The sequence below is a fragment of the Bos grunniens genome, chromosome 19 (genome assembly GCF_055505025.1).
Source record: "Bos grunniens cultivar Pamir isolate PY7600 chromosome 19, Bosgru_T2T1.0, whole genome shotgun sequence".
Lineage (NCBI taxonomy): Eukaryota > Metazoa > Chordata > Mammalia > Artiodactyla > Bovidae > Bos > Bos grunniens.
This window is the reverse complement of record NC_141183.1, coordinates 24,929,538-24,998,569: the sequence shown is the minus strand read 5'-3', so window position 1 is coordinate 24,998,569 and position 69,032 is coordinate 24,929,538. Positions and strand designations below refer to the sequence as shown.

Below are 69,032 nucleotides of genomic sequence, written 5' to 3'. Positions count from 1 at the left end.
TCTTCTAGGTGAGATTGCATTTTTCGGGGGCATGACCATTGTCTACAAGAGCAGCATTGACCTCTTCCTGTATGTGGTGGGCTCATCCTACGAGAACGAGGTGAATTCAGGAGGTTGGGGAGACAAGGAGGGTCTCTCTGTGGGGGAGTGGCTTGGAGTCTGGGGTAGAAGCTGGGCGGCTCACCCTTGGTATCCCTGCTTCTAGACTCTGGGGAACTGGAAGCCTCCAGAATGGTTCTTTCTGGAACAATGCATATCCATGATACCCCTCCGATTCCTTGGGTACCAGAAGGAGTCCTCTGCCGGGAGCTTCTGTCTCTATTATACATCACTGGAGAAGGATGTATTCAGTGTCCTACAGCAGGCACTCCAGTGCTTCCCAGTTCAAACACGGGGAGGTACCCTCTCAGGTCAAGTTGCAGCCAGGCTCCAGCCTTATCCTCCCTAGAGAGGGGCAGCTGTCCAACAGTCAGGTTCTGAGGTTTCCTCTGGCCTTCTCAACCTCAGTCTCTCTTGTTTTCCTCCTCCCATATCCACTCCTCACCAGCTGATGCTCATGTCTGTTCTCACCTGCCTGTTTGAGTCCCTGAACCACGTCCTAAGGTGAGTGAGGTCCTCTGTCCTCCAAGGCTCCCATCCCCCAGACCTTGGTACATCACAGGCAGGATGGTTCCCTGCTTTTTCCTTAAGTCTCCACAAGATGAAATCTGGAGCCAGAGCAACTTCCTGCAAGGCCCCTGCCCTTTACCTGATCAAACAATGGTATGGCCAGAAGATGAAGTCTGGAGAAGCTAAGTGATTTGCCTGAGGTTACAGGTTGTTTATATCAGAACCAAGATTCAAGCTCAAGGTTTTTTGACTTGGTGCTCAGGGTGATTTTCCCTCCATTCCCTTTGAGTGATCTGGTATCTTCTCCAGTGAACATGGCCTGGGTAAATCAAACTCGGATAACCAAAAATAAGTGTTCACAGTTGACATGTGTAACTACAATAGCGCTGTAGTACCTGAAGTGCTTTAGGGTGGAAATAGGATCAGTGCCCAAAGCGGCGGGGGCAGCGTGGGTAGAGTTGAGCATGAGGGGCCGAAGGAAGCAGACCTGTCCTCTGCTCAGGAATCCCTTGCCCAGGTGCCACCCTCACTCCCCTTGACATTCTCCTTCCCTGTGCTTGTGGGGGGACAGGGGCTGGAGGGTGCGGAATGAGGCAGTCTTTGGAGAGAGCAGGTCCACCTCACTAAGGCAAGGACCTGGCTCCTCCCGGCCATGCCACAGGGAGGTTCCAGAGCTGTGTCTTCTTTCAGGAAGAACGTGGAGAAGCGCTGGTTGCTAGAGAACATGGACGGAGCCTTCCTGGTGGTGGATGAGATTGTGGATGGCGGGTGAGGAGTGGGAGAGGAAAAGGGACTAGTCAGGAACCTTCACAGTGGGAGGTGGCCTTGAGGGTCGTCAGCTCTAGGTTGCACCGAGCATGTTGTTGGCTCTCTGGCCAGCTTCTCCCTCCCTTTCTCCAGCATATTCCCTGTGATCCCATCCCCCAAGCCCACTCATGATGATGGAAGTTGACTTCAATGTTAGCCAAAGTCAAGCACACAAGAAAGTAATCTGATGTCAAACTATGGCTGACTGTTGACCAGGCAAGGTTTTGAGGGAATGGTTTGCTCTCCAATGCCCAGGAGAAGCAGGCAACACAGACACCCGCCCTTCCTGGAAAGACTTCATTCAGGCAGAGCCCTGCGGCAGCTACACCTCTTGCTCTTAGAGGTTCACTCTAGCATCAACTGCATGCATGACCTGGGCTAGCTGTTTATTTTCCTTCCTTTCCCCAGCTTTGAAATGGAGACAATAAGGAAACTGCCTTAAAGGATGTGGGATTAAATGAGGTGATGCAGGTGAAGTTCATAGTTCTCCTTCAGTAAATCTTATCTCCTCTTATTGGTGTAAGATTATAGTCTTAGGAAGCTGGGAGCTCTTATGAGAAGTTGGTTAGTGAATTTCCAAGGGGGGATTGGGCAATATTCAGGGAGAAAAAGAAGTTCTGGCTCTGGGGCAAAGGATAATGGAAACGGATCACCTGTGAGACATCCACATGCCTGTGATTACATGCATTTAATGGATGAGGAAACAGAGGCTCAGAGATTTAAGTGACTTGCCGAAGGTTACATGACTAGGGGATGGCAGGGCCAGGATCTAAAACTTGTGCATGTTTCCAGAGATTGTGCTCTTCCCGTGGCACTGACGCACATTGCTGGGGGACAGGGGCCCCGGGACATGGGGTGCTGTGGGGTTCTTCCCGCCACCCCTCCCTCCTTTCCTCTTTGTCTGTTGACTGCCTGCTGCTGCTGTTGCAAGGCCTTGTGCTAATTGCTAGGACCCAACAGTGAGGGAAATAAGACCAGGTTTTGTGGAATATAAAAGTTGTATATAAAATTTGGTGTGGAACTTCTTCAAGAAACACAGTTACAAATATAAAATGAGGTGCAGGGCTTTCACAAGGGAGATTGTAAGTTTTATCAGCTTCCCATCTGTACCTCTAGAAAACAGGGAAGCATTCGTGGAAGCAACATTTGGTCCTGAACCTTGGCCTGGAATGGTCGCTGTAAAGGACCTCTCGTGAGGGACTTCAGGCTACAGGTGCCCCTGTGATGAGCCTGAGAGAAGGTCTCTCACTTCCTTCTGCCCTATAGGAGGCTCACTGGGTGAGGAGGAGCGGTCACTCAGTTCCTGTGGACCCTTTCTCACCCACAGTGACCAACTCTTCCCCCTGCACACCCCCCAGGGCATCATCAAAGAGTGCCAACTAGCCGGGAAATGCCTCCATAATTGGGTCTGTCAAAAGGGAAGTTAAAAAAAAAGGGAAGGTAGATTCTGATATTGCAGTTCCTTTTCTTTCACGTATAGCACAACCCCATGGCAGAAAATAATAGTGAAACCAGATAGGAACCCCAGGGGGCTTCTCTTCCTTCACTGCTTCTGAATCCAACCTTTCATCCCAGAGGTGAAGTGAACTTTGTAGAGCTCTCACTTTTTGAGCCCCTGCTTTTGACAACTTGATCGATCTAGACTGGACTACCCTGACCTGATCTCTCAAGTGTTTGCCCAGTGATGACAAAGTATGTGAGAATCAGGGCTCCGTGGTGAGGGAGAGTTCTGGCTTGAGGAGTATGGGTGGGCCAAGTACCTTGGAGCGGGGATGTTGCAGAATATGGCAGGGAAGCAAAGGGCTTAGCAGGGAGCAGAGTCCAAGGAAAGCATGGGGCTGATTTTCCTCCTCATTTCTCTCACTTTGTAGCGTGATTCTGGAAAGTGACCCCCAGCAAGTGATCCAGAAAGTGAATTTTAGGGTAAGAGTCATCCTGCATCCCCCCTTACTCCCATCTCCTCCAGGCTCCCCTTCCCATCGTCTGTACTTCCTGTCTTCCCTGTGTCTGGGCAAAGGGAACCCAAGCTCCTCTAGCAGAAGCAGCCACTGGGTTGATGCACTTCTGGAGGGGAGCAGCAGTTTGGAGGGATGTCAGCCAGTAAAAGAGATCTCTGTCCTCTTCCCTTGGCCAATTACAAATACCTCACCATCCTCCCTGGTGGGAAGTACAGACTGAGGAAATAAATAAATCCTCACAGAGACACCTGGTGGCTGCCTTGCCTTGAACTTGGCCTTGGAGGGGAAGAGATGGAATCTCCCCACCCAGTTTGGCTTCTCATGTCTGGATGAGAAGGTCATTTTAATCCCCCACACTCTCCACCCACCGTGTCCCAGAGACATCCCTGAGGATGCTGGTTTCCAAGGGCTCTAGAACTTCCCCTAAGTGATACACATGCAGTTCTGGATCCCCTGATCACAGCATCCACTCACCACCCACAAGCCCCTTTCTCTCACCTGTCTTTCGTCACCCGCTACCCTCGCCCTGGCCTGACCACCTTGATTCTGCTTCCCCCATAGGCGGATGACAGCGGCTTGACGGAACACAGTGTGGCCCAGGTAGGCCCTCTCCATCTACCTTGGCCAGAGATGGGCTAGAGGGAGGAGAACAGAGCATCCCAGGGGGACCCAGTGGGGCTCTCCAGGCAGAGAAGTCAGGGATGCAGGAGGGAAGGGATGACTGTGTCAGGCCACCTCTTGGAGACAGTCCACTGGAGGCTGCCAGGGTCCCCATGGTAATGTGGAGCTTGGGTATTAATAAATGATGATGCCTTCCCAGCAGTTCACCTTATCTCCTAGCTGGGTGTAGTTGGGTCAAAGCCCAGGAGGAGCTACCCACGCTGGAGATGGCTGGGTCACTTGTTCCCCAAGCAGTGTGGGGGCTCAGGCCTCTGGAAAGGATCCCAAATAGGAGTTTTCTTCTAACCCCTCACCCCTGCTCTTTAGGGTCCACACTGAGGTTGTTAAGGGACACTTAAATCCACCGTGGGATCTCATTCTCACCGCTCGCACAACCAGTTTGGGCTGCACCTTGTCCCTGAGTGTGGAAAAGTCCATGCCCGCCAGTCCCCTGCATGGTCCTATCTGATGGTGCATGTGGGATAGGGCTGAGGTTTCCAAATCTACGGCCTGACTGGTTTCCCGGCTGCTCAAACTTCCTACTTGTCAGGCTTGACCTCCATTCTGTCTGCCCGCAGGTCTCTCTGCCCAGACTAATCCTGCTTTTATGGAGCTTCCTGCCCTGGCACTAACTACCTCGTGCTGTAGTGGCCAACGCTGAGATGGGCCCATGCCATTCCGTGTGGGGCTCCAGGTGTGGTGCCCTTTGCTGTACCTGCCCTTCATGCTCACGCGGCCTCTCCCTTCCCAGTTCTCCTTGCCTCCTCCTACCCTGATGAGATGAATGCAGCCACATGGCAACTTTAAGGGCTAAAGAGGTTAAGGGGCAATAAGCAGAGCAGATAAGAACAGGGGCGCTGGTGTGAGTCATCCAAAGGACGCATCTGCCTTACCACCTACAAGCTGGGTGGCCTAGGGCAAGTTATTCTACCTCTCTGGGCCTCGCATAATCACAGGACACTCCTTATAGAGTTATTATGAAAATTAGACGAGCTAAAGCATGGAAAGCTCTTGGCATACATCCTGTTTTCCATGGGGGAAAGAATGAAGACATAGCACTTTTAATGGAAGTCTTGAGTAAACACCAAGGGATGTGCAGGTAGTGAATGGGAGACGAAATAAGGAGAAAGGTAGATCTTTACTGAGAACTGCAGGAGAACTCCAGGTCCAGGCTGTCCCTGAGAGAGGAGGGGGAGTGGGCAGGAAGAAGGGACATACAGTGTGGGATCAGCCTTCTTGCGGTGGGAGTGAGGCTGGATGGCTGGAGGGACAATCTAAGGGACATAGGTGGGGTCTGCACCGTGTTTGCATGGTGTGTGCACAGTTGCATGGATCTGTGTAAATGTGGGGCTGAGGTGGTTTCGCAGCAGGATATGAAAGTGAACACATCTGAGTGCAGGTGGCCTTCTGCAGAGCCTGCCCAGGAGCCCTTTGCCAGCTGTGCCACATCAGCAGCAGCTTGGGGTGGGGTGTTGAGGACTTACTGCCAGCCAAAGCTAGAGCTAGGGGTTTGCTGAGGTGTCTGGGCACAGGAAGTGTCAGGCCTGGGCCCGCCTCTGCCTGGACGTGGCACTGCGGGTGGAAGCTTGCATGGCATGGTGTGGGGGAGACAAGCCTGCTGCCACACCCAGGGCTGCAGATGCTGGAAACAGAGGGCAGGCTGGGCCAGCTCCCATCTGGGCTGGTTGCTGGCTGCAGCCAGTTTGGGCGGCTCTTTCCGTCTTGATGGCCCAGCCCCCCTTAAAGCAGGCAGAGATGAGCTGCTGCCACCTAGTGACTGGGGATCGCCAGGACATGTATCCCCCCCACCCGCCACTGCACTCTTAATGTACTTGAATTCCACCCAGTAATTCTCTCAACCTTCCACACCCCGCCCTCCCCAGGTTCTTCAGTCTGCCAAGGAACAAATTAAATGGTCGTTACTGAAATGAAGGCTGTGCATTCAAGGCTCCTGCCCCCAGACCATTCCCCCAATCCTAGCAAAAGCACAGAGACCCCAGGGAACACTAGAAACCCATGCCCTCCCAGAACTGACTCCCGAGGTCTCCGGCCAGGGACTTGAAATGCAGAGATTTGGCTTCAATACTGAGTCACCCCTTCTCCCTCCCCTGGCCTGCCCTTTGGGCATTGACAACCAGCTGAGTTGGCTTAACTCACACCTTAGGCATCCCTGGCCCCAGAGCCCAAATAAACCAGCTTTTGTCTCCTGCCAATGGTCTCTTTCTCTTTTGCCCTGGAAAGTGTGTGTGTGTTCTGATAAGGGCTTCTGCACTCTGTGGCATTTTCCGGATGCCCAATACTAGGTGTATCTTTGTGGCTGTGTGATTGGGGAGGAAGTGGGTGAAGGGAAAGGAGACGATTTAACTTAAGTGAGGCGGTGCGTCACTGACACTGGGGCCCTGTACGTGGTGTGGAGGGCTAGGTATGATTGTGACAGGGTGAAAGAGTCACAATGGGAGAAATGGTGCATTTGGGAAGAAAAGAGCAAAAGATACTACACGTGGTGGCCGCACTGGGATTCTTCAACTCACTTTTTCCATTCTCAGTCTCCAGAAGGGAAGGGCGTAAAGGTTTCCTCTGGACAAACTGAGGAACAGCACGCCTGTTTTTCTTGGCTTGCCCGGGAAGTTGCCGCGGAAATCCAATGCTGGCATATACCCTGGGTACTAGAGCGCTGCAAGCCTGGCTAGGCCCAGATATTAGGGGTGAGGAGACACCGACCCAGCTCCCACCTTGCATTTGTGTCCAGAGCACCTAGCGCGCCCGAGGGTGAGAAGAATTGCAGGTACAGGAGAGGGATCCTATAGGCAGATGAGAAAGATCGAGTGACTTTCGGGGGTCACGACTCCTCTTCTCTCTCCCTGTTCCAGAACCTCCCCCTTTTCCCTTTTCTGCGTGGCGTATAGAAGTCCCTCAGAGTGTCGATAACTTTCGGCCCGGGATCGCTAGTTTCCCCAGATCCAGAGCCAACTGCAGATGCAAGTTCACGCCCCGCCTTGGCTCCGCCCCTAGGCGCCCACCGCCGCGGGGAGCCGGGTCCCGCGACTTTATCCACGATCCTATAGCGCCACCTGGAGGGAAAGGCGGGGGACGCGCTCCCTCCGAGTCCCGCGCCCCCTACTAACTCCGCCCCCAGGGTGGGACAGACCCCTGCTCCCGCGAGTTAATCGCTAGCCTCCAAATTCAGCAGCAGGGCCGTGCCCTAGCAACCAGCGGGTGGGAACCGCCCTGCGAGCTCCGCTGCAGGCACTGCTCATGAATTTCCGCCTGCCGCTGCTGAAAATGATAGACCCTGGGTGTTAGTAGAAGCAGTCCCTGCGTGTCGGCAAGTCCTACATTATAAAAAAAACTCTCTACAATGGATATTTGTAAATGGGCCTGCCTACTTTTGTAATTAGAGAAAATAATAGTTACATAAACAAACAGATTATAAACACTTTGTACACAACCATTCCAATAAATAATGCAACCCTGAAAAAGGAAAAAAAAAAAACAAAACTGTGCAGTTAAGTGCTGTAGAGTTCAGGGGCCAGTGTGGCGACGGGAAATGAGAGATTTTCCAGAAATACTTTGGCTAATGTTCGGCTTCATCCGGTGTCCGGCTCCATCCACCGCCTCTAAATGACCGCAAGAACCGGAGGGGCAAATTCGCTTCCTAGTAACCCTTCGCGCCCAGTTGGGTCCTGCAATTTCAATTGTGCAGGGACTGGAATGGGAAGGCCCGGCACTTCACACAAACTGGCTCACCGAATACTGTGGACTATGCGGTGCTTGCCCATTTTACTGACAAGCACACCGAGGCTCTGAAAAGTTAAAATGTTTACGACAGTTTCTGCAGAGCCGGGACCGCTGAAAAGAGGCGGCTTTCCCACGCTCCCAATCCTAGGGTCGTCCGACCCCCTCGCCCACAAAGGGACTACACTGGGTTAGGAGGAATGAGTAGAGGGGCCGTGGTAATGCGGAGAGGCAACCAGAGAGGTGTCCTTGCCCTTTATGGCCAAAGGACTCTGGGGAGGGGGGCTGCAGCGAAGCAGCCGACCCACACCCGCGGCGGGGAGGGGGCAGCTCAGACGGTTGCGCGGAACCTCGGTTGGTGGGAGGGGATCCGGGAGGTCCGGGGAGCGCCGGCAGAATGGGGGTCCGGGACTCCCAAGTTTGCAGGCCTGGCTCTCCCAGGGCTGAGGCGGACAGGCCTACTGCACCCCCAGCTCCTTCTCGGCGCCCGCAGCCTCGCGGAGCCGCCAGAACCGCGGGCCTGGTTGTCTGGAAGTTCTCTCCGCTGGCCCTGCCTCCCCCGCTCTCCCGTGTGAGCGCGGTCTGAGGCGCGCAGCACGCGGGGGTCGGGGCGCCGTCTGCTCTCAACCCCTGGGCTCCTTTCTGCCCTCGTGGGCTACCCCGCGGGTCTCGAGTATTTGTGGGTAAGGGACTTCAGGGCGCCCCCATTTCCTTCTGTGAATTGGCACCGGGGACGTCAGTAACCCAGCCGGAGGGCGCACACTGAAACACTGGCCCGGGGCTCAGATGTAGGGGGGGACGCTATCCACACCTAGACCGAGCTAGGGACACAGAGGTAGTACCGCCAGGCCCTTGGACCCCTCTTTATACTACACTGAGCCGGCAGTCCCCGGCTTTCCGGCCATTGGCTGGCAGGAAGGCTGAGTTGGTCTGATTGGCCCGTATCCAGACAATGATGGATGGCTCCCGGCTGACTGGACCTCGGCCGGGTGGGTGTCTGCTTCGTGGCTCAGTTTGGCAAAAGCGGGACCAGACAGGCCTGGGAGTGGGTTGGTGAATGAGCTGGAGATCGCGTTAAAGGATCAGACTTTCTGTGCTCTTAATCTCCCTTTAAACTCTACAGAGAGAAAAAAAAAAAAAAAATCTTACCCCTGATTTCTCATAGATACTCTCTAATTCCGGAACCTGATGTAGGCAAAATTGAATCATTTACCCAAAGCATTTTGGGCACAACCCTACGGACCTCACTTTCACTCCATGGGCCTCCATCATTTAACGATATTCGCGCATTCCTTTCGTTCACTCAAATATTTGCGTGTTTGCCAGGAGCCAGGCAGTAGGGAAAGAAGAGGACAGAGACTGATAGGCAAGTGATTGGGCCCAGAGGTGGCAGTGGGGTGGGGTGGAGGATTGAAAGAAGAAAAGGGATGACAGATATTTCAAGGTAGAAATACCTTTTGCAATCAAATTGTGTTCTTTATTTTGATCTGAATGGTGTTAAAAATTCAGTTTGTGCTTAAGACTTGTTCTTTCCTGTAGGTAAGTCGTACTTCATGACAAAAGAAAAATTAATCAAATGGCTGCCATACTGTACCCTGTCATCAACATTTGTATGGTCCTCATCTGTTTCCTAATCTCTTCCTCATCTCTATCAACTAAAACCGGAAAATATCTTCCATGAGGAGCCACAGAAATGAGAGTTATTGTGAAACATGTGTGGACCTTATATTGTACATACAGACCAGTGGGCTATCCCTCAGAACAGGCTCTTCAGTAAGAAAAGCAGTATTAACACAAATAATAATAATAAAAGTAAAATAACGTTTCTTTTGAAATAAGTCATTTCAATAGACATTTACTAATTGGCTGTTCCAGTTCATCTTGAAAGCAATTAGAAACGTTGACACAAGAGACTATGTTTTGTAGTATTTGGCAGAAAGAAGTTGGAGAAAGAGACACCGTAAAGGGAGAAATAGTGTAAGCAAAGCAAAGCGGAAGAGATTCTGTCTAGGGAACTGCGGGTAGGCACATGTAGCTGAAATGGAGGATGCAAATCTCTGTGGGGAGGCCTGGATATGTTCAGACTTGAAACTCCTCACTAAACAGGTTGTGACGGGATCAAGGGCAGCGTTGAATGGCATGCTAACTAATTACTGCCATTTACTGAGTTGACTAATCTGTGTTCCTTAGAAATCCTACTGTCTTCAAAACAGGCTTACCAAGTAGATGCTGTTAGATTTATTTTTACAACTGAGGGCCCAGGATTTGGGATAGTTTGCCTCAGGGCACAGGTGAGATTTAAACCCAGGTTGGTCTGACTGACTCCACTGCCCACTGCTCTTGGACCACAGAGTCTGGTTTGTATTCTGAAGGTGATGCTGCTGCTAAGTCGCTTCAGTCGTGTCCGACTCTGTGTGACCCCATGGACTGCAGCCCACCAGGCTTCTCTGTCCATGGGATTTCCCGGGCAACAGTACTGGAGTGGGGTGCCATTGCCTTCTCCCCGAAGGTGATGGGGAGCCATTAAAGACTTTGAAGCAGTTAAGTGATACCAGCTCAGTATTTTAAGCAAAGAACTCTGCCAGCAATATGGAATGCTTATCGAAAAGGGAAATAAGAATTTAGGGTCAGCATAAGACCCACAGAAGGCAGTCATTTCATTATGGTCCCTTTCCATTCTTTATCTAAACAGTGCCATCCAGCTTGATTGCACATCTTGTCACCAAACAGCTTGCAAAAATCAAGTCCACTCAGAATTTGAAGAGTTAGTGCTTTTGAATTAATTTAGATAATTGCAGGCAATCATTCCACAAAAGGGCTTCCAAAAGGACTGTTTCGTTAGGGAAAATGATTTAACATTTCTGTTCTGAATGGTGTATTAAAAAAGTAATAAACTGGACTTCCCTGGTGGTCCAGTGGTTAAAAATCTGCCTGCCAACACAGAGGACACGGGTTCGATCCCTGGTCTGAGAAGATTTCCCCCATACCGCAGGGCAACTAAGCCCGTGTGCCACAACAACCGAGCCCATGTGCTCTAGAGCCGGTGCTCCACAATAGGAGAAGCTGCTGCAGTGAGAAGCCTGGGCACCACACACAGACAGCAGCCCCTGCTCTCTGCAACTAGAGAAAGCCCACGCAGCAACCAGGACCCAGCACAGCCTAAATAAAATAAATACATAATAAAAAATGTAAAGTAATCAACCAGTTATTACCAGTGGGGAGAGGAAAAGGGGGAGGAGTAAAATAGGGGCAGATGATTAATAGGTACAAATTACTAGGTATGAAATAAATAAGCCACAAAGACATATTGTACAGCACAGGGAATACAGCCAATGTTTTATCATAAGTATAAATGGAGTATAATCTTTCAAAGTTGTGAATCACTATGTTGTACACCCGAAACTTCTGTAACATTACACATCACCTATGCCTCAATAAAAAATTTAAAAATAATAAATCCACTTTATAGCTTATGTATTTGGTGCCCCCTTATCACCCTCACCTACATCCACTCTAAAAACAGACATACATCAAATGAAAGAAAAAGAAATGGCACGAGAGATCTGATTCCTTTTGACCAGGCCCACAATTTCTCTTTATCCCAACATCTGACTTTTTAATTAAACTTTTTATTTTGTATTGGAGCATAGTCGATTAACCAGGATGTGAGGGTTTCAGATGAGCAGAAAAGGGACTCAGCCATACATATACATGTGTCCATTCTCACCCAAACTCCCTCCCATCCAGGCTTCCACAAAACATTGAGCAGAGTTCCCTGTACTACACAGTAGGTCCTTGATGGTTATTGATTTTAAATGTAGCAGTGTCAGTCTGTACCTGTCCATCCCAAACTCCCTAACTATCCCTTCCCCTCATCCTTCTCTCTGGCAAACTTTTAAGTTCATTCTCGAAGTCTGTGAGACTGTTTCTGTTTTGTAAATAAGTTCGTTTGCATCAAGTCTTTTTAGATTCCACATATAACGTCATGTCATATAATGCTTCTGCTTCTTTGTCCAGACACCTGATTTTTAAGGCATTGAAAATACACATCTTATTCTCCTGGGTGCAATGAGCCCTCATCCAGGGAAACCTGAGGATAGAAGAAAACTCTGAAAGTCATGGGGGCAATGTCCCTGCCTCTGGGAAAAGCTTCTTAGTGATTGACAGGGATTCCTGGGGTGGGTATGTTGGGGACATATGGGGACATATGTGGAGACATGGGTTCACTGACAGAATGATTGAAAGAGACCGGCCTCAGCTGCTCTGAGTCTCGATGGATTAGGGATCATCCCTATCCCTCCAGCTTCCCTGGTGGCTCAGCTGGTAAAGAATCTGCCTGCAATGCACGAGACCCAGTTCAATCCCTGGGTTGGGAAGATCCCCTGGAGAAAGGAATGGCAACCCATTCCAGGATTCTTTCCTGAAAAATTCCATGAGCAGAGAAGCCTGGTAGGCTACAATTCATGGGTAGCAAAGGGTCGGACACCTAACACACTACCCCTCCAGAGGATCCAGCCCTGTGTTCAGAAAGTTAGAGGGCTTCTGGTACAGTATCTCCTGAGAAATGGCTCAGAAAGGGCAGAAATCAGAACTTGGTTATGGGGAAGCGGATGAGATTTTTTAAAACGTTGAAAACCAAAAAATAGCTCTGTGTTCTCTGAATGACTGCAAGTAGAATGGACTCACAGGTCTGTCCAGAAGATGGCGCCATAAGACCAGCTCCACATCCTTCCTTCCTGGCCGCGGGGGATCAAGATGAGGCCTTTAGAAAGGCCGGCAGGAACCAGATCTAGCTGAGCTCTGTAGTCCATTTCGAGAGACGCCCTCGACCACAGAGCAGAACCTGGCCCCTGTCGGTGGGGTGGGCGGACCTTGAAGGGCAGAGAGGGTGAGAGACCCTAGGAACTAGAGGCAGTTATGCTGAGAAAACAGGGCCCCTGATAAATACAGTGTCCACAAAACCAGACCTCTCTTCCAACACCCCAGATTTGACTCCATTTGACTCCATTTGACTCCAGCTGGAAGTTGGGGAAGGGGCTGACACTGAAAAAAGCCTAAACTTGGAGATAGGAAAAGGAAGTTGGGTGAATTCTGGGAGAAGAAATGAACAGCTGAGGAAGGTGAAGCTCAAAGGATGATTTAGTCAATGTCACAGAGCTAAGAAGTCACAGAGCTGGGTCAGCAGTAAGGGTTCCTTGAAACCCTGCTTACCTCCCCATATCCCTGTGCTCTCTGCAGAGCCTCAAAATCTAACATTTATACACAGAGTTCCCCCAACAAGGAGTGCCTTCCTGGGCAATTAAAACAAAATAAAACAAGGCTTCTGGATTCAAAACCCCAATAGACTTTTCCTTTGCTCATTTTCAACCAGATTTATTGAGATATAATTTACACACACTGAAATTCACAAATTTTAAGTCCCTGGTGGGGACTTAAAATTTCAGTGAGTATTGACACCTGTCTGTAGGTAGGTTATACAGATTCTAAGTGCAATAACTCCAACTCCAGGAGTAAAAATAAATACCTCCGATAGTGGTTTTATTTTTACTTCTTAAATTTTTCGGCTGTGCCGTGGGGCATGTAGGATTTTAGTTCCCTTAACAGAGATCGAACCCATGCACCCTGCATTGGCAATCTGGAGTCATAATCACTGGACCACCAGAGAAATCCCCAATAGTGGTTTGTTTTTTTTTTAATAATGAAATTAATAAATGAATGTCATCAACTTTGTTTCCTTTCAAAGAAAGGAAGGAGAATTTATATACAAAATAGCTCCTTGTACAGGTTTCTTTAAATAAGACTCAAGTAAATAACTCACACTTGTCAGGTTCTGTAAAAGAATTCTGTTTTCTTCACATACGTAATTTATTTTGCCATCCCAACCTCTGTGAGATAGGCAGGTGGGTCAGCCCTGCTTGACAGGTGGGGAAACTGAAGCCGCTCTCTGGGTCCTGGGAGCAGAAGCAGAGAGGTCGGAAAGCTGTGGGCTTCACTTTCAATAAAGTTCTCTCTTCTGTGAGAGCACTGCCCTGGCGCCAGTGGGCCTGCTTTCCTGTTTGCTCCCCAGTCAACCCAGAATGTTTGCTGGAGCCAGCAAGATGGGGCATCGGGACGGACAAAATGGCCAGGATCGGGCTACTAGGTGTGTGGGTGGGTGTGTGGGTGGAGGAAGGAGATGGAGAACAGACACACATCCCCAGATTCCAGGAGAAGCTTTGGGGGCAACACTGAAGTGAATCAGAGAAGGTAAGAGCCCTGGAAAGCCTTGCAGAACAGAGCCATCAGCCCCTACCCTCCCCCCAGTGAGGATTAGGATGTAGGGCATCTTCCTGTATGCCACAAGGATGAAACACAAGTGTTTAGGAAGGCTGTAAAAGCATGCCAGGATGCTAGTCCAGGCACACGATGAATTTCTAGGACCTGAGAGTAATACTACTCCATCCTGAAAAAATGAAAGGAAAAAAGTGTAGGTCTCTAGCTTTGAACACCTTTTATCCTCAGGGTGCATTTGGAGTCTCCTTTAAGTTCTAGCCGAATAAGTTGAGAGAAGCCTAGGTGTTGCTGGTGGGAAAGAGACAAAGAGGGCCTAGGAAGGCAAGAAGGAAGTCGCAGGGGAGAGACAGGGGCCTGGGGCTGAGAGACAGCCCAAGACTTGGTAAGGCTCTTGTCGGCCCTGCCTCCTGTGTGCACAAGCACCCCTTCAAGAATGGGCCCTTCAGAGAAGGCTTCGCTTAAAGCTGAGACCCTGGGCAGCAGCAGGGAAGGGGGATTTGGGGTGTCCCAACGCAGATCAGCTCAAGGGAGTCCCAGGCTGAGTCTACTGCATACAAGTTGCTTAGAGCTCTGGGTGACCAGAGAGATAAGGAGTTTCCCTGATGACAATGTTTATCTTCCTTCTCTTTCGGACTCTCTTCTTCCTTCCACTCTCCTTAAACCTACAGAATCTCTTAGGCAGCTGGGATCAACATAAGCTAGGGACTGATCCGTGTACAAGGGAAGTCGGGGAGCCTGGAAACAGCAGAACCTGGGAGAGGAATCTGTGTACAGGGCAAATGAGGGGAGCCTGAAAACAGCTGAATCTAGGGAAATGGAACTGCCTAGTGAGAGAGCAAGGGGGTTCTGGAAACTGCCGAACCCAGGGAGGCCAATTTGTGTACTGGAGAAACATGGGGGAACCTGGAAACAGCAGGATCTGGAGAGATAGTTCGTGTACAGGGGGCAGAGAGAGAGAGAGAAGCCTGAAAACAGTTGAATCTGGGGAGGTAGATTTGTGTGCAGGGGGAGCAAGGGGAGACTGGAAACCGTACAATCTGGGGAGACAGCAGTGTACAGTGGAAGCCAGGGCAGTCTGAGAACAGGGGCTCTGGAGGGGAGGGATCTGTGTGGGATTACAGTTGGGGGGTGGGAGTGGGTGGAACCTGGGGGATCTGATGAGGCAGATGGGGGTGGGGACACAGGCAAGCACAGGAGTGTCAAGAAGGTGGTCGTGTGGAGTGGGGGGCACGAGGAGACCCCTTTCCAAGTAGGTTTGAGTTAGATGCCTTTGCAGCCCCTTCTAGACAGGGCAGGACAAGGGAGCAGATCTCCAGTGGAGATTCAAGATTTCACTTGGCGAGAAGAGACGGGTCTTTGTGGACAGTTGCTGCCCTGGTCCTAAATGAGCAAAGCCTGGAATTTCCTAGGGGAGCCAAGGCGGGCAGAGGGGGTGGGCTGAGCCGGTTGAATAAGCTGCCTTGCCCCCATCTTCCCCACCCTTCTCTGAGAGGGACAGGCCTCTTTCTCCCTGTCCACCAACCAGCCTGACCTCTCCCCCCGACCGGTTCACTTCTGAGTGACAGACAGACAATGACAGAGCTGCAGACAATCGACTGGGGGAGGGCCCGCAAAAGCTCCCTTGCCACCCCCTGCCCCCCAGAGGGGCCCTGAGCTAGCAGGCTGACGGGAACTGTCACTTCACTGGAGCGCCTTCAGGTGACAGGCCTTCAGGAGACAGGGTGACGTCGGGCTGATAAAGGCCTGAGATTTTTGGGATTCTGCCTGTGCTTCTTGGAAACCAGTTTCCCAGGCAGTGGCCTCTGCAAGGGGAAAGGGAGGGGCCGCAGCGGCCTCACAGCAGAAAGCGAAGCCACGTCCACTCTGTGAGCTGTGGGATCTCCGGCCAGTTATGCTCTCTGTCCAAGTCTCTGTTTTCTTGCCTGTAAAATGAAGGATTGTGCTCAGTCTTGAACATGTGACTTGAACATGTGGATTCCTGGTAGACTCAGGAGAGAGAGCACAGAGAGAGCCCAAAGTAGCATTTCTCCTCATTCGTTGGCACTGCTCAGGACTTCACAGCAAACACACCGGGCGAGGGGTGTTGGGGGGGGGTGGAGACTGGCATTTTGGATGCTGTGGGAGTGTTGGCGCGAGCTTTCCCAGGCCTAGATGAGGACTTTAACACTTATCACTCCGAGGGGCCCCTTCTCTTAAAGCAAAATTATTTTTTGCTCTAAGCCCCTTGGATTTCCTAGCTGGTGAGCCAGCCTGGAAGGTGGCATCCACCCCCTGTCCCACATGTTTAGCCCTGCTTCCATGTAGGCCTCACCCCAGCCCCCATGTCCTCTTCTTCCTGTGGCTGCTATTACCCTGTTTGTCCTTAAGCCAGGGATGTCTGGGATCTTGTCACAAGGCTCAAAGTCTCAGGGAGAGGACCCTCCTTGCCCAACAGAGAGCTCTCCAGATACCCCAAGGCCCTGAGGGCTCACAACGGCCCCTCACCCACTGCCAAGCCTGGACACGGTTCATGTGCACCACTCGCAAGGCTGCCTGCTAGGCATGTAGCTGAGACATCCGTAGACCTACCCACCACCAGTCTGGATGAGCGCAGAGTGTGCTGGCTATTGATGGGGAAGGGGTGGAAGTAACGGGACTAACTCAAGCCATGAAGAAGGCAATGGCACCCCACTCCAGTACTCTTGCCTGGAAAATCCCGTGGACGGAGGAGCCTGGTAGGCTGCAGTCCATGGGGTCGCTGAGGGTCGGACACGACTGAGCGACTTCCCTTTCACTTTTCACTTTCATGCATTGGAGAAGGAAATGGCAACCCACTCCGGTGTTCTTGCCTGGAGAATCCCAGGGACGGGGGAGCCTGGTGGGCTGCCGTCTATGGGGTCACACAGAGTCGGACACGACTGAAGCGACTTAGCAGCCGCAGTAGCAACTCAAGCCAGGCCTGCATCATTTGAGTAGCAGACACATGCCTCTCTACTCCTCCTCTTAGCCTGAGAAACCAGTGGGTTTAACACAGATGCACAGCTTGGACTGATGCTCTGATTGTTCCAGAAACCCTCCTCACCTCTAATCTGTGCAGCAGAAATTGTTCCTAGCACTTTCAGAATCAGAACGTTAGAGTCTTGCCCAGGTGGAGCTGGACTAGGTTGCTTGCCTCATCTCCCCCTCTCCCTCTCTCAGCCCAAGTGACCTGCCTCCGCATACCCAAGCAGGGAGGGGAGGAGGAGTCTCTGGGGGACAGTACTGGGAGCTGGACCCCTGGAATCCAGGGCCACCAAAGATGGTCTCAGGTGCACAGAACCTCTTCCCAAGGGGAGCCGGTTGTCCCTAAACACAGGAGAGCTCCTCCTCTCTCTCATTTCTCTTTCCTGGCACTATCAAGGATGTACCCCAGTTTTTAATGAGCCCCAAGGATGTGGGAGCTGGAGGGGTAGTGGGCTGGCCAGAGGAGGGTGGGCTCCGCCAGGAGGCAGGGAGGAGGGGGAGGGGATCTGATTAGAATCCGGGCCGTATGGCGAACGCTGCGGAGATGGAGGTAATCACTGAGCGGGCGAGACAGCATGCTCAGCGACAGCAGGCGGCCGGGCCGTCGCCATGGCAACCGCGGCCTCCGGGGCGCGCGGCTCGGCGCTGCTCCGCGTCCGCTGCGGAACATCTGCTTTGCACTGGGCTGCTGGGAGCCGGGGGGCGCGGGCGCGGCTGCTCCCTCCACCCCGCAAAAAAGAAACAAATTAGGCCAACTGTCCAATGAGGGGCCGCAAATGTATTTATTAATGCGAGGGAAAGGTTGTTCCGGAGCGCAGTTTGATTAATGTTTGAGTCTTCAGCTTGTCAGTCTGGTTTTGTCTCCCGCAAAAGGGGAAAGGGAGGGGAGGGGAGGGGGGCTGGAAGGGGAGTGGGGAGGAGAGAGACAACAAAGCGGGAGGGGATGTTAATAGCCAAATAGGCTCTTTTTCATGTTTCCCTCAGCCTGCCACCCTTGATGGATGGCTCAGACAGAGACCGGAGCGCATCAGGGAGACGCGAGCCCCTCTGGAGAGCTGGGGGAATGGAGGAGAGAGGGGGGCTGCTGGAGCCTGGTTGGGGTCTGCCGGGAGGGGTCTCCCGGAGGGTGGCAAGGAAAGGAATGGCCCCAGGAAACGGGCAACTCCTGGAGAAACCCGAGGAAATTTTCATCAACTGTTTACAAGTCTGCCCTGTTTGCAACCTCGGGCCGAGACAACACCGGAGGGGGAGGGTGAGGGTGACGTCCCCTCTGGATTGCATGGAAGGCAGAGAAGCTTTCGCCCGTCACTTGGGGAGGGGAGGAGGGAATACGGCTGCATAGCCTTCTTTTCTTTCCTCTGCTGTGCTCTCTCTGCTCCCCCCTCCTCCACCGTATTTGCCATCTTCCTGTTTGCCCCATCTTCCCTCCCTCTCTCTTTGTCTCTCCTCCTATTGTTTCTTTCCTCCATCCTCCCCTCCTCTCTTGGTGACATCAGCTGGCTGTGATAGGGCCTGCCTTGCTGAGGTGTCTTGTGTGAACACGTCTGAACACACACAATGCACCCTGTTTTGTCTTCTCTTTTCTGGAGAAGGAACAGAATGCCCTATTGGAACCCCAAAGTTGACCTCAATTATGAGAAAACACAACCCTACTCCTCCTTCCTCCCCACCAAATCCTCCTCAGCCCCAACCCACTAGGAATGCTGGGCAGAAGCTGAAAACTGTAGATTTCTAGCCAGGCCTGGGACTCAGAAACACTGGAGCCGGTCTGTAAATGTAGATTGTTCTGAGGTTTGGGACTTCCTCTCTACTATCATGTGCCAAAAAACAAAAAGAAGAAAGTAGCCCTTGAAAGACCAGGCAAAATTCAAATATGACTTTGCAGCTTATTTTATCTTCTTTTCATGAAAGGATTGAATGTGTACACCCAAAGAGTTTTGCAAGAGTGAAGTTATTAAACATTAAAAAGCTGTTTGAGCAGATTAGAGCCCCACTTTCCTTGGAAAAAAATGTTTATTTATTATCATCAGCATCAAACATTATTTAAAGTCTTGGGGTGGGAGGATTACCTTCTTTGTGGATGTAGCATGGTGGTTGAGAGCCAGGGTTCTAGAATCAAACCATCTGGGTTGAATCCTGGTTATTCTACTCACTAGCTGGATGACCATGGGCAAATTAGTCAGCTTCTCTAAGCCCCAGTTTCTCATCATTAAAATGGGGATTATAATTGTTCCTAGATCACTGGGTTGTGGAAGGGATAAATTAGATAATCCACATAAAGTGTAGAGCGTTGTGTCTGATGATTATTATGTGCTCAATGCATGTTGACTGTTATATTATTTGGTTATAGACCCTTTCAAACAAGCTCCATGATCACCAATACTGAACATGCAGTGTCCCAACTATATAAATGGCATTACTTTAAATATAGGGCTTCCCAGGTGGCCCTAGTGGTAAAAAACCTGCCTGCCAAACAGGAGACCCAGGTTCAATCCCTGGGTCAGGAAGATCCCATGGAGAAGGGCATGGCAACCCACTCCACTATTTTTGCCTAGAGAATCCCATGGACCGAGGAGCCTGGCAGGCTACAGTTCATGGGGTTGCAAAGAGTCAGACACAACTGAAGTAACTTAGCACACACACGCGCATGTTAAATATAAGAAGATAGGTAAACATGATGTCTACTCTTCCAGGGCTTACAGTCTTTCTTAGGAGAAGGAGTATGTATGTTAAATTTACGAATCATCTAAGGAGTCATGTGCCAAGTGCCCAAAAAGTAGTATAGATACCAAATGCTTTCAACACTGAGCTCTGAGAGAAGAGAGGAGAGTTGTAGGATTTGGAGCTTGGGGTCCCCCGAGCCATGGATCCCAGGTCTCTGAAAAAGTGAGTGATGGAGTAATGGAGTGGAGTGGTGTGGAGAGGGAATGAATGACAAGAGCAAAGGCCGAGAAGAAGGCTGTTTGTGGATGAGGGAGTTTGGCTGGATCTAAAATGGAAACTTGAGGGAAGTATTAAGCACGGACTTGTGGGGCAATGTATATATACTGTGTGTGTCAGTGTGTGTGTATATGTGTGTATATATATATATATATATATTTACAGGGAAAATTAGTCTAGTGATAGTACATAGAATGAGTCAATAGGAAAGAGACTGGAAAGCAGGGAACCAGTAAAGTGGGACCTGGACCAGAACGGAGAGGAAAGAATAAATGTGAGAGGGACTTTCCTCATGATCCAATGGTTTAGAATCCACCTTCCAAGGCAGGGGACACTGGTTCCATCCCTGGTCAGGGAACTAAGATTCTCACATGCCAGAGGGCAGCTAGGCCCACAGGCTGCAACTAGAGAAGTCCACATACCACAATGAAGACCCAGCACAGCCAGAAAAAAAAAAAAAGAGAAAACAGTAAACCTGAGAAATGTGAAGTAGTTCAGTGATGGATCTGAAATTAGGAAGACAGACAAGGAGAAGAAGAGCAATGAGGCACTAAGCTCTAAGGCTGTGAACGTGGGTGCAAGGGAGGAAATCCACAGAAGCATCGTTTGGTCATCATTAACCTGAATTCTGGTTGGAGAACAAGATGCCTTAGTTTAGCAAATCCTGTACAGCATGCTGCCCCAGGCTTGTTCACATGCTTTCATATTTATTGGGTGTCCATGATGGAGCAAGTGGGTGGGAAGTCAATGTTATCCATCCTCCATCAGTGTGACCACATTTTGAGTTGTTGGGAATTGATTACCCTGTACATCTTCATTGGTCCACCTACCTCCCTCATGTCTGACCTTAGGGGTTAAGGGTTCATCCTATGGCAAGTATAAATAGCTCTTTTGGGGAGCAAAACCTGGGGCTCAGCTCCAGCAGTCCAGGACTTTTGACAAATGGGCCAGGGAGAATGTGTCTATCGTGAAAACCTTATTCTCTGGGAGCTGAAACTCTAAGATGGTGTGCAGTTTGACTATCAAGTCATGAGGCAAATTTATAAGCAAATATCCTAGGAGTCATTCCTCTCTTTGAGGAAGTTTCCTCCCAAGCCATCTCACCCGGTGCCTACACTTGTTACAAATGCGTTCATTGCTTGAAACATTTGTGATGGCTTCATGGGAATTACCTTCAGTCTGCAGCACATTTGTTTTGCTCTCCTCAGAAGTGCCAGATCTTCATCCTTGGAAGGTGGGATGTTTTGACTGTTTTTCATAGGTTAGCATTTAAAAAAAGAAAAAAAAAGCTTCCAAACTGCTTTTAGCAAAATGTTGAAATGAAACCACAGCCTCCTATAAAGAGCTTGGCTACTCAATGATCCTGGACCGGGAGTGAAGGGAGGTGGGGGTGGAATCGCTGTAAAGCACATTGCTGAGGAAGTTGATGTAATTTGAATATGGACTGTGAATTACATAATAGTCTTGCAGCAATGTTAAATTTCTGAATTTTGGCAACTATACTGAAGTTGTTTGTATAAGAGTATGCCTTTGTTTTTGGGAAATACATACTCAAGTAGAGAAAAAGGGACAGGAGGTCTCCAACTTCTCTCCAAAACTCAGAGAAATTATGCATATATAAACATGTGGATAGAGAGGAATAAAAAAAATGGAGATGAATGTAAACAGTGGGTGAATCTGGTAAAGGGCAAATGGGAGCCCTTTGTACTATTTTTGATAGTCTTCTGTACTTGAATTTTATCAAAATTAAGTTACCAGAAAACCAACTACATCCTCCATTTGAAGGAGAGACTCATTTAGATATTGATTCTTTCAAAGTAGTCCTTTCAGGAGGCACAGTACTTCATGGAGAGTGAATGAAGACACGGAAGACAAGCTCATCAGATCTGAGGCTGATACAGAGCTAGTTAATATTTTAGGTGACAGGTTCAGGATCTGAGACCTCAGTAGGATGGGAACATCGGTCCAAAATCGAGCATAGTGAAACACAGTATTGCTCTATCAGTGTTAAATTGAATTGAGTGAGATGAAATTTCACAGGGTTAAATGGTAAGTTTTCTATTCATCACTAAAAACATTAACTCAGTAGAAGTGAGGACGACATGGTCTAAGGGTAGCATATCCCCTAACAAATCTATTTATTCGACTGCCACCTCGGTATGCTGATAGGATGGAAAGGTTCCTGTGATCTGTAGTGGCCATAAAACATTATAGATTCTGAGCTGCATTAATAAAAATACAGTATCCAGAGCAAGGGAGGTAATAGTCTTTCTCTGTCCTGTGCCCATTGGACTTCAGAGAATCCAGTTTAGGTCTGGGGCTGTATTTATAAAGAAAGGCATTGCTAATGAAAAGGGGTACCTAGAAAAAGAATAGTGAGATTTTGAAATGAGAGCAGTTGAGGAAGAGCTGGAGGAACTAGGGATGTTTAAATTTTCAAGGGTTCCCATTGGTTGCCTTCTAGACATTGGGTTGGCATCTGAACTGAGGAAGAAAAGTTTACACATTCTCCATTGCTTCTCAAAGTAAGAATAGGACAGAAGGATGGAAATTACAGGGAGACTTAATACAAGAAAGGATTTTCTAAATGTTAAAATAGTCTGAAGCTGGAAAAGGGTTACTTTGTGAGGTAGTGACTTCCCTGTCATTGGAAGTATTCAAAGAAATATACTATGATGGCCACTATAATAAGAATTCTTGCAGCAGGAAGGACTCTGGCTTAGATAGACCTCTCCAGTCCCTTGTTACCTTAAATTCTAGGTAATCAAGTTTAGAAAAAAAAAAACCCAGCACCTCATTATTCTGTCGTCTTTATTATAGTATTTTATAGAAACTGCCAGCAAACCCACTGCTTGTATAAGGCTGGGGAAGCTTGGATAAGAAGCTTCCACATTCTGAGTTCTGCTTTTCTGCCCCTGCCTCTATTCCAGCCCTTCATCTGCATGTTGGTTGCCTCTGCCCAGACTTTTCATAACTGCTTACAGAATGGCATTTCCTCTGAGAGATTTGTAATGATGACAATTTTAGGTGAAGTTCTAGGCCCCCTACTAGGCTGACTCTAACCCACGTTTCCAGTTGCTTTCAGAGACAGTTCCTGTATGTGAGGAACGTAGTGGGAGTCCCAGTACTCCTGCTTCAGGGGGCAGAAGCAGGGTAGAAGTGAGTTCTCAACCCCAAGTGGACCTAACCCTGCTGGATGGACTGCAAAGCTTAAAACCAAAGAAAGGTAGAAAACAGAGATAAGAAATAGGCTCCCCTTCTCTGCTGTAGTCGCCCCCCAGTTCTTTCCTGTTTTAATCACAGGAAGAATGATTAGTCGGCCAAGGAAGGACAGGGGAAGAAAGCAGATGAGTTTTATGTGGCTGGGGTCTGCCTGACCGCAGCCATGTGACTACCTGGCTGACCTGGGGTCTCCATCATGTCCCTGCCTGTCCACAAGACGGATCAGGCTGCCCTTCTCCCACCCTCCCCCCGCCTCATTCCAGGAGAGGGTTGCTAGGATAATTAGAGCCTACTGGTTTTTCTCCTTCTCCCAGCTGCTCCGGGGTCTTAGAAATTTTCTTTCTTAGGGGACTGAGAAACTTCTTCAACACTGTAGCAATTTAGAATCTGGAAGATTCTTTCCAGCAGAAATAGTGAAGTTAGTTTCTCAGAAATCATCCCTAATTTTCACCCAGTGTTAACTGGTAATCTCTGGTTCTGCCCTTCATTTGAGAAGCACAGAGCCTTCCCCCTGCAACGCCCGCCTCCCCCGCCCCCCCCACCCTCGGCCATACCCAGGCCTTCTCTGTTATCCACAAAGCTGCTCCCCTCACAGGCGCCAGCTCTCTTATTCAGCATCAGTGTAAACAGAACTGGATTTGAATCCTTATTCTATCCATTGCTAACTCTGTGACCTTGGGCAAGTTGTAAAAATTTCTCAGAGCATCAATTATTACACTTATAAATGGGAATACTTAAACCTACTTCACAGAATTTTAGTAACAATTCAACCAAATAATATACGTAAAGTTCTGAGCCAGTCACTGGCCAGATCCTCTGGCTGACATTTGTCTGTGTTAAGTGGACCAAACAAAAGGAGATGGTAAAGGTTAGGGAAACAAACCAGGAAGGAAACTCAAAGAAGAGATGTTGAAAGGGATGGATCTGCTTAAACATGGGAGGGATGGCAAAGGAGAAAGAAACGGGAGAAGGAAAGGAAAGGGAGGGCTTTCTGGAGACTGGCCTGCAGAGACTGACGGCAAGTTGGAATGAACAGAGCGAGACAGAGCCGGGGAAAGGGACAGACAGACAGCAGATAGGGGTGGACAGACAGATGGGAAAGGAAGATATAATGACAAAGATTAGGGAGGAAACCCAGCTGGCTTGAGGCAGACAAGAGGTGCCTGAGAAGAGCAACAGAAGGAAAAGAGAAAACAGGGGGGTGATCAGAATGAGATGGGGAAGTCGGGGCAGGACAGACAGACTGAGAGCGGGTGGGGAAAGCATAAGACAGACAGACAGATGGCAGGGATGAGAGGGTGCCCTAGGTTGCCTGCATTCTGCTGTGTTTACCAGCTAATTGAGTTAAATTGTTGTCAGAGATGTAATTAAAGGGTAGAGAGAGCTCTCTGGCAGGCCTGAAACAGATGGAGGGGGCTTTAATTGGTAATTAAATTCTTCCCTGGCAGCTGAGGAAGGAGCCTGTGCTTCAGCCTCACAAGGCCACGGGTGGCCTTCCCCCCTTCCCGGCCCCTCTCAGGGGCTCTTTGCGGAGGGGGCTGAGCTCCACACACCAGCAGCCAGGCGGGCAGGAAGGCCCAGTAACTGCAGGAGAGTGCCAAAGCAGCCCCGCCCGCCGGGGCTGGCTCAGCTCCCACGGGCTAATCCGAGCAGACCCACCCCAAGCCTGCCCCTGCTGACCTCCCCGCTCCCACCTACCAATGAATTCCTCCGTGGCCCCAATTGCTTTACTGGGGATCTCACGGAGAAAGAATGGGCTCTGGCCCCGCATGCGAATTGGCTTGGGAAGGGTTCGTTGGTTTAGTCAGGCACCCAGGCAGACCCATCTGTTGGCATGGCTCCCATGAGCCTCTCAGCATCTGCCCCCTCCCCACTGCCCTCCCTTCCAGGAGGCGCTGTGCAAAGATGCTATTCTGCCTGGCACATCACTGTCTGGTGCTGACTCTGCCCCAGCAGCGAATACGACAGGATGGAATCAGCAGCCTTGATGGGCAGATTGGTTAGACTTTCTAAGATGTGAGCATTTAGACTAATCAGCTTTCAACTCCAAATCTCAGGCTGACCTGCATTTCATTGGAGAAGGCCCCTTGGGATGGCAGATTTCCCTGAAACCCACATGTTCTCTACGTTCCACTTCAAAGAAAGAGATAAGTAAAAAGGGAGCAAAGAGACAAGGCTTTTAAAAAGAAAGCTGAAAGGGAAGTTAGGCAGAAATAAAACCCAGGGTAGACAATGTGGAATTATTGTAAAATGCATGGCTGACTGTGAGACAGTAATACAGTGCTGCTCTTACAAAAGCAAGCTCCGTGCCGGATGCATAAATAAAGAAGCTGGGGGTCATTCTCTCATTATAGCTCAGCTGATCAGACAAAAGTTCTTTGTCTTGCTCTGGACTCCATGGAGCCCAGACAGTCATGGAGGCGCTTGGAGGGGTTTCTGGGAAGGGCCATAGAAATGACAGAAAGCTTTAGCTGTGTGGACATTCACTCGGTCAATTGAGGCCCACTCTGCTGTCTTACCTTCAGCCCCCACATGCTGTTCTCTGCTGAAAACAATGCTCCCACCCTTCCGTTCTCCTTCCTAGACTATCTTAAGGCCACAACCCTACTCTCATTTCTCCAGGACGCTCTCCCTCACTCCCTCTTCTCAACCCCGACATCTCCCTTGTGCCGCATCCCAATACTGCTACTTTCGTTCTGATTCCCTCACAAGGCTGTAAGCTCAGAAGTCAAGGATCAAGCCCATTTCACTCATCACTGTCTGCCCAGCACCAAACATAGGTCCTGGCAGTTAGTAGGCGCTGAATTAATTTTTGTGGAATGAAGAAATAAATCCAGAACATTCAGCATGCAGGCAAACTCTGAAAGTCATCAGTAAAATTATTATATAGATCTTTTTCATTATTATATAGATAGATAGATATTATATCTATATAATCTATTATATAGATAAAGAAAAAGTGAAAGTGTTAGTCGTATCCAGTATTTTGTGACCCCATGGAATTCTCTAGGCAAAAATACTGGAGTGGGTAGCCATTCCCTTCTCCAGGCGACCTTCCTGACCCAGGGATCAAACACACAACTGAGCGACTTTCCTTCACTTCAGTGCCACCTGGGAAGCCCATTATATAGATGAGACGGCTAGAAATGCAGCAGAGACTTAGCTAAGCTGTGGGAAAGCACTTTAAAAATATTCCTTTGCTAAGGGAGAATGAGGACATCTCTTTTAGAAAGAAGACGAAGTTTAGTTGATGATTCAGCACTGATTGTAGCCCTCCATCTCTACTGCAGCAGCCAAGAGAGAAAACCGCTCCCCCACTGGAGATTTTGAAATCAGTAGGTCTAGGCGTAGGGGCAAGAAATTGTTATTTTAAAAATGTTCCCAGGTAATTCTGATGATTTAGAAACCTCTAGATTAAATATCAGATTTCTTTCAGCTTCGAACATTTGTTTTTCTTTTGCTTGTCCCCACCTTTCCACCCCCACAAGGATGAATCAGCTGATTCTAATAGGCTGGAAAGGAGGCCGGCTTTGGGAATATTGACTTTTGTATTCGTCATGGAACTTAGGTGAACACAGGAATGAAGCTTGCTTGTCAGGTGTAAGCACGTTCTCCTTCCCGTGTTGCCTCTGTGGCCTGTCACTTGGACTCACCGCATTTAGAGCTGGCACGAATCTCATCCTTCTGATGTGACGGTTTACGAGTCCTGGATTGGGGCAAGGTTTGGTGGGGAGAGGGCACCTCTGCTTTAACTAAAGTGATTCTGCTCCTCTCTGTTTTCATACCTGTCACATAAGAGCTGTTCCATAGTGTGTTGGTAAAAGTTTAACAGCCAATTCTTATTGGGGTGGTGATAGAGAAGCTCCGATCTGTAGCATTTTCCAGTTTCCGTGGTGTAAATGCTCCCACCAAAGCCCATTTCAAGCTAATAACTGGAAGTTACCCAGCACAAAGTTAGAAATGCATGTAACAGGCTCATAGAGCCCTTGAGTGGTGGTTTAGTCACCAAGTCGTGTCCGACTCTTGCGATCCCATGGTCTGTAGCCTGCCAGGCTCCTCTGTCCATGACATCCTCCAGGCAAGAATACAGGAGTGAGTTGCCATTTCTTTCTCCAGGCGATTTTCCCAACCCAGGGATCAAACCCCAGTCTCCTGCACTGCAGGCAGATTTTCTACCAACTGAGCTACCAGGGAAGCCCTTGAGAGCCAGTGCAAATTAGCCACTCATGGCACTGGCTTTGGGCCTTCTATCAATATTTAAAAGAAGTGAGGGGCTTCCCTGGTGGTCCAGTGGTAAAGAATCTGTCTACCAATGCAGGAAACACGGATTCAATTCCTGATCTGGAAAGATCCCACATGTCGTGAACAACTAAGCCTGCGTACCTCAACTACTGAGCCTGTGCTCTAGTGCTCAGAACCCACAACTACTGAAGCCCACATGCCCTAGAGCCCGTTCTCTGCAGCAAGAGAAGCCACTGCAATGAGAAACCTGCACACCATAAGTAGAGAGTAGCCCCCCTCACTGCAACTAGAAAAAAGTCCATGCAGCAGCGAAGACCCAGCATAGTCATAAATAAATACATAAAATTTAAAAAATAAATAAATAAAAGAAGTATAAAGACCATTGTCTAGCACTACCTTTTAAAGATAAAGCAACTGAGGCCCAGAAAAGAGCTGCCAAGGCTCATCCAGCTAAGCTGAACCAGAGCCCAAGCCTCCTGAGGCTGCACCACGAACCTGCTCAGCCTGAACTAAAGAGCTGGGAGGGAAGCCAGAAATCACTGCAGGTGGTCACTCCGGGGACAGACAAGGTCAAAGTAGTGGCCAAAGAGTCTTGCAGCCAACTTTTGCTGGGTATCCAGTGAAGACTAAGCTTCTCCTTAGTCTTCATAGGGTTATAAACGACCCCCTTCAAACTCAAAGAGTCCTATTTTCAACCAACCTCATTCCTGTCTGCAGGGAGTGAATTTCTCCCCCCTCCCCACCAGAATGGCACACGAAGCACCCTCACCCCTTTCCCCAAGTCAGTCTAACTCCCAAACCTACTGAAAACCTTTGGGCAACACGTCGCGTGTTGAGTGGGGTGGACGAGGAACTGGGCAAAGCAAGTGCTTTCAGGCAAGTCCAGGAATGATTATTGAAGCAGCTGTTTTATGTTCTTCCTGGGTATGAAGCAAGGAGGGAGGGTGGTGCGATGCCAGGCTAAGGGCCTCGGCCTTTTTGAACCCTGGATTTTAGCTCTGGCTCCACTACTCGTTGGGTGGGTCTCTTCCCCTCTCTAGGGGTCAGTTTCCCTAGCTGTGGAATGCAAGGTTAAAGCTGATGCTTTCCAGGATCTCCAGCTTATAAAATTCCATGAATCACTAAGAGGAAAAATGCATAGGAGACCCCCTCCAATGTTTCTTCTCCCTCACCCCCACCCATCATCCCGCTCTTTTCCCTACTTCCAAAGGACCCTTCCCTTACATCTCTGAAGATGCTCCCCACTCTATATAGGGTCTTGCAGCCAACCTTTGCTGGGTATCCAGTAAAGACTAAGCTTCTCCTTAGTCTTCATGGGGTTATAAACGACCCCCCTCAAACTCAAAGAGCCCTATTTTCAACCAACCTCATTCCTGTCTGCAGGGAGTGAATTTCTCCCCACTCCCCACCAGAATGATACACAGAGCACCCTCACCCCTCTCCCCAAGTCAGTCCAACTCCCGAACCTACTATAGGCAACACCCCACAAAGGCTCCCACTCTCCGGTTTCTCTGTACTTGGATAGGAGACTTGGAGTCTCCCAGGACTGCCTTAGGGCTGCCCCAGCCAGGCAGCTGGTCTCCTATTTCCTAGAAATTCTTTGTGTCTGTGTTTCTTCCCAGGGAGCGGGGGTCACGACGCCAAGGAGAAAGAATACGAGGTGGTGGATCCTCTTTTTTTTCCCAGGCTGTCCTCATCTCTCCCGCCTCAAGTCTGGTTGCCAGTGGAGGGGAGAGAGGGCTGGGGTCGGGGGGAAGTGGCAACAGAATCCTGTGCCCTCCAGGCCTGTATTGCAGCTTCTCCCTCCACGGTTCCTCCACAGAAGGAGCGCAGGTCATACCCAGCAAGGGCCTTTATCACCAGCCTGGCCCTGCCGCTGCCTGATAGAGCCCAGCCCTCCCCCCACAGATCTCATTAAGGGGTCGCCGCTTATGCTTCCCAGCCGCCCCCCATCCATCTTTGGCCACGGTTGACAGACTGGGCCCCGGGGCTGATGTCCGGCAGGTGACAGGGTTAATGGCAGAAGAGGGCAGAGGGCAGAGGCCAGCCAGCTCACAGGGGTGGGAGGGCAGCCTGGGGAGGCCCTGGGTCCATTCCAGCTGGGCAGCCCCTCAAATTACAGCACCTGGGGGAGGGATGAGTCCTGGACCATCCATCCCCGGGGAAGCAAGGTGGACGGTGTCGACCATCTAGGGAGCAGATGGTGGGAGGAGAGCCCCTTAGCTTGGGAAGAGGAGGAGAAAGCTTATTAATAGAAAGGGGAGACGGGCTAGCAGGAGAGGAAAGAGAATCTCTATCTATGTGGGCCCAGTGAGAAAATTGCTTCCTGGATCCCAGGTGGCTCCTTGGTGAGAAACGCTCATCTTGCTGACGTGAATGGAGTCAGGTGAGTGTTTGGAGTGGCTGCCTGTGACCCATCTTGCTTTCCCTCTCAGCCGCCTAGTACTGTGGCCCAGCGCTGTGGTTAGGAGCAGGCTTCTAGAGTTAGAGTGAGTCCAAACCCTGTTTAGATCCTCCCTCTGGGAGGCCGGGTAAGTTACTTAACCTCTCTGAGCCTGATTTCCTCCTGCTGTGTAATGTATCCAGCTCCTGTGAGGATGAAATAACGTGATGCATGGAAAACACAGAACCTGGTCCACCCTGAGTGTTCAAAAAAATTTTAGTTGCCCTTGGTAGTAAGTAAGAGTATTGTTAGAGTATTGCTATCACTTCTGTGGCCTCCTCCATCCCCAGGCTTTTCCCAGGCCTTCTGCCTTGGGAGCTCCCCTCGCGTGACCTCCTGCATGCCCAGGATCACCTCCTGGCCTGCTCTACTCACTCCCAGGGAGCTCCTGAATGCTGCTTTGGGGGCAGCTGCCCCGCTCACAGCTCCCAGAGGAGAGGCCCTGCAGGGGCAAGGGTTGTCCCTCCAGGCCTTTGAAGCCTGGGGAGGGGAGGGGTTGCCCTGTGCTCCTGACCTGGGGGGCCAGGCTCAGCCCCCCTACCTCCCACCGTGGGAGGAGAGTCAAGGAACAATGGGCCGTGGAGCATTGGCTCCAACGCCGGCCAGCTGGCATTCAGGCGAGGGGTGGGGTGGGTGTGGGAGCTTGCCCTCCCCACAGCAAGCGGAAAGTCCTTCAGGAGAGCTGGTGGTGGCTGGGGTCTCCCCACGGGGGCCCCAGATGTCAAGGGTATGGTAGAGAGAGGAAGACAGGGGTTATTGCAGCACTATGTCCTGGGTTGAAATTGTCTAGAGTCCTCCCGGAGAGGGTGCTGCAAGCCCCTCCTCAGTTCCAGGAGCCCCCTCAAGTACACCCAGATCTCAGGGTGGGCAAAGGCACCAACCAGCACGTCTCTGCCATCCCTCCTAAGCCTGGATGGAGTGGCTCCCCCGGTGCTGATTACCTCCATTAGGCCCTCAATCTTGCGAGGATAATACATGGCCCAGGCTGGGCTGGGGGAGGAGGCCCCTCTGGCAGGGGAGCCAGGAGGCCGGATGCAGGGACCTGAGCAGAATACCAAGCAGCCAGCCTGCCAGCCAGCAAACCTAAACCAGGCCAGGAGAGGCAAGGAGTGGGAATAGGGGGGAGAGGGGAAGCGGGGTCTGTCCCGACTGTCCACGGCCCCTGGCCACCTCTCTACCCTTATGCCAGCTCCGCCAATTACCCACTATGGTTGAACTCCTAGGGCCTAAGGGGGGACTTCTCCTTGGGGGCCTCACCTTCTCCAGGCCCATCAGTCCTTTGTGGCACCAGATCCTGGGCAGCAGGAAACAGCAGCATCTGCCCCCTCAGCTGGACCACAGCTCTGCTCAGCTCAGAGCCTCTGAGGATGACCCAGCGAGACCAAAATCAAAAACATCTTGGTAAGACTGGGAAGACTCAGAACATGAGAAGAGTCTCCCCTTTCGTTGTCAAGTGAAACCAACTATCACATGTTCTTCCAAAGGCAGCATTGCCAGGATGCGGCCTGCTCACTGCTAAATCCAGTCCCCTGGGGACGTTGCCAGCTTCTTCTGGTTGCCCATGCCTCTAATCTCAGTTCATCCCACCCCAACTTCTTTTGCGTTCCTCTGGGAAAGCCTTTTATGTCACCGCGTCTGACCGCTGTGTGCTTGACAGTACCCTTCCACCGCCCAGGGGGCATCTGAGTCTCCCACCCTCCCAGGTGGGAGGGCAGGTGTTACTGTCCCCAGCAGGCAGCGCAGCCTGACAGTGAGGGGCTTTGGCCCCGGAGTTAGGCAGACTGAGGTTGCAGACCAGTATCCCTTCTTACCAGCTGTGTGACCTCAGACAAGCTTTTGAATTTCTGAGAACCTGAGTTTCCTTATCTACTAAATGAGGATTAAACCAGTATTATCATACATACTCCTGAGAATTCATTAAATAAGACAATACTGGGAATTCCCTGGTGGTCCAGGTGGTTAGGACTCAGACCTTTGAAAGCCTTTGGCTTTCATTGCCAAAGGCCTGGAGTTCAATCCCTGGGTTGGGGAACTAAGAACCCATAAGACGTGTGGTGCAGCTGAATAATAATGATAATAATATAAGGCATTTAGCACAATGCCTGGCACATTATACATGCTTAAAAATGGCAAAGAGGAAAAATATAATTTTTAAAAATCCTTATCTAATAGGTGAAGAAATGAGGTCCCAGAAACCGAAAGATTGGGCTGAATCATAGGACTAAAGATGGTGTTAAAGTGAGGCCTCTGGATTCTCACTCAAGTGCTCTGACCACCACCACACCCGATGGGTGCCTTCTCGCCCCGCCTCAGCTGGTTCTTTCTCACCCTCCAGCCCCACCCCTCAGCCAGACTCCCCAAGTTCTCCTGCTCCCAACTTTGGGGCAGCAGGCCCTGCTGCAGACTCTGAGGTCTCTGTGCGTGTGGAAGGACAGAGTGGAACTGTTTGCAGTAATGGGAGCAGCAGTCAGAACTCAAGGCCCATAATTCACCAGTGATCAGATGTAGGGGAGGTGCCAGGACAGTTATATTAATAACCGTGTCATTAAAAATTTGCAAGTGATGTTCTCATAAAGCTTGAGGTGGTTGGGGTGGTTGGGTTTGTTTATTTATTTATTTTTCCCTGCAGGAACAAATAGGGCCACCGAGGGAGAGCATTAAATTATCTCCTGAAATGATTCCAGTAATAAGTTGGGCGGGTTAGGAGAGCTGTTGGCAGCTCCCATCAGACCTCCTTCAACCTTTCTGAACTCCTATCTTTTACTTGGCCTTGTTTTATAAGGGGCCAATGACTCCCTTCTGGCTTAGCTGTGTCCCTTGTTTAGAGCTGCTGTCTATATAGGCAAAATATGCCTTTTTTTCATCAACAAGCAAGTGAGAGTGACCGTATATTATTCCTTGCCAGAAATCACAATGTGCTGTATGACATAGAAAAGAGAGGGAACTTGTAGGGACAAAGACTGAATATTTGAAAGTTCGGGAAGATCAGGTCCATAGAGACCCAATAATAATAACATCAATAACCCTCATAACTAACATTTATGTAACGTGGACAACAAGCTAGTTTCCCTCTGGGCACTTTGCACGTGTTAAACCACTTGATCGTCATAACTGTTGGCAGTGTTATCCCCTTCTACACGTGAAGTCTTACAGTCGGTAGGTGGTGGAGCTGGGATTGAGTCCCAGCCATTCTGACCCCTAGTCTGTGTTTCCACCAGATCCACTCCCTCAGATATTCTTCTCCAGGGATGGGGATTCCTGGCTTGAGCTAAGTAGATCATTCCTGAAGCCTGAGGACTCCTTCCTGCCTAATACAGTCACAGCTGTGCTACCTGGAGAACCTCCTCTGAGCCGGAAACTAAGCTAAGGAACATGTTATGTGCGTGATCTCACTTAGCATGTTACCCATGAGGTTGGTGCTATTAGTGTTCCCATCCTGCAGATAAGCACATCAAGGCCCACAGGGTCTAAGCAAGCAAGTACCAGAGTCAAAACCAGCCCGACTCTGCACACCTTGCTGCCCTGTACAGACAGCTTCTCCCACTTCCCACACTAGGATTTTTATGATTCCGATATTCCAGATCGGGTTTGACCAAGCCCCATTGCCAGGAGTTTAACTCATTTCTAAGATGCCCAGATTCCCAGGGGTGGGGTCCCAGGCCAGGCGACCCAGCCTGAGCTGCAAAGACAGAAGACACAGGGAGTCTTTTAATTTTACATTAAAAGAGAAGGTTCCCTCCCCCAAGCCCATCCTCCCCCTACACCCCCACCCCCACATCCCCCACCTCAGCTCCCTTCCAATCACATTGGAGACCCCAGAGGGGGCTTGACCCCTGTCCTCGGGGGAGGTCAGCCGGGGTGACCCTGCCTGTGTGCAGGATCCCAGGAGAGAGGCCCAGCTGCAGGCCCCGGAGGGCTGGAAGCGCACCGGAAACGAGCTCGGGGTCACCGGGGCGGCTAGGCTGAGGGAGGGGCTTCCCTGGCCTTTGTGAGCTGATGGGCAGGGAGAGATTAGTTCCACAGGCAGCCCCTGTGTCTCCAGAGAAAGGGGCTATTATGGAGCGACTCAAAATACAGGGCACAGCCCACCACACCTCCCCTTTTATCGCCATGGAGATGAGGGAGGCTGTGGAGGAGGGAAGGAGGTTAGGAGAGCAAAAGAGGGAGGGAGAAGCCAAGGCAGGTGGAAAGGCAGACAGTGGCTGGAGGGGAGTAGGAGTGGAAGCCAGGAGGAGGGAAGCGGGCCGGAAGAGAGAGCTCTGAGCCTTTCTCTACCCAGGAAGCTGGTGGGATCTCTTTCTCATCGCTACCTCTTACATACTGCCTTTTCCAGGCCATTGCAGACACTGCCTGGGGCTACCAGAGCAAAGAAGGGCTTGCCCACTACCCTGCCGCTGGCCCTGTGACCTTAGAGGGCGAGGGGTCTGACCATCTGGGATTACATGGCAAGATGGCCACATGGAAGGCAGCTGGTGAACAGCTGCTAGGCCTTGTCCAGCTTCCAGACATACCAAGTGCCCCGGCCATTGACTCTCAGAATCATCCCACCAATCTCCCATCCTCTGCAGTGTCCGCACCAGATACTGACCCAGTGCCAGTCTAAGGTCCTCGGTGATGATGACTATCTCACCCGTGCCCCGTGGAGCACCTTTAGTTGTCATAAAAGGCTTCCATATATTAGGCAGAAACCTGCCTCCCTCTTACCTCCACACACAGACCTAGTCCTGTCCTCTGGGGCTGGACAACTGAATAAGGTAGGCATGTAATAAATATTATAGAAAGGAAGGATAAAAGTCTGACACTTCTTGACATGAAATATTTGGGGAAAGCTGCTGAGAAGGTAATTTCTTTGAAAACAAATAAACACACACACACACAAATCAGTCCATAGTTTAAAAAAATATCCAAAGTTAACTAGAAGTACTGGGATGGGAAGTGATTCCAGCCTTCAAACACCGGGTGGGCAGAAGACAGGACATTTCAAGAGGCCAGTGTCCGGGGTTCTGCCCTGATGTCAACACAGGGCCTTTGTATGTTTCAGTAAACTAGGCATCTGGTAACAACATAGCCCAACAGACAGAGATGGAGCCCAGAGTCAGAATTTGCCTGGGTATAGAGGCACAGAGCTGCAAGCTGCGAGCTGGAGAAACATCCTCCATCTCAAATAGGATGTTCTTGAAAAGAGGGGCCAGCTCCTAGCAAGAAGCCTGAGGCCATGCACACTTATGTAGAAAGGAAGGGAATGCCCTCTTTGAGAGCTGGAAGCTTCCAGGCAGGAAGATTTGTGATCCCATCGTTTGAAGAGACTCAGGATTCCGGGCTGACTGGGGTTTTCCAATTGGCACGATTACAAGTTCCATCTGGCACTCTGGGGAGCCTGCCTGGGAAGCCTCCAGCCTAAGACCCTTGTTCCAAGGTGGGTCAGTCATGAGGCCGCGCAGGGCAGGGAGAGTAGAAGAGGGACAGGAGGAAGAAGAACGTGGGGCTCTCTCGTGACCTTCTGGTTCCTCCCCACACTGCACCACGTGGGGAGGCCTAGGAAGCAGGTGTGCAGGCAGACATGTAGAACAGGTGCCGTTTGGGTGTGCCAGGCACCAGAGATAAGCTGAGGCTGTGGTCATGCTAACAAAGGCCACATTCTATGTTTGACAACAGTTGTTTCAAGATGCCAGGCCTCAGCAGATGTTGGAGACGGCCCTGATTCTTGCATTCGAGAGAAAAAGGAGAGGAATCCCGGGCTCCCTGTTTGAGCCTTGGCTGTCAAGGAAGGTAGGCGTCCCTGCTGTTGTCTCTTCCCATTCAGCACTGGGGCTCCTGCCCAAATACTCATGTCCAGATTGTATTTATGACTGTTTTAAGAAGGAGTGACAGAGCCTTTTAATATCCCTGACAGCCCGGGATGTTTTAATAGATGGTGGAGCTGGGCTGCAGGAGTCAAGAGAAGAGAGCTGAGTCGCTGAGCGAGCTGTCAGGCCTGGTTTCTATGACAGACCTACTGATCCACTTGACGACGACAAAATAAAATGCGGGGCCGTGTCTCTCCTCGGCCCCGTCAGCTTGACAGACAGTCCGTCACCGTTGTATGTCATCTTTCACCTCCTATTCACTCAGGCTTAGGGGACCTTCTCTAACGGGGAATTCCTACAGGATTTCCAACCTCCGGAGCATGAGGCCTCCATTCCACTCACCTGGGATGCCAGGCACCAGCGGCCTTACCCAGGTTTCTGCATTTCAAACAAAACTATTCCACCTACAGTTCTGCCTCACTTGTTGTCTATTAGAGGTGACTGTAGGTGGCTGGTCTTTGGCTCTATAGGTGACCCAGGATGGCTCAAAAATCAGACAGAATGAGTGGTGGGGATGGTTGTACAGCAATGTGAATGAACTTAATACCACTGAATGGTGCCCACAAAAAGGGTTAAAGTGGTAAATCATATGTTCTGAGCTGGGTCAGATATCTTAACACACACACTCGGATGGGGTAAGAAACAGAGAGGGCTGCCTTGGACCTTTTGACCCCTGATTTGGGTGCTGGACTCTGTAAGCTTATAACCTGTATAACCTGTAGCAAGACTATTCCTAGGGTCTCTACTCCCATAAATGGGGCTTCCCTGGTGGCCCTAGTGGTAAAGAACCTGCCTGCCAGTGCAGGAGACATGAGATGCTGGTTGAATCCCTGGGTTGGGAAGATCACCTGGAGAAGGGCAGGGCAACCCACTCCAGTCTTCTTGCCTGGGAAATCCCATGGACAGAGGAGCCTGGAAGGCCACCGTCCATGGTCCACAGGGTTGCAAAGACTCAGGTACGACTGAAGTGACTTAGCATGCTCTACTCCCATAAAAACAGTCCCTGACCTCCTTCTCCTTCTCTGTCTCTTCCCACGTCCCTGGGCCCAAGGTCATTTTTGGAGTTGAACTTCTGGACACACATTTTCAGCCCCAGGTTTGGGGCTAAAGGCGCTGTGGTCACACCAACAGTAGGTCCTGGCAGGGGAAGCCCGAGAGTGCTCACACTTTTGTTGTCGAGGAACAGAAGGCAGCAATCCAGGGCCACTCCCTCATTCTTAGGGCATGGAGTGCTCCCTTCCCTATGTGTTAAGTTGCACTGGATCTGCCCACCTACCCAATTCGGGGCTCGCCTCCCTCCTACTCCACAGTGGCAACGACGACACAGGTTAAGGGTCAGACTTCTGGATCCCAGCCTCCTGGGGGCTGCAGCTACACACCAGCGCCTCCCTCCACCTGCACGGCCCAGGGCTCTGCGTTCGAGTCCTCTGCCAGGACAGAGTTAAGGGCTCGGGTTTAATTTGCCCGTTAATCACAGTTAAAAGAAGTAATGAGCGTCTCCCCAAAGCCTGGGTGTTTCTCTGCAGATTAAGCAGCAATTTGCATAGCCCCTTTATTCATCCCCGCCTCCCCCTGCGGGGCGCTTGTCCTTTCAGACACAGCCAAGCGCAGCCTGCGGTGAGGGCTTTGACAAATGGCTTCGCTGCGCAGGGTTTGGGCAAGAGGGAGGGAGGGGAAGGCTGGAAGGGAGAGGGCAGCTCCCGACAGTAATGGATAGCTGGGGCGTTAAATAGTGCAGAACTTTTTATTAGACACACAGGAGAAGTTTAAATATTCACACTGGTTTTCTTTGGAGCCTGGGGGAGGAGAGAAGGGTGGCAGGCAGGACAGGTATGAGTTTACTCAGGGCCCATGTACCCAGAAGGGCCCTGCTCACCACCTAGAGGAAGGGCACCTGGAGGACACAGAGATCTTCGTCAGGGTCAGCTGGCATCCCAGGCTTCTTTGCCCTGAAGCAGGCTCAACACCCTCCTGCTGCGCCCCCATACCCGCCCCCCCAGTTTGCTAGGAACCTGGGAGCGGAGCCCGGGGCCTGATTACTTGGGGTGCAGATCAGCTTGTTCAGAACCCAGCATGTGGGCAGCATTCAGTAAGCGGCAGCAGACCTGGGTCAATGAAGCCATGAAACCTCCAAGAGGTTGAACAGCAGCCCTCTTCTCTGGAAGAGTCCTCAACCAAACAGGGATAGGACAGACCAGCCCAGAAGATCCTCAGGGCAGATACTGTCACTAGACAACTGTGGATCAGACTTAATCTGACCACTGGTTCATTTTTAAAAGCTTAATTAAACCCAATTTCCTCCCAAACTTCTTTATGGGACTCTTTTTTTTTTTTTTTACTTAATTGTGTACCACGTGATCATAACACGTCATAAAATGTCATATAATCATAAAAGTCATATAATCATGTCATATAATCATAAAATGTCATAAATGATCTGACATTTTAGAAGTCAGAGTAAACTGAGAGATCACTAAAACAACTGAAGTTCAGAGAAGTTAAGTTTGAGATTCCTAAGTGTGTGTGCTCAGTCATTCAGTTGTGTCCAGCTCTTTATGACCCCATGGTCTGCAGCCCGCAGGCTCCTCTGTCTACGGGATTTTCCAGGCAAAAATCTTGGAGTAGGTTGCCATTTTCTCCTCCAGGGGATCTTTCTGCCCCAGGAATCGAACCCAGGTCTCCTGTACTGCAGGCAGATTTTTTACTATCTGAGCCACCAGGGAAGCCCATAAGATTCCAAAGGGAAGGGCACAAAAGGGAAGGAGGCAAAAATGAGCGAGTCGGCCCCTGCTCTTAAGCAGTTCCCTTTGGGGCTCAGCCCATGGGAAGGCAGTCACGTAGTCAAGAGATGCTCCCTGAGTTCAGGACATCTGCAGACAGTGTCAGGGATGCTGCTGAGGAGAGGGGGACTCATTCTGCCTGGGAACTGGAAACGAGTGTGGGTCTCATCAGCTGGGTCTAAGAGGAGGGCTAAAAGGACCCCAGAAGGGGTCTGGGGACATATATGGGTTTGGTGTCTTCAGTGGATACCCAGCCTGGAAAGGCAGGTGGACATAGGTGTCAAGGGCTGCCCTGTGACACTGGGAATCGGGGGAGCTGAGGGAGCATCTGAGTTTCTAAGTAGGGAAATGATTAGGTCAACAAAGCACACGGAAAAGGTGGATTGGAGGTGAACAGGCAGAGCCGAGAGCCTGTTGATAGAACAGAGATAGGAGATAAGAGAGGGACGCAGGGTGGGATGCAGATGCTGATGGGGGTGGTTTGGGATGTTGGAATATCCAGGACACATGGAACCGGGACCCGAACGGAAGTTTCTAACGTAAGTCCAGGATGGTTGCATCCACCACCCCTCACAAGCTGCCAGCGGTCTTTCTGCACCAGGTACCCTCTGGGTGCCGCCCATACTCACCATAGCTACCTACCCCGAGGTTGTCTTCCTTTGTCCTCATTTCACTGGTGAAAAAATGAGGTGCAGAGAGGTCCAGGGACTCACCCAAGACCACAAAGGTGGCAAGAGTGGAGCTGGGATTTTACCTGGACAGTCTAGCTCTACAGAAGATGCCAATCACCACTGTTACTGTTATTAGACTGTGTGCGCGCATTCATGTATGTGTTTGGAGTAGTGGGGACAGGAAATAAACAAATGGCAATTAAAAAATGAAGCGGGAATTCCCTGGCGGTGCAGGGGTTAGGACTCTGTGCTTTCACTGCTGAGGGCCAAGACCCTGGTCGGGGAACTAAGATCTGGTGGTGGCCCAGGCAGGGGTAGGGTGCGGGGGGAGAACTTAGCAACAGGACAGGCAAGTGTAAATGAAAAAGCAGGGAGAGCTGCAGGATCCACGCTTCTAGGGGAGAAACTGTAAGGAACACCTGGGGAATTAACAAGGAATTAACAGACACAACCAGGCAGAATTAGCTCCTGCTCCCCTAGGGCCTGGGGTCTGCTTTTTCTTTGGTCCTCTGCTCCGGGCCAGTCCTCTGGAGCAGATCATACTCAGAGGAGTGAGATTTTGGTCTCAATAATACAGATAACCCCTGCCCCACACAGGCCCTGGGACAGTCGTTCTGGAGGTATAGGACCCATCTCCCTGTCACGCCCTTAGCTGAGCGGCCGGAACCCAGAGGAGCAATCATTAGCACTCTACTTAACCCACCTTCATGGCTGGCCATCATGGACTGCAGTGCAAAGATCCTACACTTTGAGAACCAGACTTGGAAAGGACAGTCTATGCAGGAAGAAAGGCTTCATCTGAACAGAGTCATGGTAAGTGGGCTTGACAATGCCTGGATTTGCCTGGGTGAAAGGATTTTGGAAAGGTGATACTTTCCTTATCTGAAGCAAGTAATGACATGTCTTAGCTAAGCAGTGAGCACCTTAAATCTTCTCTGGAAAGAGGTGGTGCAAAACCAAACATAAAAGTAGAGTGCTCTTGGCAATACAATTCTCATCCAACGAAGGATTTTAAGTGTAATCTGGGCCCATCTCCTCTCTCCCCCTGAATGTTGTTTTGGGAGTTCCAGAAACCTGACTGCTCAGAACTTGGTCTTCAAGCTCCCCAAGGAGCCTCTTCCCCAACCCCCACACCCCCACCCCCGCTTCAAAGAAGGAAGTTAGGACAGGAGGAAGCATCTTTAACATTGTTTCACAAACCCAAAATAAGAGCTCACATATGTCCAGCGAGCACATAAGCTGTGCCAGGCACTGTTTTAAGAGCTCTGCAGATGTTAACTCATTTAATCCTCACAACCACCTCTGAGATGAACAGGCAGGAAGCTAAATGCAATCAGAATGATGCTCTGGGAAATCTGGGAGCAGGTTGGAAAGACACAGAGTTGCCTTCTGCGGGGTCAAACAGCCAGGCGGGCTCTTCAATGCCATTGGGTGGTTGGGGAAAGCAGGACCCGGGAAGCAAAGCACAGAGCACAGGCAAATGGGGCTGAAGGCTCTGGAGAACAAACCTAACGTTATGGTTCTTTTAAGAAATCAGTTACAGGAACCTACAGCTAGATGGGCCTTGATTTCACCAGATAAGCAATGAAATGGGCCCAATACCCCCTGAGAGAAGTCCCTTAGCCACACTGCTTACCAAGGTGACCAAAATCTGCTGAGAAAACCTATCAAACCCACTTCTTGTCTCCTGCAGCCAAACAGCACCTCCAACATCCCCTATGGGCCCCGTGCAGGGTGGAGAAGGCCAGTGAGGTGCTCCCGAGGGCAGGAGCAAGAGCTTAGCAGGCCTGAACCTAGCCTGCCGTGGTCACGTGACCACAGGGTTCTCCCCAAAGCCCAGTGCCTGTGAGCAAAGAGCCTGTGTAGCAGCTGGTGACTGGATGAGGGACATTAGTGGGCAAGGGTAGCATGCCTCAGTGAGCTGATGGCGGCCGCAAGGGGTAGGTCAGAAGGCCAGGGGAGCCAGCAGCCAGCAGGTGGGGCAGGAGGTAGCCGGCATTCTCTCAGAGAGAAGACCCCAGAGCCGCAGGCAGCTCCCCAGCCGAGGCTTCACAGTGCCTGAGGATGGGACACGCCCGCTCAGGCCCCAAAGCCCTTCTATTCCAAGGACAGTTGTACCTGGACATTCCACACCAATGTCTTTCCTTTTTCAATTCCTAGACTTCCAATCCCCCCAAAAGGAGGTGAACAGGCAAAGATTGGGGGGAAGCGATGGGCTGACATTCATTGATAGGAGCGGCTTCGAGCAGTTCATGCGGCCTTATCTCTCTCTCCTCTGGATAGCGTGTGTCCGCCGGAGTCCGCGGGGTCGGTGATTAATAGGGGCCATCACTCACTGTCCAGGACGGCTGAAAGGCAGCAGGGAGGGGGCGGCCCTCCCCAGAACTGAGATAACAAGCAGCAGGAATAATGAGTGGTGTCACTCCACTTTTCATTTTGATGGAAAGTCATTACGGGAGTCAACGCCAGCGACAAAGAGCCATGAATCAACTGCTCTGCTATGAAATTAAAATCGAATTGCTGGCCACCCCCAACCCCTACCTTCCTGGGAAATGGGGATGGGTAGGTGGCCGGGGAGAGGGGTGCTGGCCTAGTGTGGGCTGTACCCAATCACAGAGCAGGCAGTTATGGGTGGGAAGTGGGCAGGCAGCTAGCAAAGGTGACAGCTCCTGTCTCCACCTTGTTGACCAGACCCTTCCTTCCCAAACCGCATTTTCCCTCTGCCTGGAGGTAAGCTGTGATTAAAAGGAAAATACAGCTTTGCTGGCTCCAACGAGGCTGCCACTTGACTGCTCCCCTTGGGCTTCTGGCCTGAGTGGGGCAGTCTGGGCCTGGCCGTGGAGAGAAAGGGCCCCGGCTGACTCAGCTTCCCCAGAGCCCCTTACTGAATTGTTTGTAGATATTAATCTGTGAGGCCTCCCTGCCACCAGAGGCAAAGAGGAAAAAGTCCCCAACCTGGTACCTCACAGGATCAAGAACCCCATGCAAATGGGTACACAGCCTCAACCCCAGGCCCAGAGACGGGCACTGTCAGTAGGGAAACAAGAATCTCTCTTTTATTAAAGTCCAACTACATTAACAAGGAGGAGCAGAAGCTGTGACTTGAGGCTGAGGGGCCACAGGACCATCAAGACAGCCTCCTGCAGAGAGTACAGAGTGCTGAGATCACCATCCGGGTGACAGTTCCATCATGGGGCCTTCCATCCTCCAGTCGGCTTAGTCTCTCACCAGGAAGGGCCCCGCTCTGTCCCTCCTCCATCCTGAACGCTGAGAAGATGGGCAGGAACAACGGTAGTAGGTCACAGAGAGGTTCCCATCAGGTTCACGGGGCGCCCATTGTACCTCTTGGAAATGTCAGCTTCAATCTGAAAGACAGTGATACCGGGTGGGCAGGAGGCAGAAGGCAAAGGGGCCTCGCTCTGCGGAAATTGGGCAGGTTCGCCTCTCTGCTCTCACCAGCTTCTGCAGCTCCTTTGTCTTCTCCAGCAGCAGATCCAGCTTGGGCTCCAGAACCGCCTGCTCCTGGAGGGCTTCCTGTTGCTTCTGCACCATCAGTTCTTTCTTCAAAGCCAGCAGCTGGGACTGCTTCAGCTTCTGCTGGAGGAGCTCAGTCACTCGGTCCACATACCTAGGCAGGGCATTCACGTAAGTGTTCGGTGTCTCTGGGCAGCCTGGGTGTCCCCATCCAACTGCTAGAACAGGGGAGGCTCAGTCTCTGTTGGCCGCTCAGCCTTCACATCCATCAGTCCTTCCTTGTATGGAATGCCACTCCCACTTCCCCATCCTACCCAGGATGCAGATTCTGCCCGCATATTTCAAGCCACCCCATCTTGCCCCAAAGAGAACCCCCAACCCCAGTTGGGGTGGTGCAGTTATGGGAGGCAGGGATGAGGTCCAAGGGGTCACAGAGACGAGGAAACAAGGAGGCAGGGCCGCCCAAGATGGCAGCGCCCTGCAACATGCCCTGGAATAGCCCAACATCAAGGGGAAAGCCAGACCTTGGTGAGGCCAGGATCATAAACAGGTGCCGCATTCGAAGACTGGTGAGCCGGCCAATCAGATCCTGCAGTGCCGACACCATGGCGACCATCTTTGCCTTGGTCTGGCCCTGCAGGATGGCTGGAGCCAGCTGGAACTGGCTCACAGACAGGATGTCTGCCTCCTCACTCATCTCCACTGCTCTCTGGGACAAGAAGATTTCGAGCTGAGGACAAAAGAGGATTTGGTTCAAACTGAGAAAAGAACTCGGAAGCTAGGCCCTCAGCCTGCTCAAAATAAAGAATAAGGTAAGGGTTGGATTCTGGAGGAGGCATAGTAGGGGACTGCCTGGTGTGGTATAGTCCATGGTGTCATATAGAACTGGACACGACTTAGCAAATGAACAGTGGCTCAGACTGTAAAGAGTCTGCCTGCAATGCAGGAGACCCATGTTCAATCCCTAGGCAGGAAGATCACCTGGAGAAGGGAATGGCAACCCATTCCAGTATTCTCGCCTCGAGAATTCCATGGACAGAGGAGCCTGGTGGGCTACAGTCCATGGGGTCACAAAGAGTCAGACACGACTGAGCGACTAACGCACACCTAGTGACTAAACAACAGAGGAGCAGTTATTTCCTCTGAGCATTTCTATTGCTAGAAACTCACCAACTGTAAGGCGGGAGTTTGGGGCAGCCTCCACCATCACCTTTCAGCCCCTCATTGCTGCCTCAGGCCTTACCTAACCCAGGACCACCCGCTCCTCCTCCCAGGCTATGGATCAGATAACTACGAAGCAGAGATTCAAGGGGTTCTGTCTGCTGAATGAAGGTATTTTCATGGGAAAAATGAGATTCAGGGAACAGGAATCCATGTTTGAGAAGCCCTAGATTAAGAAAAGGCTAGGCAGAATCTGAGAACCAGTCACATATCTTGTCACTTTTATCCACCCATGGAAACCTGAACTAGACTGGTGAGGACAAGACCTTCCATGAGGCCCTCCCCTGCCAGCAGGCCTAAGGAGTGGACAGACTCAGAAATTAACAAAGGCAGGCCCCAGCTTCCCAGTACCACAAAGAAGGTCCAAGAACACCAGCTTCTTACTGTGGGCTGCCAGACACCTCAGCCACAGAGATGACATGAAACACAAATTGCTCCAAAGCCCCAGCAGCTCCCAGTTCCCTTCAGCTCTCTGAGCTCTTCTACTCCCCCAGCTCCCCTGCTCGGCCTCCTTGTTCATCACGAGTGCAGGACACTTCTGCCTCCAAGCTTCTGTGTGGCTCCCCCTGCCTGGAAGGCTCTTCTGCCGGACGTGGGGTGGCTCTCTCTGCAGGTTTTGACTTACTGGTCACCTTTGCAACAAGGCCTTCTTGACCACTATCATAAAAACAGGCCTTCCCGCAGCCCCATCTCCCTTTCCAGCTCTCCTTCTCCATGGCACTGTGTTAACACCTAACGTGCTGCGTATTTCTCTTGCGTGCCTTGTTTCCTGCCTGTGTTCCCCACTAGACCACAAGCTCCACGAGGTCAAGGATTCTGCCTTGTTTTCTGCTCCGTCTCCTCAGACAGTGCCAGGGGTTTAGGAAGGATGATAAACACTGTTGAGTGAAGATGTGCTCAGTCGCTTCCGTTGTGTCCAACTCTGCGACCCTGTGGGCTGCAGCCAGGTTCCTCTGTCCATGGGATTCTCCGGGCAAGAATACTGGAGTGGGTTGTCATGCCCTCCTCCAAGGGATCTTCCTGACTCAGGGATCAAACCCGTGTCTCCTGTGGCTCCTGCATGGCAGGCGGGTTCTTTATCACTGAACCACCGGGGAAGTCCATTGAATGGAATGAATGGGAAGCATCCTAATGCTCCAGAGTGAATGAGAGTGCCCCTGCTCTGGAACACTGAAAGCACTCTGCATCCTTCACAGAAACAGGAGGGTCAGGTCAGGTGTCTAGAGCAATACCACCTATGCCGGTGCCGGGCCTCCCCGCACATCATCCAGAGACAGAAGTACCTCCATGAGCTCATCAATGAACTGATTCCGGGTCTCAGGGTATTCAAGAAGTGTCAGAGCATCCGGGCCCCTGGCAACACCTTCGGGAGCTGCCAGGAAGAGAGAGAAGTGATAAAGTGGCTAAAGACTAGACAAGACCATTGGTTTGAGAAGTCCTGGTGCATTAATATGGACACAGACACTACACTAAAGCCACTTCCTGTTCCAACCCAAGAAGGAAGGGTCACCCTTTCCCATTTGTCACAGCCCTAATCAGGCACCAAGAGCCAACTGCAGTCTGTGAGGAGGACCACAGAGCTGAGTTTCAAAGAACCAAGCGTGCCTTCCCTTTGGTGGGCATCAAGTCTCATCCTGCACTGCCCTCTAGTGGCTCAGATCACGGTCACAGCCTCTGGGGCCAGGTCAGGCTTCAGAGGCTGTTAGCCCTCTCGGAACATCCCAGGCAAAGGCTGACCCACATTCGATATCCAAAAGCATTGAGAGTTTCTAGGCTTCATTTTAAGAATTCTTCTCTATCCACTACACTCACATCATCAACAAGATTTTGAAAAAAAACAAAAACAAAAACAGGTAACTGTATGAAAAGCGCAGTCTTGGCAGCGTACTTTTTCTTTGCTTCTAGAGACACAGGGGTACCCTCTGCCAGGGTTTCAGGGAGCGACGCACTCACCCTGGGTTCCGGCTTCCAGCACAGTGATCTGCAGAGCAGTGGCATCGTCTCCCCAGTCTATCTCATCACCCCCAGCTTCCTGAGTGGAGAGCAAAGAACCCCTGCAGTGTTGGGAGAACTTTCCCCAGCAAAGGGAGCCAGGATAAACTAAAGCCCTCAATAAGCCCAATGATGGCACATTTCAACTGTATGAAGAACCTGCAGCCCTGATGGAGGTGGCAAAGATGGCAGTGGGGCCCATGCATATAGGTACCACCTGCCTATACCCCACACCTGCCCCAAACACCAAGAGAAAGAGGTCAAAACTCTGACATGTCACTTTGGAAACTGCCTCCTCCCAAACTATATGTGGTCCAAGAGCTGTGAACTTCAAGTGATGTCTTTGAAGAGAAAGAGAGTAAACTTTTTTTTCCCTTTGGCCACACTGAAAGGCACCCAGGATCTCAGTTCCCTGACCAGGGATTGAACCCTTGCCCCTTGCAGTGGAAGCGTGGAGTCTTAACCACTGGACCGCTAGAAAATTCCCAACATGTTTCTTATCACCAAAACAGCAATCACAGAAAGTCCTCAAGAGAGATGGACTGAGAGAGCATCCCAACCTTTGAATCCGATTCCAGGGAGATGCCCCAGTCAATTCCAGCAGTCTGGGCAGAGATGCCAGAGTCAGCCCCTTCAGAAGCCACCTCCACCCCAAAGTCACCCCAGTCAATCTAGAAGGGAAAAAAAGTGTTAGCTCAAAGAAGATGGGTGAGAAAAAGGGGCCTGCCAAGTTCTTCTAGGTCTCAGTAGGGAGCACCAGCACACTGTTCAAACATAATGGCCTCCAAGCTTCCCAAAGGAGAGTCTGTCTTCAGAGAGCTCAGGGGACTGAAGGGTTCCCAGTTCAAAGCTGACCAGCCTCCTGGGCCTCTTCAGCACTCGTCTACCCTGTGGTCTCAAGAAAGCCAGAAAAACGAAGGAGTAGGGCCTTCTGGGCCCTTCCACCTGCAGTCTCTCTCACAGGAACACCCCTTTCTTCCCTCTGGACTCTGAGTTCAAAGGGGACGGGGGAGGATTGACCCGTGTACGAGGGGAAGAAGCGGCTCTCGCTCGGCCTGTCTTACCGCGTCTTCTTCCACCTGCTCAGGGGGCTCCTCGAGGTGTGGCCTCTCCACTGCCGAGGGCTCCGTGCCCGTCCTCCACTCGTACACCGTGCAGTTCCCCCGCGTCTGCACAAACCGCAGCATCGGCAGCACCTGCTCTGTGGGGCTGCAATGGAGCGTGCCGCTGACCCTCCTGCTGCCCCTTGTGAGGCCAGGCCCACCGCTGGGCCTGGCACTCAAGTGTCACGTGGGGAGAGCACAAGTGGAGAAGAGAGCACAGCCGGGGAAGCAGCTCGATGGTCCCCGCCCCTCCTCCACAGGGGAGAAGCCAGGGCCCTCAATACCTTTCACACACAAACCCCACACAGGCCTGGTACAGGTCAATGGCTTCGCCCAGGGTCTGGGCCGCCGCCCCGATCTCGGCCAGCTGACTTGGTAGGTCCTTCACCAGGGCCAGCAGTTCTCTTCGGACATTGTCCCCCTAGAGAGGATCCACGAAGTGGGCTTAGACAGAAGTGGTGGGTAGTGGAGTCCAGCGTATTAAAGACAATGCCTGAAGATTAAAGATGGGCAAGAAACTGGCCCAAGAAGGGCCCAACCGGCAGAGAAGGAAAGCCCTCCACAGAAGCAAAGGCACTGGGCCCAGGAAGACAGACAGAGGCCCCAGGCATGCGTCCCCCGCAGGAAACCTGGGCTGCTCACCGTGATGCCGTACTGCTTGCACGAGTGGTAGAACTGCTCCTTCATCTCGGCAGCCCCCGCCTGGCCCTCTTCCTCCTTGCGGCTGTATTCTTGCTGCAGCTGCTGGCACTTGGTGATCTGCTTCTTCAGGGAGGGGATCTCATAGTTGACGTTCCGAACCAGGAGGCTGGAGAGTTCCACTGAGAAAGATGGGCCCAGGAAATTCACTCCAGACCCCCACACCTAAGGCAGGCACACCCCAAGGACATGCGCAATACCCTGGCCTGGTGGCAACGGGGGTTGACCTCCCAGCTCCTCCCCTTCCTGGCTGTGGAACCTAAGACAGTCATTTAACCTCTCCAATCCAGTCCTCAACTATAAAACAGGGGTAGTAATATTTATCATGAGAATTAAGAGAATTCATATAAAATACAAGTATAATTCCTTGATTTAGTAAGTATTAATATTTGGTCAATATTAGTCCAGTAGGCTGCAGTCCATGGGGTCGCGAAGAGTCGTGTCACTTTCCCTTTTCCCTTTCATGCATTGAAGAAGGAAATGGCAACCCACTCCAGTGTTCTTGCCTGGAGAATCCCAGGGACCGGGGAGCCTGGTGGGCTGCCGTCTATGGGGTCGCACAGAGTTGGACACAACTGAAGCGACTTAGCAGCAGCAGCAGCAACAGCAGCAGCTATTATAATTATTTACACTGCTAGCAAATACAACCCAAACTACAGTCAGCCTTTTAGTTATTCTCTCAGGCACTTGATACAGGCCCCAGGTCAACCTGTGCCTCTTCTGCGCAGTGGAGCAGAGGGGTGCCGGGGGAGCTAGTCATCAAGAGGTGACCAGCAGAAGACCCATAAGCACCCGTCCAAATGCCCACAACCTGCCTGGTGGTCATCCTCCTCCCAATACTCATTGAAATTTATTTTCCCACCTCCCAAACATCTACACACCAGCCTCTCCCCTCACATGAACTGTACCTCCTAGAAGCCCAGTGTCTCAAACTTCGAGGAGGGAGCCTCCCTGTGGACACTGGGACTCCCAGGGTGGGCCCCTTACCTAGGTAGGTGTTGTCCTTCTCATAGAGGGCTACGATCTCCTGCCAATCCTAAGAAAAGAAACAGGAAGTGAGCCAGGAGAGCAGCCACATCCCAGCTCAATCCCCCAACAGGGGACGCTCTCCCAGTCTCTGCATCCTCATCCTCCTTCATAATGCTGGCTAGACCACCCACTTTAAGAGTATGGTGCCAACGAGCAATTCCCAAAGCAAATGTAAACCCAGGGGTAGGGGTCACAAAGAGTTGGACACGACTGAGAGACGGATACTTTCACTTTCAGGATCTACTTTTGGCATGAACTATGGGGAAAGAGAGAAAGTTGAGGAAGTATTCCACGGGGATATCTCCAATGGATCCTCAGCAAGACCAGACAGCCTCTGACCCCCTGGACCGGATGCCTCCAGCTGCGCGTTACCACCGTCATCCATACTTGCCTTCATTCGCTGTGAAGAGTACCGGCCGAAAATATTTTTGGTGGAGGCTTCAGTGCCTTTGAGAAGCTCCACAATTCTTAGGCAGTGGAAGTAGTGAATGTCTGGAAAGCAAAGAAAAACAAAGACTTTGGAAATAACAGTCTCTAATCCACCACTGCGGTCACCACACATGGCTGACTCATGTATATGCCAGTAACTTTAGAGGGCACAGCTCTCCCCTTCATCACTCTGTGTTGAAATAAACCAGCATCTATACCCCAAATAAAAGCCTCTCTTTCTTTAGAGGTCAGTCCTATGACTAAAGAAAAGGGAACAGCTCAGCAGATATATACCACCCCAGGAAAGAAGAGGGTCCAGTAATGCAGTCCTGAAGCACTCACAGGATCCAGAGAGCAGCTGGGCGATCTCTTGGCTCTCCGGCATGTCCTGGATGGCAGCATTGATCTTCTCTCGGATGGTCAATACCAGACTCTGCCATTTCAGGTTGCAGTGCCTTCTGTCTACCAGCCAGTCTATAGCACAAACCCAAATTATAGTATTCCCCATGGCCAAAATTGCATCACTCATTCAAGTGATATATGCTAAGGCATTGGCTAAAAGTTGTACTCATATTGGTTAAGGTGTGGGGGGGTCACAGGAAGATGGGAATGAAGACAGGCTCAAAGGGATCCTTGGGGCTAAATAGATTCCAGCAACCTGACTTTATCCACAATGTGACTTTTATAAAGTAACTGCCTCAACACAGAGTAAAGGAAAGCTTTGAATGGGTCCAGACACCAAAGTGCCACTTTGGACCACTCTAAATTCTCCATGATATTTTTGCTTCCATGGATAATTATATCTTTCTTACTGACAGAGGATGCCATTCAATTTATACTTTCTCAGGGCTGGGATTAACCATGACAATGAAAAATCCAAGATGGTTACACCAAATACCAGATGAATGAACAACTGCAAAGCCCCTAAGGACTAAATAACACTGGACTACTCTTACCAGGGAAGCACCATCCTGCACATATGAATACCAGTGTGACTGACCTCCTGGATTCTGGGCCAGACCTGTTTTTAGTTGAGGGTATAGGTGCATGAGAGCCATGTACATTTCCTCATAGGAGAGAGCTAAGACCAAGACTTGTGGTCAGCTGGTCCTGGCTCTATTACCAACTTTCTTGGGCAAATCTCTCAACCTCTCCGTGCCTCAGTTTCTCTACATGTAAAATGGGGAAGATAAATACACTGAGTACAAACGGTAAAACACTGAACGTTGTGCCTGGCGCATGGCACTACAATGAATTGTAGTGATCTTCATTTTCATAATGTTAAGCACATAAAACAGCACTTGGTATAGAATAAACCCTCAATAAATGGTTGGGTTTCGGGACCAATAACAAGCATGTACATCAAGAGTGTACAGGTCCTGAAGAGCTGGGACAAATTCGAAATGAAGTTAAAGATGCTCCACTAAGTGGCCACCTTGCCCTTGTTAATAAATCTAATTGGTCAAACGCTGGGAGCCCACACTAGTTATCAGTTACATTCCCATTGCTGCACTCCACTAAAATCTTCAAAAACAAAAACTATGTAGATGTCACAGAAGTAGAAGCAAAGGGATGACATAGTCAAACAGATGTCATCTTAATGACACGACTGGCATCAAAACAATTAAACTCAAAGACCATTTAAAAATCCAGGAGCGGTGCACCGCCCTAGAGGGGTCAGAGTGAAGAGGTCCTTCCCTGGCTCTGAACTGGAGAGGAGGTATATAAACCCGATACAGACACCAGGGAGATGGCCTGGCCACTAAAAGGTTTTATTTTCGACTGGACCTATGTGCCTCTTCCTCCTAAAATCAAAGGAAAAAATAAAAAGGAAGAAAATTGTTTTTCCAGCATAATACAATACTGGAACCTGACAGACTTAGGTTCTAACTTCACATCTGCCATTCAGCAGCTGAACACCTTTAAGGTAAGCCTTTAACTCTCTGCTGTCCCTGAAAGATATGATTGACAACATGTTTTATACGTTAAAACAGAAAACACAGGTCAAGTATAGACTCTAAGCGTGGTTCCTTCCCGCTCCTTTTACTGAGGCAGGTCCAGCCAGCCACAGATGGGAGCACAGAACACAGCAAGTGGTCGGCGCTTCCGCTGTTGGTGACAGAGGGCAAGGGGGCCAGGTCTCCCCTTGACAGGTAGTTGAGCGGGGGCGCCCCTCCTACCGAGTAGCTTGCTGGTCTGGATGTCGATGGGCACGTGCTGATGGTCCTGGCGGGAAACACGGCGGGGAAAAGTGCGTGAGTGATGCGAGCGGACAAGCCACTCGCGCGCTCACTTCATCCCCCCAACCGTCACCCTGCGGGGCCAGCACAACGGGACGGGGAGGGCCGCCCCCCGGAGAGAGCCTGAGGAAGCAGGTCAGGAAAGGACCGGCTGAACTCAGCCCAGGGGCCCCAGGGCAGCCCCCCATTTCCCCAGCTGCTGTTCCCCCACCTGCATCTTTCCTTCACTTCCGTTTCCGGCCTCTGACCGGGACACGCCCCACGTACCATTAATCCAGTGCTGTTGTGGCTGAGCCTCGGGTTAGGCACAGATGAGTCTTCTCTGGCCACGTCACCGCCTTCCTCAGAGCCAATCGGGACGCGCGCTCCATCCCAGGCCTCAAGCCCCACCCACCCCGGGGTTCCGAGTGGCTGAGCCCGGGAAGGGCGGGAGAAGAGGAGCCAGCCAATGGGAGACGCGAGGCGGGCTCAAGACCTGGCGGGAGCCGGGGCTCCAGGAAAGGGCTGTAGAGGCGGCATAATCCCGGCAGGCGGCGCCCTGGAGCTGGTCCCAGTCGCTTCCGGCCAGGCAGGCAAGGAGCCCTCTGCGTAAAGATTAACGAGTCTACCGACAGGGTCCTAGCGCCTACTGAGGAACCTAGAGGTCCTTGATGTGGTTTAGATACGCTCAGTCATATCCGACTCTTTGCGACCTCATGAATAGGAGCACTCCAGGCTTCCCTATCGTTCACCATCCCCCGGAGTTTGCTCAGACTCATGTCCATTGAGTCGGTGATACCATCCAACTATCTCATCCTCTGTCGCCCCCTTCTCCTCATGCCCCCAATCTTTCCCAGCGTCAAGGTCGTTTCCAGTGAGTTAACTCTTCGCATCAGGTGGCCAAAGTATTGGAGCTTCAGCTTCAGCATTAGTCCTTCCAGGGAATAGTCAGGGTTGACTTCCTTTAGGATTGACTGGTTTTATCTTGCAGTCCAAGAGACTCTCAAGAAGAGTCTTTTAAGAAACGCCCTATTGCCTCACTTTACCGCGGATCATGGTTTAGAAGTCTTCTGTGGCACTTTTGTCACACATTACCTTCTCACTGAATTTAGGTGACAGACAAGTGTTGAACACCTGCTACGTGTTATGTGATTAGGGCAGGGATCGGGAGGGAGGAGGGTCAAAGGAGGCATCCCAAAGATAACACCTAAATTGAGTGTTAAAAGAAGAGCTGCAGAAAGAGGGAGATGTGGGAGTGGTGTTCCAGGTGGAGTAGACTGTACAAAGCTTTGCAGGCTTTGCAACGAGGTGCAGGGAACAACAGGCAGGCAAGACTGGCACGATAACTGCAGGAGTCCAGTGTATAATTAAAATGCCCTTGTTAAAAATTATGAACTGGACTTCCTTGATGGTGCAGTAGATAGGAATCCACCTGACACTGCAGGGGACCTGGATTTGATCCCTGGTCTGGGAAGATGCCACATGCCTCGGAGCAACTAACCTGTGTGACAATTACTGGGCCCGTGCTCTAGAGCCCGGGAGCCACGACTACTGAGCTGGTGTGCCTGGAGCCTGTGCTTCGCAACAAGAGGAGCTACCACTTTGAGAAGCCCCTGCACCACTCTCTGAAGCTAGAGAAAGCCTGTGAGCAGCAACAAAGACCCAGTGCAACCAAATAAATATATATATATATATACATATACATATATATATATACTGCATAGGTCTCACACTTATGAAGCCGGCCCTTCAGACAGGCCAGCTTCTGTGCCATGAAATGTTTGAGGCAGGGGTTGGCTGGAGAAGGGACTGTAAAGGCGGAAGGGTGGTATCATATCATATCATCTCAGGAAGGAACTTGGACTTCACCCCTGCAGGGAGAGAGGAACCACAGGAGGGTTTCAAGGCTTTGAGGCTTGAGGCAAAGAGGGACCTGTACAAACTGACTGCAGAGACTGATGGATTCGTGGGAGGTAAGGCTGAAGGCAAGGAGACTGTTAAAAGGTTATTATGCAAGAGTTAGAGCTTGACTTGACACAATGGCATGAGGAGGAAGAGAAGAACTAGATTTCAGAGATGGTTTGGAGGCAAATGGACAGGTTTGGCAGTTGGTTGGCTGTGTGGGTGGAGAGTGGGACAACAGGGTGACGCATAGGTGGTTGAGTGGGAGACCCCCACCTAATTCAGGGATGCGGGATGCAGAGCATCCTGCAGGGGGTGAGGAGGAGGGCATCTCAGCTTTGAACTTATGGGGTTGGTGGCCCAGGGAGACTCCCCTGTGAGAAGTGTGCAGGAGGCACTTGGGTCTGCAGCTCTGGATTTCAGGGGGCTGGAGATACAGCTTTGGAGAGCTAGACTGACTCATCTGCGGTCCAGGTTGTGGCTGAAGCTGAGGGAGAGCATGAGATGGGTCCAGAAGTGCAGAGGAGAGAGGGTGAGAGGAGAGAAGAGAGAGGGTGGGCAAGGGGGCTCACAGGGCTGGATGTGCCATTTTGCACCCTTCCCCTTCCAGGTTGTTAACTCCTCCAGGAGGCTCTGCTTGAGTCTTTCTAAGTGACCCATCTCCCCCACCACCTGTGCCCAGCACATCACTTGGGGCTTAGTAAATTTTTTATTGAACTGTGTGATGTGATAGGGCAGTGAGAAGACCTAGATTCCTGCCCAATGAGATCCTGGGCCATTTTGATAAGCTCTCTGCCAGCCACGGTTTCCTCAACATGGAGATAAAACATCCTGACCATCTCAGGGTATTTCTATTTACAAGCTTAAATAAACAAACCCACTAGATGTATGTAACTCTTTATAGTTTACAACATACTTTCATAGATTTTTTTCTCATTATTTGCAAACTCTGTGTGTGTCTGTGAAACAGTAATCATTATTGTTATAGAAGGGGTTGAAAGTCTTCCATAAAAATGGCTCATAGGGCAGAACTAAGAGCCTCTTCAGGGCTCTCTCATGGGAATTTGGCTCCCATTGTAGAGTCCTGACTCAGGCTATAGGAATGGCTGGAGCTTCCCCATGATTAAACAAACTTACTGGGTTCCAACTATGTGTTCCTGGCTCCCTGGGACATCCCAAGAAGCATGGCCCTGCCCCACCCTCAAGGTGCATCTCTCCTCCTTGAACCAACAGGCAGGGCAGGGCAGGGCAGGATGAGCCTGGAAGGCCCAGCCCTGGTAAGGTGGTAGAGGCAGAGACCACCAGCACTTCACCCCCACCCCCTCGAAGCACCCCAGGTGACTCATGCAGAAAGAAGCGTGTTTGAGAACAGCTCTGCCCGGGTGCTAGCGTCAGGGTGGTGGCCCCAGAGAGCGTAGGGGTGCGGATTTTGTGCAGTATCTTCACTGTTTGTCCTTTTCTGAGGCCATCGAGAGGCTCAGGGCCAATGCGCAGGTAAGCACACAAGTTGTCTGGCCTCTAGGGCATCGAGATCCTTGGGGCTCCCATCCTCTGGATAGTGGCAGGGAGAGGCTGTGAAAGGCTCTGACTGTGAATCTCAGTTCTCTGTTGATTTAGCAGGTGGGGTGCTGTCGGGGGAGGGGTAGCACTTAGGAAGGTGAGGGAGAAGCTAGGAGGCCTGTGGAGGATTTAGACAGGAAAGCACAGGGCCCCGGGGTGCTGTGTATGCGGGCTGCCTTGCCATCCTTTGTTGTTAGCTTGCTTATTAAGTGATAGTCTGTGCCCAATGCCAGTGTAGATCTAAATGTTTTACAAGCCTTATCTAATTTGATCCTTCCAAACAACCTTATAATCTGGGTACTGTTATTAGCCAGGTTTTAAAGGCAAGGGAGCCAAAGCTCAGGTAATTAAGTAACTTGTCCAAGATCATAGAGCTGGTAGTTGGTGAGGCTGGGATCCAAACCCAGGCCTGTCTGGCTCCCCCGCCCGCATTCTTGTTCTCTGTGGGATGTGGCTTCTCCGGCAGCCCTGCCTGCTGCATTCACGCAGCTGGGCCACTGCAGCCGCAGGCTTCTTCCTCCCTCCTCTTCGGCCCGATTCCCACTTTCTCCCCTGATGTTGTGTCAGACAGTCAGCACCCCCACCCTGGCAATTCCTGGCCTTTACCAAAGTTCTTTCTTACCACGCCCCATTCTGGGCAAGAAGGCCATTGCTTATGTTCTTGCAATATCTATAAAAGGAAGGCTTACCCTTGACATTCAAATAACCCATTTATTTTATCTACCATATGTTTATGACTTTATGGTCCATGTCTTATGTGTGTTTGCTCACAGCAACACTGACTGTGCTGTGTGTGTGTGTGTGTGTGTGTGTGTGTGGTGTATCTGCCTGCTGGGCTGAAGGCTCTGAAAACTCAGCATTCTCAGCTGGCCTCTTGCTGGTTGCAGTGTAGTCTCTGGGTTGGTCTTTGCAGTCTGTCTCCCCAGCTAGTCAGTGCGCACCTTGTGGGCAGGGAGTACAGGCCTGTTCATCTCTGGGACCCCAGCCCCTGGTATGACCCGGACACTGAGTGTCAGCTGCTTACTGGATGCTTGTGGAGGACGGAATGAGAGCAGATGCAGCGGGTGCAGGGAGGTATTTAGCAGTGAGTGGGGACCATGATCACTCGGTCTGGGGGGAGGGCTGTGCATGCCCTGGTTCTTTTCTTCACCCCTCCCCCTACAGCTCAGGACTTGGAGTCACTCGGAGCTCGAGGGAGGAATTTCAGGCGAAGATATTAGGGCTGGTTAGCTTCATAAGTTAAGCATAAGCCAGAAGGCCCATGAGGTGCCAGTCAGCTGGGTGGTGCTCTGGGACCCATGATAAACCCTGGCCACCATGCCCTCTCCTTGTTAGTCGTCTAAGGGAAAATAACTCACTGGGGAGTTTCATGAATTGGGTTCAACGTGTCATCTTCTGAGGATTGCCCCTGCGTTCCATGGTTTCTTCATCCCCATCATGGCGGGTGGAGGGAATCTGCTCTTTCACGGGAAGAAAACCAAGCCCATTGCCACACCTCTCACCTCTTTAGCCTCCCTTCTCATTCTGTTCAGTGTTAGTTACCCCCTATTTGTCAAGCACTATTGCCAAGATGGGCCTTCCAGGTGGCTCCGTGGTAAAGAATCCGCCTGGCAAAGCAAGAGAGTCAGGAGACGTGGGTTCAGTCCCTGGATCAGGAAGATCCCCTGGAGTAGGAAATGGCAACCCACTCCAGTATTCTTGCCTGGAAAATTCCATGGATGGAGGACCCTGGAGGGCTACAGTCCATGGGGTCACAAAGAGTCAGATGTGACTGAGCGACTGAATACATTTGCCAATGTGTTGGAGACCTTAACGTGAAGACACGGTCTCAGCCCTCAAAGGAAATGACTGTATGATATGTGAGAGGCCCACCACATTTTAAATCCCATGACAGCACATCCAGAGCCTAACTCTGTGCCCATACATAGTAAGTGCTTAAAAAAATCCATACAGACAAAATAAGAGGGATGCTTAGAGGGTTAAAGAAACAGAAAAGGGCGAGTATCCATCTCAACTGGGGGGTAAAGGCATGAGATGCGGATGGAAACCGTCAGAGCAGATTCCTGGGAGAAGTAATACTTGAGCTGAGTCTGGTAGGATGGGAACGAACTGTGGGAGGAGGGAGAGGATGGAGGAGAGACATGTAAGAGATGGGTGTCATCCTAGGAAGAGGAAGTAAGTAACATGGATAAAGCACATAGGTGAGAGATGGCATGGCTGTTCCACAAGAAGTCTATTGTGGGATATTTATGGGAAGAGAAATCAGGTTGAAGAGACTGGCAAGATGAGACCACAAGGAACACTCAGGTCCCTGACGAAGGGTTGAAATTTTATCCTGTAGATCAGATTTCCCAACCAATAGGCAGCCGATATCTGTCAAGCTATAGAGTTGTGCAAAGAGCCCAAGAATCCATAAAAGCAGTTGTATTATTTTAGTGCTAGAAGGACAACAGTGGGCAGGTGGAGATGTTTTTCTGTATTGAGAAAGGATCTTTTTAGAGAACAGGAAACCCAAATGGCCAATACATGTGTGAAAAGACTCTCAGTCTTACTAGAAACTCAGTGTCTGATTAACTGGGGCTGCTGTAACAACTTATCACCAAACAGGTGCTTTAAAGAGCTTCCCTGGTGGCTCAGATGGTAAAAAACCCACCTGTAATGTAGAAGACCTGGGTTTGATCCCTAGGTTGGGAAGATCCCCTGGAGGCGGGCATGGCAACCCACTCCAATATTCTTGCCTGGAGAATCCCTGTGGACAGAGGAGCCTGGTGGGCAGCCCATGAGGTCCCAAAGAGTCAGACACAACTGAGTGACTAATCACTGTGCTGCACTTAGGGTGCTTTAAAATAATAAATATGGGACTTTCCTGGTATTCCAGGGCTAAGACTCTGGGCTCCCAATGCAGAGGCCCTGGGCTCAGTCTTTGTTCAGGGAACTAAATCCCGCATGCTGCAACTAAAAATACTGCATGATGCAACTAAGACCCAGCACAGCCAAATAAATAAATATTGACAAATAGAATAAGGACTTCCCTGGTGGTCCAGTGTTAAGAAACTGCCTGCCAACGCAGGAGACATGGGTTTGATCCCCTGTTCGGGAAGACTCCACATGCCTTGGAGCAACTAAGCCCGTGCGCCATGACTACTGAGCCCACGCTCTAGAGCCCATGAACTGCAACCACCAAGCCCTCACGCTGCAGCTACTGAAGCCCATGTGCCTAGAGTCCACGCTCCACAAGGGAAGTCACCGCAATGGGAAGCCAGGGCACCGCCTCTGCTCATTGCAACTGGGAAAGCCTGAAAAAGTGGTGAGGACCCAGTGCAGCTAAACATAAACGGATGAAATAAAATAAAATTTTAAATAAATTAGAAATGTATTCTCTCACAGTTCTGGAGGCCAGAAGTCTAACATCAAGGTGTCAGCAAGGCTGGTTCCTTCCACAGGCTCTGAGGAACAGTCTGTTCCTGCCACTCACTCAGCTTCTGGTGGCTACAGACAGTCCTTGCTGTTCCTTGAGTGGCAGCTGCATCACTTCATCCTCTGCTCTTGTCATCGCATGGCGTTCTCCCTTCATGTCTCTCCTCCTGTAAGGACACTAGTCCTTGGATTTAAGGCCCACCCTAATTTAGTATGTTCTCAGCTTAACTAATTACGTCTGCAAGCACCCTATTTCCAAATAAGGTCACACTTCGGGATTCCAGGTGGACCTGAGTTTGGGGGACACTATTCAATCCAGTGCACTAGAGCATGCTAGAGACTATTCGCTCAGTCGTGTCCGACTCTTTGCGACCCCGTGGACTGTAGCCCACCAGGCTCCTCCATCTATGGGATTCTCCAGGCAAGAATACTGGAGTGGGTTGCCATTTCCTTCTCCAGGGGATCTTCTCGACCCAGGGATAGAACCCAGGTCTCCCGCATTGCAGGCAGACGCTTTAACCTCTGAGCCACCAGGGAATCCCAGGGATCGAACCCACATCTTTTACGTCTTCTGCATTGGCAGGCAGGTCCTTTACCACTAGAGCCACCTGGGAAGCCGCAATCCAGTGCTCTAGGGAAAAGTAAATATATAAAACACAAAAATGATTACTTCACTTCCGTCGCATTGGCAAAAATGTTAATGTCTCTGTCCTGGGTTGTGTTCTCCAGAGTAGGTGAAGTTTAAGGGGCAAGATGCTTACTAGGGATCACTTCCTGTGAGAGGAACCAGACAGAAGCAGGATTCGGCAGAGAGAGAAATCCAGCTGTAACGCAGGCCTTGCAGAACTTCCGTCAGTTTAGTGAAGTGAATACGGCCCCTCAGCATGTCCTTCATGGGGCTGAAATGGCTGGACCTTACGTCCCTAGAAGGGCAGGCCCTTGGGAGAGATGCTCTCTGCAGCTGACGTGGACCCTGGAAGAGCTGACAGCTGGAGGCCAGCAGCTGAGGAAGGCAGTAAGTCCTTCTTTGCAGGGTATTCTGGTTGGCACACTCACTACCAGTCTGACAGTACAGAAATGGTCAAAATGAATAGTGTGGTAGGACAAAAAACTCATCTTCCAGTCCCCCGCCCCACCCCCGCCGAGATGTCCACATCAAATCACTGGAACCTGTGGATATGACTTTGTTTGAAAAAAGAGTCTTTGCAGATGTGATTAAGATCATCCTGGATCGTCTGGGTGGACCCTACATACTCTCCCGAGTATTCTTTTTTTTTTTTTTTAATTTATTTTTGTCTGTACTGGGTCTTTGTTGCTGCCCCCAGGCTTTCTCTAGTTTCAGCAATCAGGGCCTACTGATGCACAGGCTTCTCATTGTGGTGACTTCTCTTGTTTTGGAGAACGGGCTCTAGGGTCTGGGCTTCAGTAGGTGTGGCACGTGGACTTAGTTGCTTCATGGGAATCTGGGAATCCAACCAGTGTCCTCTGCAATAGCCAGTGGATTTTTAACCACTGGGCCACCAGGGAAGTCCCTCTCCCAAGTATTCTTATAAAAGAGAGATAGAGATTAGACAACATGAAAGAGGGGAAAGTGACGTGAGGGTGAAGGAGACAGAGAGGGGAGTGATGTGGCCGCAAGCCAGGGAATGCCTACAGGCACCAGAAGCTGGAGGAGGCAAGGAACTGTCCCTGGAGACTCGAGAGTGATCATGACCCTGCTAAGACCTTCGTCTTGGCCAGTGAAAGTGATTTTGGAATTCTGACCTCCAGAACTGTGAGAGAATACATTTCTGTTGCTTAAATCCATCAAAGTCTGTAGTAATGTGTTATAGTAGCCACAAAGAACTAATACAAAGAGTGATAGGAAAATTGCTGGTGGGGATGCAAGTCGGTGAACCCACTCAGAGGCTCTATCTCAGAGTGCAATGAGGATTCAGAGTTCTAAGTATTTGCACAGTCCACATGAACACTGGCTGCTCGTATTCCCACTGCCCACTGAGGTCTCCTTGAAGGAGAGCAATGGCAGCCCCTCCAGTGGCAACCTCAACACTCACCTCAAACCTGCCCTGCCGTCTTCCTGGCTGCACCTGGTATAGCTTCCAGAGACCAGTCTGTGGCCTTGCCCCACTTGCCCTTCAACCAGGCTGGCCACCCCCAAACTCTCATCTCCTGGCCTTCCAGAGGAAGGGGAGTGCTGAGGAGGATGGCAGGCCCTCCCTTCTCCCTGCTTTGGGAAATAAATATCCCTGGAGCCTAGATCTACTCCCTGGGCAGAGGTCAATAAACTAGGAATGATCTTTTGGGCCAGGTTAGATCTGCAACCCAATGGGGCCCCATGCATGTCTAACAGGGCACCAAGGTCCTTGAGACTCCCTTAGGTGTATTTCAACTTGCTTTAGCCAACAAGGACACATTTCGGAAAACTTGCACATTTCATGTTCCTATTTGGAAAATTCTAGAAAACAATACAGCAGCCTTGTGGGGGTGATCTGTTTAAGGGATAGTCATAGTTTATAGCCTTATCTCAAACTCCTCTCCCAACCCTGCTCCTCCCAGAAATAAACCTACCAAAGGTCAGGGGTTGGGCCTAACTTCCCAGGCTGATCCCTCCCAGGATGGGGAGCTGAGGCGGGCCTCTGCTCCTGTACCTGGCCCTGCTGGCCTTCTCTGAAGGGCAGGTCACGTAGGCATCCGCTTAAATCCCACCCACTGGGGTGCCTTCTCCAGAGTGGAGCTGAGAGAACATAATTCTGCCCCCTCTGGATTGCACACATCAGAAAGGCCTGGATTTTGAAGCAGGGTGGTGTGGGGTGAGAGGGGGAAGGGAGTGCGTATTTTCAGCACAAGTCCCTTCCTCCTGTACAGATGGAACAGTGTCCTGACCCTTGGTTACAGTCCCCAAGCTAGTGCTCATCCCATCGTCCTACTATTTCCCCAATACCTCAGTTAACTTTTTAGCCTCTTCAGTATCTTCTGGACTGGACACTGACTCTCAACCAGGCTTTCGGAGAAAGTGACAGATCTAGAAATCTTCCTGGGACAGCTGTGTATACCTCTCACAAGAGTTAGGAGAACCTTACAAAACAATATCCTTCATTCTCATAGATCCCCAAGTGAGCATAGCTGAAACAGCCAGAAGTGAAATAAATGGGTTTTCTCTCACATTTACCTGGGACAAGTGGCTGCATTAAGAATTTCTTAAAGACAATACTTATATTTCTTATTTGTATTTTAAAGTTTGCATTAAGTACTAACTATGTGCCAGGTCTGTATCAGTGACAGACATCTCGGGGCTCAAGGAGCTAACATTTTTTTTTAACTTTTTATTTTATATTGGAGTATAATTGACTAACAGTGTTGTAACAGTTTCTGGTGGACAGCAAAGGAACTCAATCATATATATATATATATATATATACACATACACATGTATCCATTCTCCCCCAAACTTCTCTCCCATCCAGGCTCCCTCATCACCTTGAGCAGAGTTCTCTGTGCTGTACAATAGGTCCTTATTGGTTACCCATTTTAAATAAATATAGTATGTACATGTTGATCCAAACTCCCTAACTATCCTTTCGCCTCATCCTCTTCCTTCTCTAAGTCTGTAGTCTGTTCTGTAAATAAGTTCATTTGTTTCATTTCTTTTTAGATTCTGCATATAAGGGATATCATAGGCTATTTCTCTCAAGGCGCTAACATTCTCTAAGGGAGGCAAATATGTGACTGGATCATTACATTACTATATATGTATATGTGTATGCACACACTTAATCATGGTATATGGCATGTTAAATAGAAGCATGTGAGGAAGCCCAGTAGGAGTAAGACAATTCTCGGGGGAGTAGGGGGCATAATAATTTGGGCCTTAAAGGATGAATAGGAGTTTGTCTTGGTTTACTCAGGGGGTGGGGAGACCATTCCTAATCTCGTCCTCTTAGATAGCTTCCATACCAAGGATGGCAAGCAGAGAAACGCCTTGTGTGCACGTTCAGGGAGAGTTTGGAAGAGACGTGCAGACTAGGAGGGCCAGGCCAAGTGGGTTCCACTCTGGGCCATGGGGAGCCTCTGCAGGACTGTCCACCTGAGGCCCAGGGACACAGGGGCTGTTTAGGATGGAGGCAAAGACGAACTCAAGAGGCCTTGAGAAGCTGAACCATGTAGACTCAGTGCTGAAAGTGTGGGCAGGTTTGAGAGCTGGTTAATTAGAATTTAGAATATAACTTGGAGGGGGTGCCAAGGATGGGGGAATTGTACACTTTTCCTCTACCCAGTGCCCACCCCCACCCCACCCCCACCTCCGGATCTCCTCGGTCCTGGAATGGGCCACACAGTCCATGGCGGAAGGCAGAATTTCAAGGTCTGTGAAGACTGCTTCTAAGCGAGGAAGGAGGGGATGTAGACACGGGAGGTTGCGGTGGGTCTGGAGAACCTGGCCTAAGGAGGAGCTGGTGCCACTCAACCCCCTTCTAGGGAGAACTTGAGGAAAAGCCTTCAGGTCAGGAGGGAACCACAGCCTCCCACCCAGCACCCGCCTGAGGCTTGGGGTGGAAGCAGGCAGCCTGGGAACCGGTCTGCCAACCAGTTTGACCAGGGACTGGTTTCGACTCTTGAGTTCAAAGCAGCTGGGTGCTCCCGTTTCTCCCGCCAGCCGCCGGAGCAGCGGCCCTTAACCCTTTCTGGATTGTGCCTGGGGTAAAGTCTAGGTGGCAGTTCATGCTGGAGAGGGGTCTGGCCTCTTTGGGGCATGGGACAGGTAGGGATGACCTCAGTTATGGCTGGGGTGCAAACAGGCCCCTGAGAGTGGCAGAATGAGGCGAGAGGCTCCCGGGTTCTCCTCACCCCTGACTTCCCTTGGGGTTTCTTCTTCCTGGCCAGGCGGTCCTTGGAGGACCCTGTCTTCTGGGTGGGTGCAGGGGCGCTGGGATTGGATTTCTGGGGTAATGAATATTCATCAGCTGAGCCAGCCTCTGTTTACTTAGCCGGGAGGGGCTGGGTTTCAGGTTCACCTTGACTCCCGGAGCCACAGCGGAGCAGGTACCGTCCTGCACCTGTTTCTCCGCACCTGCTGCACAGCTGCTCCTACCCAGCTCTCCCAGCCTGAGCCTTGCCTGGCGCGGCAGTCCGGAGGCACCCCCACCTCCCCCAGTCTCCCGGGGCGCAGCTCCTGCACTCAGCTCCTTCTCTAGGGAAGCTCTCGCCTCCAGCCTCCCAGCAGTCGGGCTCACAGGTACCGGCAGAGGGTGGGCGGGAGGGGAAACCAAGGCATGGACCTCTGTCTGGGGGCTCAGTTCTGCTTCCAAGGCTGATACGCCCAGCTGGGAAGGGGGACCGGGCATGCCGACTCCCATCTCTAGGTGGGCAGGCAGAGCTCGACTCATCCCACTGGCTTCTTGGAGTCAATCCAGGCCTCCAACAGAGCTCCTTCTGGAAAAGTTTTACTCCAGAGCAGTGATCTGTTAACTCTTGCTGGACAGGAGCTTACCACCTGCTACCCCCTCCCCCGCTGGAGGATGTTTCTGGCTGTCTGGTAGGAATATATATCCCTGTCCTCTCCACGGTACCTGAGTGTCACACAGAGTGGAGAAGTACCACAGGGGCCATGCAGAGATGCAAGGAATAGAGGTTCTGAGTTTTGTCTTACTGCAGGAAGGCGACTCACCCCTTCAACCCCACCCCCACCCCCCCACCCATGCCTCCAGCCTTCCACCTCCACCCCAGTCAATGGTTAACTTGTTCCAGCTCAGAAGGAGCCCAACCCTGTCTGGCAAGGCCCTTAGGGCAGTTCACAGAACCCAGCTGGCATGGTGGGAGCTGTCCTGGGGTGCCCACATGCATGCCAGGGTGCTAACCACCATAGGCAAAGGGTGGTAGGCTCTCCTGAGAGGCCGTGTGGATTCCCGAGCTGTGCAAACAGTGGAGGTGTAACTTGCATCTTCAGGGCTGATTTCTATCATCCGACGGATTGCAAGTCCCCGGGGCAAGGGCCTTGCCCTCGGTGTGCCTGCTCAGGCCCTGCAAAAGCAGGTATATCACCAGCTGCTGAGTCTGTTCAAAATTCCAAGTACATCCCCTCCCCCAGGTCCCTCTAGCCTCCTGTGACTACGCGTGGGCATGCGACTGTTGGCCTCTGGCTTTTTCCAACTTTGGATATCGGGGAAGTTTGACTGTTGTGTCACATTTTTTTCCTAAAACAAATCAGATTTTACACAATCTTGAGGTAGCTCACTATTTAAAAGAATCTTGTAGCCCCCTTGTTTTGAAAAACAAAGAATAGTCCTCTAATGTATCTGTTCTGCACATTCAGATTTCCATAGATTTGCCTTGCTTAAAGGGCTAAACACCTGCTTACTGGTGTGTCATGTCCTCCTGGACAGAAGGGACAGCAAGGCCTAGCAGAGAGTATTTTGGAGAGACCAGAATTCAAGGCCAGGAGCCAAAGGCACCAATACTTTGGTGCCATGGTGAAGGCTCCAGGGCAGGGCCCAAGGGCTACTCTGACCTCTTTCTGTGGTTTTCTGACAAGTGGCTCCCTTTACTCCAAGGAGAGTTAAGACCCATGAATGCCAAGTTCAGAGACCTGTTAAAGTGATATATTTTAAGTGGCACAAGCAGTGGGTACTCTCATGGAGCAAGGCAGTTTGGTGGTTACTGTTGTTTCAGGAGCTGAATCCTCCATTCCCCAAGTTCCTTAGCAGTCCCAGATGGGCCGTGGTGGGGTTGTGGGCTTTGCCCCAGACCAGGTGGTGACTGGGGCACCCATAGGCCAAGCAAGCACCCTGACCCTCCTTCCTGGCCCTCCCCAAGGCTCCTTCCAGAAACCTATTCTGGAACACCAAGTTCTGTGCAAGGCTGTGCTAAGCCCAGGTGGGGCAGGCTGCCAAAGCAAAGCTCTCAGGCTGTCTCCTTGGTGCACTCACCTCTCCAGGGTGCCCTGAAAGTATTTACCTGACCACTTACCCCTCCTTCACTTTCTAAGTGGGAGCTGCACTAGATCTCCTTGGGATTTTCTTGCTTCTTGAGCTCAGCTCGAGGGACAGAGCTGGCAAAGTGGGATCTGCTTCCTGGACAGAGAGGTGGGGAGGAACCCCCTTGCTCTGGGCAAGTGGATGAATATATGCAGGGCCAGGGGACAACCACAGCAAGGAGGCCACGGATGCAGGCACTCAGTTCATTTCAAGCTTAGGTCAGCATCCTGTTTTCATTTCTTTCTTTTTCTTTTTAAATACTTTTTTGGCTGAACCACACAGCATGTAGGATCTTAGTTTGCTGACCAGAAATCAAACCCATGCCCTCTGCATTGGAAGCACGGAGTCTTAACCACTGGACTGCCAGCAAGTCCCTCTTTCATTATTTATGAATTTGACCTGCTCCCCCTCTAAAAAAAACTCCAGACTCATTATGGAAAATCTGGGAATCAAAATAATAAAATAAAAAATTTATATATATATATATATATATATATGTAGAGAGAAAGAGGAGAAAACATCCTATATTCCTACTACCTAAAGAAAACCAATATTAATCATTTGTCATATTTCTTCAGGTCTTTTTAGAAAATGTAGTTAAGACCATCAGTTTTTAAAAGTAGGTGATATATTTGCCTGACCTTGGGCTGGTTGATCATCTAGCTTTCCGATGTGCTGGGGCTATTGCACCCTCCTCCTCAGGACTTGCACAGCTCACACTGATACCAACTCCAGGCTCGCTGTGCTCTCTACGTGACAGGCCAATGAATCAGAGAGATGAGGTGTTGAGGCAAGGAATACAATTTTATTCAGAAAGCCAGCTGACCAAGAAGATGGCAGACTAATGTTTCAAAATAACCATCTTTTCAGGGTCTGAATGCCAGGTTCTTTTATGGATCAGAGATGGCAGGGAGGAGGAAACAAAGTAAAAAGGCCATTAATTTTGCAAATATCTCCTAGAATGGCAAGCCTCAGGCAGGGGGATGTGTTAGTTTCTTCCTTTCTGCCGTCTATGGGTGGACAGGGTTCTGAACAAAGGCACTTTAGTTTAACAGTCAGGCAGAGGGGCAGGATTCTCTGAGACAGGCCGTTATGTAGGAGTATAATAACAAAAGCAATGGAAAGCAAGTCAAGGAAACAGTTTCAACATGGAGCCAGAATTGACTTCTCCCTGCAACAGTACCACGGAGTTCTGAAAATCAGACCACCAACCTCTCCAGGCCCAAAGATGTTTCCATTTCTCATCACTCTGCCTGCTCTTTCATTGATCTTAATATCTCTAGCCTATACTCTCTTTTTCTTGTGTCCAGATAACTTCATCTGCCAAAACTTCCACCAGCTCAGGCAGCAACTTCATGGACTAGTGAAAGGTGAGGCCACTACTGTGTCAGGACACATCATGTTGTCAGTGGAGAAGCTTGGATTTCAGAACCCTGCCCCACCTCTCATGGGATACCCTTATGGAGGGTCCAGCCTGTGATAACCAGACCCCACATGTACCTCTTGGCCCCACCAAACCTCCTTTCAAATGTTCAGGTTTCCGTCGAACTCCTGTCTTTATGGAAGCTGTATGGGCAAAGGGAACCACCCCTCAATAAGTTTTACTTTGCAAAGCATGTCTACCTTGTGGGCAAGGATTAACATTAGGGCTGAACGTTAGGTCTGGAAAGGACAGGTGGACATAAGGTCCAAAGATGTACCTTGCCAGAGGTCATGAGGCTGCAATAGTTCTTGGGACTTCCCACTCCCAGCCTGATGTTTCTCTCTCTTATAAAAACCCCAGCTGCTTCCTCAGCCCCAGTGGTGACCACTGGGAAGTCCAAATTACTCTGAACATCACAAATCCTGTTTAATTTTATAATGAATTCCAAAGAAAATGCATAGGGTATTTCTGTCTGTCTGATACCAGGTGATCACCTGTCTGGTCCTGGCAGCAGTGCCTGGAGGCATAGCGGGAAGAGCTTGGGAAGGTGGCCAAGGCCTAGTTGCTCTATGACCTGGCAAGCTATTCACTCTCCTGCAGCCCCAAGGGGCCTGGAGTGTCAAGCTGTCTGGCAGCGGTGTAGCTGTCCCACTGTCCCGTACGCCTGGCTCAGATGGCTCCCCCATGGATGTTTTCTTGACCGCCTCTTCCCCAGACCCTTGTCTCTCCTCATGTTCATCAAAAGGATTGCATCGCTTACCTGAATCCTGGGTTCACTTGGCCCCACCTTCAATTCTTTCAAACCTGGTTGGGAGACTAGAAAGGGCTGCTCCAAGGCCCCTACCCCTTCTCCCCACTGACCCCTTTCTCTACATCCCCTGCTCCTGCAGGAAGCCCCACCCTCAGGTCTGGGAACGCCATGACCGAAGTTGGTTGGTGGAAGCTGACCTTCCTGAGGAAAAAGAAATCCACTCCAAAAGTGCTGTATGAGATCCCTGACACCTACACCCAGAGTGAGGGTGGTGCGGAGCCCCCGAGGCCTGACAGTGGGAACCCCAACAGCAACTTTAACACCCGCTTGGAGAAGATTGTGGACAAGAACACCAAGGGCAAGCACGTCAAAGTCTCCAACTCAGGCCGCTTCAAGGAGAAGAAAAAGGTCCGAGCCTCATTGGCGGAGAACCCCAACCTCTTTGATGACAGGGAGGGCAAAGGACAGTGAAGGGGGCCGAGGAGGACGCTAGCACCTTCCCGCTCCCTGCCATCAGCTGGGTCTGAGACAGGAGCTTGCCATGCTGGCCTCTTTGGCCACAGCTGAAGCCGTGGGGGGACTTGATGCCTGCTGGCAGGAAATGTCTGGTTTTAGGTTTGTATTTATGTGCTCTGGCTTTCTGGAAGGCCTGAGAGATCCCAGGTCCTCCTGCCCTCCCCTACCACATACAAAGGCACTTCAGTTCAAGGTTGAAAAGTCCCACTTGGGAAGGACAGCCCTCCTGGAAGCACTGGCAGCGCCAGCAGGGAGGTGGGCGTGGAAGGAACAGAGCAGGGGATCCGGACAGACCTCACCCCCTGCCGGGGCACAGGGTCAAGGGTGAGTTTAAATTACTGCTCCCTCTACTTTCTCTACCTGTGATTATTCTCTGGATCAATTCTGAGTGCATTTTCCAGAAGCCACGTGATGGGGGTGGTTTCCTGGAGCTGAGGTGGAGATGATGAACTTGAGTTCACCTCCTAACTCAAGTGAGAAACTTCCTGGAACTTTGTCCCCAGGTGTGAAGGGGGAGGGGACCCTGGCACTCCCTAGGAGGTGCTGCGGAAGGCGGGACCAGGGACCCCACAAGTTCTGCATGCACCCTCAAAGGGAAAGTACACAGCCCCTCGGGTCCAAACTTGGAACGGGGGTGGGAAGTTCTGGCAGGAGCCCTCCTATCCCTACTAGTATTTAAGATGGATCAGCTCCAGAGATGAGTACTGGAGCCTTGAATTTTGTTAAAAAGAAAAAAAATTGTAGGTTTCTTTTTGTAATAAACAATGCTGCAAAAGCAGAGAACCTATGTATGCTCTTGTCTTACATTTACTGAAATGCTGTTTTTCATGACTTTACTCTTTTTTACTTTGTGTTCAAACTATTCCTTTTGAGCATCAGGAAAGGTCCCCAGGTGAAAAAATATAGTTAGTGCACGGGGCATTAACTTCACCACCAAGCCATCTTAGCATCTGGAGATGGAGAGCGCAAAGGAAGGAGCTAGTTATACCTCAGCAACAGAAAGGCCTTTCAGGTGCTCTAAGAGAATGGAGCAGACCTCTGGTGACTGACCCCCAAATCTCAGGGGTTTAGTTTGGGATCCAGATTCAAATTCTGGTTCCTCCTTTAGCAGCTGGGTGATTTGGGGAACATTAAAAAACAAAAACAAAATCTCCTCTGAGC

The 69,032-nt window shown here is 50.7% G+C and overlaps 3 protein-coding genes and 1 long non-coding RNA gene across 13 annotated transcripts in view; 3 read left to right on the top strand and 1 right to left on the bottom strand.

The window, feature by feature from the left end:
- Window positions 1-6,247, top strand: part of COPZ2 (coat protein complex I subunit zeta 2) — a 9,962-nt gene extending 3,715 nt beyond the window's left edge. For 3 of the 6 annotated variants that reach the window (XR_015147684.1, XR_015147683.1, XR_015147682.1), the window contains exons 4-10: window positions 9-100; window positions 548-603; window positions 1,300-1,377; window positions 3,288-3,339; window positions 3,936-3,974; window positions 4,613-4,728; window positions 5,918-6,247. Coding sequence is in view for 3 of the 6 variants with exons in the window: in XM_086358025.1 (XP_086214151.1) it covers window positions 9-100; window positions 548-603; window positions 1,300-1,377; window positions 3,288-3,339; window positions 3,936-3,974; window positions 5,918-5,965 (365 nt within the window). In the remaining 3 variants the exon portion in view is untranslated. The remainder of the gene's footprint in view (window positions 1-8; window positions 101-547; window positions 604-1,299; window positions 1,378-3,287; window positions 3,340-3,935; window positions 3,975-4,612; window positions 4,729-5,917) is intronic. The other 3 variants (XM_086358025.1, XM_086358024.1, XM_086358023.1) reach the window with 1 other exon arrangement.
- Window positions 6,248-42,202: 35,955 nt separating this feature from the next.
- Window positions 42,203-51,679, bottom strand: CDK5RAP3 (CDK5 regulatory subunit associated protein 3). Of its 2 annotated transcripts, none has more exons than XM_086358022.1 (14): window positions 51,623-51,679; window positions 51,296-51,341; window positions 49,458-49,589; window positions 49,078-49,178; window positions 48,645-48,693; window positions 47,601-47,779; window positions 47,243-47,379; window positions 46,920-47,064; window positions 46,416-46,526; window positions 45,817-45,895; window positions 45,147-45,235; window positions 43,167-43,372; window positions 42,625-42,796; window positions 42,203-42,533 (listed from the first exon to the last, which is right to left on the bottom strand). In XM_086358022.1, exons 1-14 carry the CDS (start codon window positions 51,623-51,625, stop codon window positions 42,468-42,470), a joined length of 1,515 nt encoding a protein of 504 aa, XP_086214148.1. In that variant the 5' UTR covers window positions 51,626-51,679; the 3' UTR covers window positions 42,203-42,467. The 2 variants fall into 2 exon arrangements, with proteins under 2 accessions (XP_086214148.1, XP_086214147.1); XM_086358021.1 differs by having other exon boundaries at window positions 51,567-51,642.
- On the top strand, window positions 43,242-49,344 carry LOC147351784 (uncharacterized). The gene is made up of 2 exons (XR_015147681.1): window positions 43,242-43,454; window positions 48,924-49,344. It is a non-coding gene; the product is annotated as an uncharacterized LOC147351784 (long non-coding RNA).
- Window positions 51,680-54,706: 3,027 nt separating the features above from the next.
- Window positions 54,707-68,658, top strand: PRR15L (proline rich 15 like). Of its 4 annotated transcripts, XM_086358019.1 has the most exons (3): window positions 63,226-63,443; window positions 66,492-66,551; window positions 67,495-68,658. In XM_086358019.1, exon 3 carries the CDS (start codon window positions 67,524-67,526, stop codon window positions 67,824-67,826), a length of 303 nt encoding a protein of 100 aa, XP_086214145.1. In that variant the 5' UTR covers window positions 63,226-63,443; window positions 66,492-66,551; window positions 67,495-67,523; the 3' UTR covers window positions 67,827-68,658. The 4 variants fall into 4 exon arrangements, with proteins under 4 accessions (XP_086214146.1, XP_086214145.1, XP_086214144.1 ...); XM_086358020.1 differs by lacking the exons at window positions 63,226-63,443; window positions 66,492-66,551 and adding an exon at window positions 54,707-54,730; XM_086358018.1 differs by lacking the exon at window positions 66,492-66,551.
- Window positions 68,659-69,032: the final 374 nt, after the last annotated feature.

Excerpts from the sequence above, each read along its gene's own strand:
- CDK5RAP3 (XM_086358021.1), bottom strand. Across the intron at positions 47,380-47,600 it reads GCAAGCAGTACGGCATCACG|GGGGACAATGTCCGAAGAGA; the intron begins GTGAGCAGCCCA and ends GATCCTCTCTAG. Across the intron at positions 42,797-43,166 it reads ATGATCCTGGCCTCACCAAG|GTATGTGGACCGAGTGACTG; the intron begins GTCTGGCTTTCC and ends TGCCCTGCCTAG.
- PRR15L (XM_086358017.1), top strand. The coding sequence starts at position 66,299 with ATGGAAAGCAAGTCAAGGAAACAGTTTCAACATGGAGCCAGAATTGAC. Across the intron at positions 66,552-67,494 it reads ACTTCATGGACTAGTGAAAG|GAAGCCCCACCCTCAGGTCT; the intron begins GTGAGGCCACTA and ends CTGCTCCTGCAG.